This window comes from Perognathus longimembris, chromosome 8 (assembly GCF_023159225.1).
Source record: "Perognathus longimembris pacificus isolate PPM17 chromosome 8, ASM2315922v1, whole genome shotgun sequence".
NCBI classification, from domain to species: Eukaryota; Metazoa; Chordata; class Mammalia; order Rodentia; family Heteromyidae; genus Perognathus; species Perognathus longimembris.
The window spans coordinates 21182603-21254691 of NC_063168.1; positions in this window are offsets into that span (position 1 = coordinate 21182603).

A 72089-nucleotide genomic window follows, 5' to 3' on the forward strand; every position below is an offset into this window, starting at 1 on the left:
AGAGCAGTTTCCTGTTGACAGCTTCATTGGCTGTATTCATTGTCCACTTCAAATGAATTTAAACATTCACTTTTTATTCTCAGCATTAGCAGGACAAATGCATCAGAAACAGAATTTCAGCGCAGAAGAGGGTAGAGAGGAGTCTTTGGGAAGGAAGCATTTAGGCTATTTTTAAAAAAATGTATTCTAAGTTTTGCTCATATTTCCATATTTAAGTTGAGAAAGAGGAAGATATACATTTCTCTGCTACTGGTCCCGACTTTTTACCTGTTTTCACAATAGAGTGGGCAGCCCTGGAAAGTCCATAGTGGACCTGGGGAAGCACCATCAGTTGGTGAAAGACTGTATGGGGCCAGGTCGACTCGGCGGCAAGACCATGGGTCCTCATGCCAGGGAATGAGAGCGTGCTGAGTTTCCTGAGAACAGTGAAATGAGTTTCCTTCTTGCTAAGCCAGGGGCGAAGCTGCTGACCTGGCCCTTGGGAGGATGCATTTCGGGCCTGGAAAGAAGATGGTGCTCCCTTGGTAGAAGACGGCCAGTTTCTTCACTTTCCCAGGACTCAACCAACCCATCCAGGCTAGTCAGGAGGCTACTGCTCTCACAAAAACTCTATTTGTAGCTCCTAGGAAGAACTCAGAATGCTCAAAAGCAGGTTGTAAAAATACTTTTTTTTTGGAAGCACTTTATTAATTTAACAACAAATCCTCATAATGTGAAGTAATGATTTGGCAGTTAGAAGCCCAACTTCAAGTGGAATAGCAGCTCTATTGTTAAATAAGCAGGTTTACTTCTCATTGAGCCACATTGCGTGGTGAATGTTTCCAGCATTTGTTTCCCTGGAGGATCTTTAATAACTGGGAAAATACCAGTTTATCAGTAAAACCTGTGTTTCTAGATGGCTTATGACAAGGGGACCCAGAATACTGAGAGATGGGTTCTGTGTCTATGTCTGGATGTGGGATGTAGGGCTCCCAACCCTGGATGTGGAAGTTAGTGGGACTTAGTCTAACACACTGTGAGTAGTATGCTGGAAGGGTGCTCTGGAGTGGAAGCTAAGTAGATACCATTGCAACTCCTGGTCCCTACAGTGACCTAATGACCTGGGAATCACATGGCTGTGTCATATAACATGCATGCCAGTCTGCTGTGAGGTATCATAACTCATGTACTTGTTTACTCACTCAACTACTCAACAAAAAAGTTAATGATGCTTTACTCTGTGTTCAACCCTTTGTGTTTGGAAACAACAGGTGGGTAAAATATAGCCCCATTTTTGTATTTCTTTATGTCTGTATTTCTTATGACCACTGAAGAAACACCTTTTGTGCACCTGTGCCAAAGTAATGAAGCAGGGCATGATCGAGAAGCACCCTTAGTTTTTCTCATGAATAGGGAGAGTTTCCTATCCTGATGAGGGAGAGGAGAAGGTGTTACATAATTCACATCTTAATGTATATCTAATAGGATGTGGTCCCCTTTTCTTCCTATATCCTTCCCTACCTGGGTCCTGATGTAGGAGGCTCTGGGGATGCAGCTCGAAGCATAATGAGGGGCAGATTCCTGGGCATAAAAATGCACAGGTGGTGTATCTAGAGGTGGTCTGTGGTGGCCAGGTGAAAGGCTTGGTTGGCTTGTAGATGCTGGTCAGAAACATGGTCTGGCTCTCTTCTCTCTTTTCCTACAGGACCTCTGAAAGCAGCACTTCCCACCTCACATTCTGTAGACAGTACCTCCTCCCATTTCAGCCATTCACTTTTATTTATTTGTTCCTATTACCTTTTCCCTCGTACCTCATCCTAGTCATCTAATTACTTCTGTTTCCGGCATAGCTTCTGCGATCCAACGTTCAAAACACTTTCTTGGGAAGATTTGGACTTCCTGATCCCTTGGCTCATCTGGAAAGACCACATTCATGCTTATTGCCATCAAGCTTCTTGATAGCTGCACCCAACAAGAGAACAATACCCAAGTGGGCCTCAGACTTTTAAGGACTCATCTCAAACGAGCACTAACACTGCTCACCAATCTGTTCCACCTTCCTAGAAGCTCATTCTAACTGAGTATTCTATTCATTTAATCAAGACCCATTTGAGTTATGTCTGGCACAGTGACAGGCCCTGGGGATAGAATAGCAAACATATGATATACAAGTAAATATCAGGTAATGCTAAGAGTTACATAGAGGATTTTGAGTGAATTGATAGGGAGTTTGGCTGGCTGTTTTATATGGATCACTTTGGGGAAATGCCACCGAAGAGACATTTTAAAAAGTACTTAAGTACTGAGAAGAAGCCATCAGGTGCAGACCAGAGGAACATTCTAAGTAGCAGTAAACAGCTGGAGTAGTACCAGAGGTGGGCTTGTCCTACTCAGGGATCAGAAAGGCCAGTGTGGTGACCCTTGTGGGCAGCAAAGAGAGTAGGATAGAATTAGAGCCAACACACAAGGGTACAGACTGCAGATGTAGAGTGCTGGAAGTTGTATGCGGTGGCTTTGATTTCCACTCTGAAGGAGAACACCGTTTCGATCTCAGGGATGTGGAAGGTATTGTGTAGGTGATTAGGATTCGTAGAGGACTTTGGTGTGGTCACTGGGGGAATGGGGAGTGAGCTCACTAAGGATGAGGGTATGGATTAGAGGTTGAGATTATGGCCCTTTGAATCTAAGGTTGGAACTTGCAGTGGCTTTAATTTTCTGGACTGTGCTATGCATATGTGCAGGGGAGGTATGTTCCTATATTTACACGAGGGTGGCAATTTTCAGGTTGGACTTGGACAGATAGAATGCAAATGAAATGGACTGCAAGTGGGTCGGTTTGAATAGCAGTTGAAGAGTTTGAAGGGGCCAAAGAGAGGGGGAGCCTGAAATAAACCAGAGAGAGGGGAACCACAAGGCTGAATAGCAGTTACAGAATTAATATTTGAAAAAAAATTAATGTTTTTCTTGACCCAGTAACAGTAACCTAAGATCTAGCTTGGAGCTTGCTCTAATAAATACTTGGCCAGCCAGGAGATACTAAAGCATTCTGTCTGAGTGGAGTTCCTTAGTCTAGCCAAAGATATTTGTTAGGAAGGCCAGAAGTCACTAATCCCACGGAAATTGTAGAGAGGAGCAAGGAAAGGATGGGAGGAAGCAGGGCAGGAGAAAGCAGGTAGGCACAAAAGTCTGTCAGTGATTCTGTTCTCATGATCATTCATGCTAATAAAGAGGCTAGTGACACAGCCTCATCCTCACAGAATGTCACCATTCTGTCAACTGAAGCCACAGCAGGAAATACCAAAGATCATGCTTTATAGGATGGTCACTCATTTGCCATCTTACTCCATTGTCATTGGGGTTCTTGGCTAGCAGCAGTGGTCACTTCATAATATGCAGAAACCTTTGAAAGCTGAATACTTTTCCATTTCATTTATAAAATAAAATATTTCCCCATAATTTGGTCGTGTCTGAGTCTTAGTAGGTATTAGAACATTTAAAAACCAGCTTCATTTGTCCAAAACTAAATTCTCAAGATATTTTCTTGTGTCTTTTATTGAGATCTTCCTTAGATTTTCTTGAAATAAGTCAAAATTTCCATTGCTTTTGTTATTTTCCTATTTTACTTTATTGGACTACAAATGCCATCAGTATTGCACATGTGATGGGGGGTGGGGTCTGGCCTAACAAGTGGAAAACCTTGAATTCAAACCCAGTTCTATCCAATAAATAGATAAGGAAAAAAAAAGGAAGTTTCTGAAAAGCACAGTTCTCTCCCTCCCAGTCTTATAGCTAAATAGGCACTTGAAGAGTAATTATTGACTTATGTAATTGTTAATTTATTTATTTAGTCACTAGGCCTTTACTATTCACTGAGCCAGTGGCCTTTCAGGCTATTAGTAAAGGCAAAAACAAAGTTGAATGTGGTCATGTACACCTGTAATCCTAGCTATGCAGGCAGACATTGAGAGGATCATGTTCCAGGTGAGCCTGGGCAACACATTTAGAGATATCATCTCAACCAATAAGAATCTGTGCACAGTGGTGTGTATCTGTCATTCTAGCTATGCTGGACTCACATACAGGAAGATCACAGGCCAAGTTGGCCTTGGTGTAAACATGACACTCTATTTGGAAATTAATGAAAGCAAAAATATATGGGGGCATAGTTCAAATGATAGAGCACCTGCTTGGCAAGAACAAGGCCCTGAAATTCAAACCCTATTGCTACTAAAAGATCATAAAAATGTAATAACAAAGAAAGGAACATTGGCTTAGTTAAGGCATAATTAAATATTATTTGTTGGTCTAAGCATTTTTTTAAAGAACAACACACACACACACACACAAACCAACGAAAACCAGTGATCACAAAGGTTGGAGACACCAATTAAAACAATATTGTGTAATATTTTTTCTTGGGATGCATTAATGTGATAAGAAATATTGAGAAATTCAGAATTAGGTAAATGATGCAGGATGTCTATATTCTTTTGAACATAAGGTCCTTTTTGGTTGGGGGATGTTTTGGGACTCATATTCCACAGAACACACTTTGGAGCATAGAGCACACATTAGGGTTTATAATAAAAGACAGTAGGGGTAGAACAGGTGTGAAACACATGGTAATAGACTCTACACTGGAAGCCAAAGTGTTGAATTCCCCTTTGACTCTATTGTGATCATTAGTAATTATTTATCCTTTCCCATGCTCCATCCACAAGCTGTCCTTGCTATCAGATTAAGGTTCCTAAATCACAGCTTTTCAGATTGCTCTTCTATTCAAGTGAGTTTGAGTTAGTGAGTTTGAGTTATCTCAGACTGTGTCTTCTATTTCTGGATCACCCACCCATCTACTTTTTCTTCCCCTATGATCAATACTTTTCTAAGTGGGAAGTGTAGTCTCCCTTCAAGATCATGAGGGGTCTTGTAATGGTAGTCACCAAAAGTGTGTGACAAAAGTGATTCATGTGACTTCCAGCATTAGGTCATAAAAGGGATATAGCACTGCCTCCCTGCCTCTGTCTCTATTTGTCTTTTATCCCCTTTGTTTCTGTTCCCATCTCTTTCAGTGATTTTCCTTGAAGCTCAGGCACTCTGGTGTGAGTAATTTGAGCTAGCCTTCTTCCAGGGGCCCTTGTGGGGAGAAACTGAGACACCCCGCCAACAACAAGCATCAGTATTCAGAACATGAATGATGAACACGTCACATCACTCTAGATCTCAGCTTTCAAGTCTTCCAGGTGAACCCCAGACACTGTAGAGCACAGATAAACTGTCCCTGCTGTGCCCTGTCTGAAATTTTACCTACAGAAACCATGAGCATAATCAATGCTGTTTTACAGTAATAAATTTTTTGAGTGATTTCTCACACAGCCATAGTAATGTGAATAAAAGGGTATAGCTCCAGATATGAATCTGACACTCAATAGCCCTCCCTTAAGTCCCAGAATATTTTTCCTTTCTCTTCTTCAGCTATTCATTTATGAATTCATTGCTGAAAATACAGCTTTGTTCAAATATCAGAGTTCTGCACATCTTTGCTTATGAAGTTGTAAATGCTTGGTTATTTTTTTAGGAACTGACATATTGCTTCGAATTTAGAGGTGCCATAAATATTTTAAACATAAATCAATGAATGAAGATATGTTCCTGGATAGGTATACCTTTTCTATACTTTTTCACAGATTCATCAAATTTGAAAAAAAGAAGTTCATGTCACTGTTTACAGAAACATTCTCTATCTCCCCAAAGTAATTGCCCCTGTCCTACCTTGAATGCCAATGTAATATATGTTATATATTATTTCTCCAACCAGTGGCTTTTGTTACATGGTAATGGTATTTGAATTTAGCACCCTACCACTTGAGTTATGTAGCCAATCCTTATTGCTTTAGTTTTCCAGAAAGGATTTGACAATTTTGCCAGGAGTGCTGACCATCATGTGCCTATAACTGCTTCCTTGGTAGCTAGGATTGCAGTGGTATACCACCACCTGGCAGGTTTTTTTTTTTTTTTTTTTTTTTTTTTTTTTTAAGATAGAATCTCACCAACTTTTTGCCTGAGCTAGCTTTGAACTGTGACCTTCTGAGCTATCTTGAGTAGCCAGGGATTATAAGCATTGTGCCACCAACTTTTGTATTTCCTACTAGTTCTTAGGGAAAGTACCATATCATATACTTTCTTTTTCTTTACCTTTCTTCTTATTCTCAAATTCTCCTTTATACCTGTAGACACCCCCCCGCCCCTCGGAGTTCTTTGCAACATTCAGGCTATATTATGAGCATTGTCTATTCATTTGAAGGGCTGGTATATAGTTTGAGGAAAATTGTCTTAAAATAATGTAATTTCAGAGAAGGTTCTCCACAGTGCTGGGGAGAAGCATTGGCCATGGGAAAGGATGGAACCCGGAATTACACCACAGTTCTTCAAGACTAATTCTATTATGCCTACTATATACAATATCATTTGGATAAAGTTCTGTGGGGAAATCAAGAGGCTGAATATGGTGAAGGAAATGAGAAATTCAGGAATCACAAGGGACCTTGAAGATTCTGAGATGCTTAAGAACACCTGAAAAGTCAATAGAGTCATCTTCATTAGACTGGCAGGTGCTTAGAGGAGGTATGTATGCTAAATCATGCCCAGTGATTGACCTAAAGTCATGAGCAGACTGGGTTACTCTCAGAAAGACCTTAGTGGTAGAGACTGCCACCTGTTATTCAGTGGTGTGTTCTGCGGTCTTGGCAGCTGGACTTCTCTTACAAAGGGATAAGCAAATATCACAGAGCTGAATTTAGTGAACTTATTCAAACTTTTGATTTCTAGGCTGTTCTAATCCTTTTTTATTTTCAGGGAAAAGAAAACATTCCAGGCCTTCCTAAGAGAAGGAATGATGTGCAGGGACTTGGTTGTAAACTCCTAAGAAAAGCTGGAAGAGCCAAAGGGCGGTAGAAGCTGATGGAAGGAAAGGAGAGAAGGCAATGCACTTGGATGTGGGAAGCAGCAAGTGTCCTGGGAGGAAGCCTTCAGAACAGCATCTTTTGTTGCTTTGTTGAGACATTTTGCACTCCACTCTGGGTGTGTCAAAGAGGAGTTGCCTGAGCTGGGCCTGTACCTGCCCAGCCCAAGCTTTTGTGGCTCATGATCATCCCAAGCCTGCGGCCATGGCAGTAACCACTGGCAACTGCTAGCGCCAGAAGTGGGATTATTCTCTCTTTCATCCATGCTCTGGCTTCCGGCCAGCACCTCCCGCTGGCAGAACCTGACAGGAAGCAAGGGGAAACCTGGAAAATGTAGTTCTCAGACTCAGGGCTCTGCAGAAGAGAGTGGAGAAGAGGTAGGTGTGTGGCTGAGAGGTAACAGGTCAATACTGACCATCTGGCTAGCAGCATGACTCTGAGACAAGTGTCTGTCTCTCACATAAATAACTATAGTGGCAACATGGTTTCCTTAAATCCCTTTTAGTCTTCCTTCCATCTGTACTCTGTGATACAGCTCAAAGAGCCCTTTTAGAACAAGATCTGGTTGTGTCTACCCGTTGCCCCATTGTCACACTTTTGCATGCATGAGCTAGAAGGCTCTGTGTATCTTGCTCATGTTCACCATGGTGGCTTTCTCGGACACGAGGCTTACAGTTTCTCGGATGTGTGATTGTCTTTTTCTGCAATAGTTCTTTTGTAGGTACTTCTCACTCTGTATCGTGTGTTGTTCCTCCACTGTAATCCACATATTCCTTATTCTGAATTCAGCTCAATCATCTTTCCCTCATAGACGTTTTATTTATATTTTTTGGGGGGGGGAGCTCTCTCAACTTCATTGTTTTGGTATAAATATTTCTATCCATTAAGTAATTTATCCACTCCTCCTCATATCCATTTAGCTCTACCTTTTAATCTCTTGGCCATAAAGAAATACATCTTTGCTTCATCATGTTCACTTAACACCTAGCACGGTGCCTTCTAGGTAAAAGACATCCAATAAATGAATAAAGGTACAAGCACAGAGCTATGTGATTTGATAATTCATTTGTACTGAGTGAACATTGAAAACATCTTGGGAATTAGTGTCAGGTGTCTGCTTTCTATTGTGTTTTTGAAATACCGAACTCACTGCTGGGCTTATCATAGGCATCATTTAAATATTAGACAAATGATCATCGTTTTTCTCTATTCTGTTTGAGAGGTATGTCTACCTCTGCAGGAAAAAAAAAATAACATGCCTTTAAAGCTGCTTTGCCGTTTCCCGAGGTCCCTACAGATCTTCGTATGGACTCAGGTCTTCAGGAATTCTCCCACAGGGAATGCCCTCTCAGAATGCTGCCTTTGTTTGTGGGTGATGCTAAAACCTAGGCTAGTCTGGGAATAAAAACTCAAACTGAAATAGTTTGAGTTTGCCATTGGGAATTGAAACCATTTGACTCTAAGACGATGGTGACAGCAACACAGGGAAAAATAGATGAGCAAAAATTGTGAGAATTCCCCAGGTTTCAGGTTTCACTGGAAAGCTACCTAAGAAAAGAGAGGAGGCAAAAAGAGGCTTCTCCAAAAGGCTGCATTGGGGTTAGACTTGCGTACTGACTCTTTTCTTTCTCAGTCTTTCTACCTTTCCTCCCTCTCTCCTTCCCTTCCCTTCCTCCCTTCTTTCTTTCTTTTTCTCTCTTCTCTCTCTTTCGTGTGTGTGTGTGTGTGTGTGTGTGTGTGTGTGTGTGTGTGTGTGTGTGTGTGTGTTGGCACTGGGGATTGAACTCAGAGCCCCAGTTCTGTCCTTAGTTTTTTTCACTTATAGTGGATACTCTACCACTTGAGCCATTAATCAACTTCTTCCTTTTTTGATCAGTAATGGGAGATAAGATTCTCATGCTCTTCCCTGCCCAAGCTGACTTCGAACCACAATCCTCAGTCCTCAGCCTCCTGAGTAGTTAGGATTGCAGGTGTGAGCCACACCCAGCATATTTATTTCTTTGGCTATAGATTTTTCACCTTTTGGCAACTGTCCCTGAATCTGGCAAAGACTTAGGGCACCATTGGTACCCTAATCAGTTTGAGTGGAGGCTGTGTTTGGTAGTATAAATGCTGCCATCTGGTTCTCAATTTGACTTGCCAGCACTCTCAGAGAGCTGAGGCTTTAGGTTTAGAGAGGACATTGAGACAAGCAATCCAAGAGGAATATGCCATAGGTGGCAAGTGGTTGTTGTTATTTACCCCTCTCCCTTAAATCATGGTGAAATGTCCTCATCAAGGACTTGAGCTGACTGGGGACTCCCAGGCTCCGCCAGATGGAGAAAATAGGAACCCGAAGGGATATATTTTTGCAGTGTTTACACTGCATGAAAGTTTCCTTAAATATATAATCAGAGGTAATTAGACTATGTGGTGTAGGAAGGGGTATAAACACTATTGACATGCTAGTCTCGGAATAGGTACCATCTGAGTTGATTTGCCTTTGACAGTTCCTGATTTTCAATATTTTTGATATTTTGGGAAACAGATGTGATGAGGGTGAAGAAATTTAAGCTGTATAATAACCTCCCTTGGTTCCAAGATAATATTGCTTGTTTGCATTCCTCTTAACCTACAGAGACACACTGGCACATGAGGGGATGTTATCAGTGTAGGTTTAGCACCTTGGGTGATGCAAGATGGTAGGTTCTACTTGCCCCAAGACTAACCAGCTTAAAGTAAAGGTGCTGAGATTCTGCCACAAGTAGTCATAGCTTTCCTCTGGATTTAATTTGTTAGATTTATCCCTTCCAACCAGGCAGATCCACTATCAGAGTATTCTGTTGTATTTGTAGGAAGTCTACTAAGTTATTTATTTTTCATTTCTTTTTGTGCTAGTTCTGGAACTTGAACTCAGGGCCTGAGCACTGTCCCCAAGCTTTCTTTTACTTTTTTTCTTTATGTATTTATTTTTTAAAATTTAATTTCATTGTCAAGATAATAAACCAAGGGGTTCCAGTTACATATCCAAAGTAGAGTATATTTCTTGTCAAACGTGTTACTATCTCCCTTATTTTTCTCCTGCTTTCCTTCCCTCCCCACCTTTTCTTTTATTTTGATCAAAGCTAGTGCTCTATCACTTGAACCACACCTCCACTTCCAGCATTTTGATAGTTTGTTGGAGATAAAAAGTCCTATGGACTTTCCTTTCCTGCCCAGGCTGGCTTTGAGTCATAATCCTCAGATCTCAGCCTCTGGGTGGCTAGAATTACATGTGTGAGCTACCAGAGCCCAGCTACTAAGTCATTTTCTTAGAATTGTGTGAAAATATAAGGCATGATAACCATATAAAACTAGCTTGATGATTGGCAATCTTAAATAGGAATAAATGCTATTTTTTTTTTTTTTTGGCCAGTCCTGGGCCTTGGACTCAGGGCCTGAGCACTGTCCCTGGCTTCTTCCCGCTCAAGGCTAGCACTCTACCACTTGAGCCACAGCGCCGCTTCTGGCCGTTTTCTGTATATGTGGTGCTGGGGAATCGAACCTAGGGCCTCTTGTATCCGAGGCAGGCACTCTTGCCACTAGGCTATATCCCCAGCCCCAATAAATGCTATTTCTATATTCCAGACACATTTTCTGACTTCAAATGTATTTCCTTTTGCTTTTATATGTATGAGTAGTATTCTGGAGCCCTGCTAGCCTGGAGTTAGACTGTGAGGACCATAAACTGTCATAATAGTGATTCCTGAGGATTGGCGCTTTCCTGTATAGAAATTATGGAACTGCTTTTAAACCATGTTGTCTCTGCCACTGCTCAACAAACAAAGAGCACAGTGGCTAAAAAAATCACTGCTTACTTCAGTAAATGAAATTTTGTGAGTTAGGACTTGGAGAATAACTTAGCTGTCTGACTCTGGGTGTCTCGTAAGCTTATAATTAGGATGCAAACTGAGGTGCAGTCATCTGAGAACTGACTAGGGAGGAGGAGGGTTCCCATGGACATTGGCAGGAGGCATCAGTTTCTTCTCATACATAGCTGTCCACAAGGCTGCTTGAGCATCCTCATTAGAGGGCTCTTGTAGTCCCACAGAGTAGCCCGAGGGAGTGCAAGGACGAAGTCTTTACTACTTTTTGTTGTTTAGGCCATTGTATACAGCTTACTCTTGGGAAGGCAGGAATCTGGAGCTACTCTTGGAAGGTAGGATTGTCAATGAGGACATTCTTTAAAAATATTGTACTGTCATTCAACTTTGCAATGCTAGTTCTTGTTTGTTCTGCAAAGCCTTGTTAGTTCTGCCAGACATGATACCTCCAGCCAAGAGCTAAAAAGCTAAGATTATCTGCTTTGCCTGAGCAGAATAATGCTAGGCACATATTACCTGGGAATCTCTTTTTTGAAAAATTATTACTTTAAAGGGTATCTTTAAGTAGTTGTACAAATGGATTTAAATTCAATATGTCAGTTTGTGAGTACAATGCATCTTGATCAATGTCACATTCATCCCCGCAGGAAATCTTCTGTGACTAAAGTTAGATTTGGTTTCTAGTGATGGAGAGTGCCAATCAATGTTGTGGTTAGCCTCCATTTTTTTGTAAAAAGACCTTAGAATAAAATTAGTTACCCCAAAGTGAAATATATCTACTCCCACCCCAGTTCTGGGAGAAGAGAGAACATTTCCTTTATAAAGACATTTCATCTCAAGTGAACTTTGTCAGGGTTACAAGAGCCAATTAAAAATTATGTCCTATGGACGAGGCCATAGATTGTGTGTGTGTGTGTGTGTGTGTGTGTGTGTGTGTCTGTCTGTGTGTGGTGGGCTATATGTTAGTTCTGATATATATTTTCCATACTAGTGCCCCAATTGTTCTTAGCAATATGAACAAAGTCTGTGGCCAAGACTTGAATCAGTTCTGACCTTGATAACCTTGTATGATCAGCCAGATTCATTCCTTCTCAGGACATTTTAACTTGTTTTTCTAAGAATAAGCTGAAATTAATCACATTCACATTGTTATTTGGCTAATTGCATTTTGGCATCTAGCATCTCAGCCCCCAAACCACTCATGTGGTGGGAGGGCAAGGGAACTCCCTAGAGCCTCTCTTACACGGGAGGTACTCCCACTCAGGAAGGTAAAGCCCTCATCATCTAATCACTTCCCAAAGACCTCACCTCTTAAAATAATCACAAAGGCATCAGGGGCCAACTTAGGACTTTTGCCAAGTGGGGTGTGTGTGTGTGTGTGTGTGTGTGTGTGTGTGTGTGTGTGTGTGTGTATTTGCACTGTGTAAACCATTCAGACTATCACCATGTCCCCTTAGTTTCCTCTAATCTGTGACAGCTTCTCAGATTTTTCCTTATTTTTTTTGTAAGCATGACATAATCTCAAAACATTTTGTTAATGCAAGTGTTTATGAATGCAGTTAGGACAGGACACCAAGTTTTGTATGATCTGCTCTAAGGTGTGGTAAGAACTGTTTTCAAGAAGCTGTTGTCAATCTACAGATTCACTCTGGAGGGCATGTCAGGGCCTTTACCTTCTGCCTTTCTCTATGTGGCATGTCTCTATCAGTGATAACGTGAAGACTGTTGTGATTTATGGGGAAGATAGAATGGCATTGAGGATTTTGTGATCAGGGCCTGTGTATCATGGTATTTAAAAGCTTTTTATCAGCTCCCTGTACAGAGAAATGAAATGATCTTTTTTAGAAAACAGGATCCATTTATTTTCCCAATGGCTTTCCTTCTGAAGCCAATCTATAAACCCCCTTAGATGGCAGTCACCTGTAATAATTTTGAATAACACTCCTGAACCTAAGCTTCCCATAAAAGCTCAGCCTGCTGGTTGGTCTTTCTTGAGCTTTCATTGTTGCATGTTATTGCTTTAAGGGTAATATTCTTTCTCGCAAAGCTTTTAAGCATTACTTTGTGAAAGGTGTTGGAAAGGTGAAAACGATAATTAAATCTTATCTCCAGTGTAATTTTATGATTACATAGTACTATTCCCTAGAACTATGCTTTTGAAATTGTTGTGGGCCCACAAATGCCTCTTGTGTATCACTATAGAGAAAGTGCTAAAACCCAGCTTTGTTGTGCAATTATTTTTATATCAGCATCTGAGCAGATTCTCAATCCAGGCGGCTATTCACAGGTGCTCATCCTTCTCACCCATGTTGTTAAATGGAAGGGCAGGCTAGCAGCCACCACGCACTGGGGTGGTTGGGACGCCCAGGCGTCAGAGGATAGGCACCAGAAAGCCAGGCATAAATGCTTCTCCTCCCGATAACTCTAACCTGTGACCCTGGCACAGTTTCCCAGTCTCTAGACACAAGGCAAATTAGCAACCTTTAATTTTGAATACTCCATTTGGTGAGAGGATGTCTTCAGCTCTATTTGTTCACCTTTCCAAGCACTTAGGGAGCCCCGACAAGGTGTCAGACATCTGTCAGTTTCTTAGCTTATCATGATGACTGAGGACTGGTTCCTTCTCATGAGAGAGGGAAGGCCAGTCAGAAAAATGTGCTGCTCCATGTGCTCTGTGCTATGAGAAAAGGAAGTGAATGGGGCCCTGGGAACTCAGGGATATGGACAAGGATGGGGAAATGAGGGTCCTCAGGACAGCTTTGTCCAGAGCTTGAGACTTTCAACATCAATGTTGCTTTAAACAACACTTTGTGGGGAATCTGGTCATAGGCTGAGAGAATTAAGTGGGCTAGAGGAGGCAGCTGAGAGTGGGAAAAGTCAATGAAGACGCACTTACAATAGTCCAGGTAAGTAAGCACACTTCCTCACCCCTTCTCTTGCTCTCTTGATAGATGATACCCCAGTCTATAGGGAAAATAGATGGAAGTGGTCGGTGAAGAGTTTCTAGCCTTGCCACATCCTAGTTGTGATGTATTCAGATAACATGTCCATCATTCCTAGCCTTTGAAATCTACCAAATACCTATAGAAAATGCACACTGGCTCTGTTGACACTGATTTTGCTCACACTTCTGAAATCAGAGGTTTTAAGTTGATAACCTTTGATTATAAGAGTTGCTAGGATTGTCCTCTGAGAAATGTCTTTTTCTTTCTTTCTTTTTTTTTTTTTTTTCTGATGCTGGTCCTAGGACTTGAACTTAGGGTCTGGGGGCTGTTCATGAGCTTTTGTTCACCTCAAGGCTATTTGAGCTTGATTTATTGGCGATAAGAGTCTCATGATTTTTCCTGCCTGGGCTGGCTTTGAGTTGCAATCTTCATATCTCAGCCTCCTGAGTCGCTGGGATTACAGGCATAAGCCACCAGCACCTCCTCCTCCTCCTCCTCCTCCTCTTCCTCCTCCTCCTCCTTCTTTGTTGTCCTCCTCCTCCTTCCTTTCCCTTCTTCTTTTTCTTCCCCCCCCCTTTTTTTTTTGGCCAGTCCTAGGCCGTGAACTCAGGGCCTGAGCACTGTCCCTGGCTTCTTTTTTGCTCAAGGCTAGCACTCTGGAACTCTGCCACTTGAGCCACAGCACCACTTCTGGCCATTTTCTGTATATGTGGTGCTGAGGAATCGAACCCAGGGCCTCATGTATACGAGGCAAGCACTCTTGCCACTAGGCCATATCCCCAGCCCCCTTTCTTCCCCTTCTTTAGAAAATCTTTCTTAGACTTATTTTTGAGGCCAAGTAAAGCAAATTTCATATAAAAATATTTCTCTCACCAGTACTCCAGTAATGATCTCCAAATGGAATGGTTTTGCTTAAAAAAATTCATCAGAACTTCTAATTGTTGAAAAATTGCATTTAATCAAACAACTATTTTCAAAACAACTGAATGGAATCAAAGCATTTTCAATTGGTTGATAAAGGAATAATGGGTGGTTTGCCAAAATAAAGGGTAGTTTGCCTAAATACAGCCTGGATATACATTTTCTACCTCTGAGTTGGTAGGTATGTGCTGAGGAATCTAGAACTCCCCTTTTCAGAAGTATGGCTGTCTGGAGAGTCTCCGGTTTTGTGGTTAGAAAGGGGATGTGTGAAAGCTTGTGAAAAAGCTTTTCCTCTTCCTTCTGCTATCTCAGTATTATTGAAACATTTTGGCTTTCAAGGAGGCTCACTACTTTAGCTTTATTTGACATTTCTGTCCAATTTGTAAGCAACTCCGTGAAAATATAACAACAACAAAAAAGTCCTCTCACCCCGGAGCTGAAGGTGCATTGTTGTCCATTATGAAATGCTTCCTTTGTTGTCAATGACACTCTCCTATCTTGCTGTTTATTTAACATTGCTTTGAATACTATGTAGAGATGATTCTTAAAGAATTTTGGCAGTTAGTTAATCCTATATGACCCAAGAAAATTTTTTTTTTTTGGTATAAAATTCTGTTTAAGAAGACTGCACCTTATATGTAGGGATCAGTGGTTCTGATTTCAACAAACAACAAACAATATGCACAATGCAAGCATGTGTTGCTATTAGAGGCATAACTGCCTTTCCACATGCACTCACTTCTTCTTGCTTAATTTCTTTTTTCGTTTCAAAGTAGTCATAGGTCTCAGACAACATTTTGGACTAATGGCCTGTCAAAAATCATTATAAAATCATGTTGAATTACTCAAGGAATAATGCAAAGCTTGAATGAAATCTATTGCCTATGGTTCCTCCAACTGTTTGAATTTCTACAAGCTTTGTCCATTGTGGACATTTCTGGAATTTGGAGTATTAATGAAAAAGCCTTGAACTTGCCTCCCCTTGCCACAGAGGAGATGTGAACAATTGATTTTGGATTGAATGTTTTCCCATCCCTGAGAAAGGAAAAGCCATAATAATTGGACAGATTCTTTTTCAATAGTGGTAGTTTGGCTGAGGGGACATGTGAGGTGGTAGTTTAAAAAATGTTAATAGTAACATGGGTGCACTAAACTATCATAGCAGAAATATAGCCGGGCACACAATTTAGTTCTTGAGAGAATGTATGTTTTGGCTCTCCTCTCATAGCAGGGAATGACTGCAGCATATCATTCTACAGGTATTGCACATTTAAGAAGAGCAGTACAGTATTCAAATTAAAATGTAAACTTTCTTTAGAGTGAATGTATATGTGTGTGTCTGTGAACCTGTGAGTAATCACAAAATAATGGTAAGAAACATAATCAAAAATTCCTAATCTGATTAGACTCTGGGCATTCAGTCTCTAGCAGTGGATATAATTTATTAAATAAGATTAGGGGATCATTCTGATCCATATTACTGAATTAGAAGAGAATAGCCCACCAATAGTCACCTGGAATTCCCCAGCTCATCTCCGACAATGGTCTGCATGTGGTAAAAGTAAAAAGAACAAAGTCCAGCTTCTGTGTCAACTGCATATAGATGCAGACATTTTCCATTACCAGCCGCTCCCCACGCAGGTCTTTTTAGTGGACAGTACCAGAGTTTCTGCACACAGACTAACCTGCTGGGGAGCGTGAATGATCAATGTCCATGGTGAAACAACTGGACTGGGTATGAGGCACCTATTCTTAGGTAATCTAAGTAAATCTACCTGTCCATATGTCTTGGAGTCTGTGTAATTATTGGAACTATTTCACCATTGGCATCACTATAGGGATACACTAACTTGCAGGAAGGTTGTTTAAGCACATGAGAAATCTGCTGTGGAATCCATGACGAGCCAGCTGGCCTACGGTTGCTCATGGGAGTCCACTGTGAGATTCCCCCCACCTTCCCCCCCCCCCACAGAATAGTTACTAAACAGACAGTATATATATATATATATATACACACACACACACACACACACACACACACACACACATACCTATATATGCAATTACATGATCGAGCAAAGGTAATAAACACTCCAAGTTTGCCCCCTTTCCAGTTAATTCACCATTTTGTCACTGTGATCTGGCTCTTGCAGTTTCATGCAGGAGGTGGAGATGGGTTATTGCGTGTATCCGAGCATCCCACCCCACCTGCCATTTGGTAGCATCCATTGGGAAACGACATCTGGTAAACAGGGAGCCAGGGTGTCTCCATATGTGGGGGCTTTTAATGAACAAAATGATAGGTTATACAATTAAGTATTTATACTGAGCCAATTTACATGTTCAATACCCAGAATAATGCACTATGATTCTGTGATTCACAAGATAATATTAAATTTTAGGACAAAAAAGTGAATTCATTTTACACTTAGGATATGTGTGTTCTTGGATTTTAACAAGAGAAAAAGGCTAAGTTGTTTTCATTCAATAATTTGGGTTTCTGTGTATGATGGTATCATCTTATTGGGAGATAAAAACAAAAGTCTAAAGTTGAGGCTCTTTGTAAAATTAAAGCTCAGGTCAACTCTTACTTTTGGTCAGTGTCATAAGGAGCCTTGTCTCCTAATTTCTGATACTTTGAAAGTATCATAATGATAGCATTATTCATTGCATGAAGTTGCAAAGAGTAACCAGTAAGGTTGCATAGAGTAAGCACAACTGGGCAAGCCACCTCTGTAATTGGTATTTATTGGAAACATCATCATCATCATCATCATCATCATCATCATCATCATCGTGATGGGTTTGATGAGTACTTACTATGTTATTGAGCCCTGCTCTAAGAACTTTACACGTGTTTAAACCTGGAACAACTCCCTAAGGCAAAGCAGATCATTAGCCCCATTTAATGGATGAGGAAATGCAACCATCAGTTCCTTCACTTCCTGATGACATACAGCTGGCATGTGGAAAGCTGGGATTTGAACCCATGTCTGGATCCAGTGTCCATGCTTGTTATCTCAATTCTAGTGACCTATCCCTTCAGTATTCTTTGAAAGACATACAGTAGGTGCTTAATGAAAATAATTGTTTCAGAGAAGTTCAGCCTCATTTCTTAGATCAGGGTCATAGAAAATTCCGTTTCTCTTGTGAGAGGAATTCAGAGTCTAACTCTGTACACAGAATTATTGTTCATACTCAACAGGAGAATATTGAGGAGCCTGGAATACCCTGCAATATACTCACTAAATTAAATGAAGAATGATTGTTATATATAAATAGATGAGTATATATTAGCCATAGAGAGTTAGAGAAGTTTTTTCATGATGTTCTACTGTGTTTTATGAGTTTCTTCCAGTGAAGAATCTATAATCCAACATGTGACCCCCCCGTAGGATTTACCTTTACAAATATCTGAAAATCTTTTCAGGAGAAGATTAAATTGTTTAGCTCAATATTTAATCTGTTACTTCCTTTCTAAAGACACCCTGTGGACTTTGTCATGCATTTGGTGATACAAGGGATATTGATCAGTCATAAACGACAACAACAACAAAAAAGGAGAGAGGGGAAATGGCTAGTACAGCTTCTCTCATCCCCTCCATATAATTAAATTTTGATTCGAACTGCTTTTGATTAATCTTATTTGTGAGTGTGTGAATCCAAGAGCTACTAAGTTTCTAAAGTTGCTAGGCATTGGTCTCTGGTGGATGGCTCAGCTAAAGAACGGTGTGATTGCGTTTTTATGGTTTTCAGATATTTAATAGCTTCTTCCTGTCATTTTCTGAATGACTGAAAACGGTTCAGCCCTCTGGGAGCAGTGTAGCATCCAGAGCTGGGAAGATGACTGAGGTCTGTGTACTTGACTGATTGCCTTAGTCTTAATTGTTCTCTTAATTAGCTGCAGTAGCAACTGCATCTGGGGAGTGATCTCAGTATTGGTAAACAGCTCCACCTTGGAGCTCAGGGTAATGCCTTCTGGAATCCTGACAGCCAGCAGCTTCATGTGCCTGTGTCTCTTCAGAGACAGGGATCTGCCAAAATTGGAAGGCCCCAAGGCCCGCGATCTGTCACTCTGGCCTCTGAAGAAGCAGACTTCCAACTGTTTGTCCTTAAACAAATTAAGTTTTAGTATGCAAAGGGATGGCTTTATGGGGGATGGATGGTCAAAAAAAGAAAAAAAAGAAAAAAAAAGAAAAGGATACAGAAAGAAGGGGCCAAGATACTCCGAGCCAGGTGCTCAGCTAGGAAGGCAGGCTTGGGTGGAGAAAACCCAGGAACAGGGCTGCAGCTCTCTGCATGTTTTCTAGGAAGAAGAGCCCGAGGTGCTCAGCTTAGCTGGTCTCTGAAGTTTACCCATGAACGCCGAAATTTGGCTTGCCTATTCTCATTACTCACATGGGCTTCCTCCTTCTCCTTTGTAGTTCTTACTGAGGTGTTACACAAAGACATGCCTCTCCCACAGTCCAGTGTGCTCCCCGCCCCCCCCTCCCCTAGGTCCCCTCCTACCAAGGGAGGAAGTGTTCTATCCAGTCTGAGGGGTTTGCAGCCAGAAGAGTGAAAAATGCAACTTGTTTCTTTTTGTCAGTGACAACACATTGTTGTCATGGGGACCCAGCTGAGGTAGTTTAGAGCCGGTGGAACCAGCGCCGACTCATATTCATGTACAGAATGGAAAGGAAAACAGGTGCTTAGGTGGAAAATTACAAGGTCAGCACTTAATAAATATTTCAAAGGGCTACATAAAGCAGTAAAAAATTGGTATGGAAATGAGATGTGATTTTGAAAATGAGATGAATCAATTTTCTGTATTTGCAAGAAAATAATAGAGAATCCCTGGGCGCGAGGCTCAACAAGGATGCTGTGAGATCTCAGAAAAAGCATTCAGCTTCTCTGTGTAGGATGCCTTTCAAATATAAACAAATAGATCCTTCCCACTCCACATACTTGCCATGCAAATCAATAAGATGATACCAATGAGCTTGCTTGGGAAGTAAAATATATCATTCAAAAGAAGATTTATGTAATTGTGATTACCTGCGGTTTACAGTCTAATTATAGACAATTTGTGTGGCCACAGCTATATTTTCATTGTCTTGCAAATAATAGTGCAGGGTGGGCATGGAGACACATGTGCAGAATACCAGTTCTCTCATGTCTATTATCCCTCTATCTGAGAAGGTAGAGGCAGGAGGATTGAGAGTTCCAGGCCAGCCTGGGAAAAGTTAGCAAAACCTTATCTCATATAAACAAAAGGGCTAGGAGCATGGAACAAATGGTAGAGACTTGCCTAGTATGCTTGAGGGTCTGGCATGTCATGTACACACATGGCTATACAGTGGGTCATCTCTTCCTTCCATGACAGTTCTTCATATAAGGCTTTTAAGTCTTTTCCCCACCAAAAGAACTTTCCCACTCTTTTGAAGCTTGCCTCTGAGCCTGAACTAATGGGAAGGCAAACTAACAGGAAAGCAATGCCTGGAAATGAAAATGAGATAAGATATGGGATCCTGGCTTGCAGGCATGTGGCATATCATGCTCTGGACAAGGCTCGCCACCAAAGTGGGAGCCACCGGGGCTATAATATGGCAGGAGTGATGATTTTGTTGAATGTGTCATCAGTATCTTAACTCCAATATCATACCAGTGTTGGGAAAACTGTGTTTTAGGTACCAAAGTTATCCTCTTCCCAGAGTCTTACCAATCTAATAGAATGTTTTATATGCAACCTTTATATGATTAGCTTTTCTTTAGGTCAGCTGAATGGTACCTATGCTAGCTATCTTTATGTAGTCACAAATGGTCACATCCCTTTGTTATACTTCCTTGGGTGAAGAAAAAGGCACAACTTTTGGTAGTAGGAAGATAGATTAGTAAATTTCAGATCATTAAGGATCTGGGTAAAACACCAAATGTACTAGAATGCATTAGAAGCACCAACACAATTGTTGTCAAGGTTTCCCCAACAAGGGCAACTTACAATATTTTCTCACCAGGGACAGCTATTGTAGCTCTAGATTTAGTATGTGTTTGAGCAAGCACAGTGCCCTGTCTATAATGTGCTGCAGAAAGGGATGATTTGGCTGTCATGTCTGCCATTCCTAGCATCCTATCCCCTTGTTCTTCTCTACTCAAAGCTTATAAAAACAAAGTCCCCCCCCCCCATCTTTTCTTTCAGCAAGAGTGGCCATATATGTGGTCCTACTCGATGGGAGTCTTCTTTGTTCTCATAACTCAAGATTGCTCTCAGGCTTGGCCCACTGACTACCCTTCCTTGGGAGACCTTCCTGAAATTTTCCAGCCCCTTCTCCAGCCCAGAATCTTAAATGAAATGTGAAAGCCCTCTTCCCCACCCCCACCTCTCAGATGTGGAGCACCTGAGCCTCTCCATTTCAGGCCATTCCCAAGACCTCTCAAGACATATTCAGAAACCCCTTGCAACTCTCCAGATACCTTCAACCCTGTGCCCACCCAGGACCCTCCTTGAGCCCCTCCACCCCATCCATTATGCCTCCTGTCTCTTGACTCTCCTCAGATAACTACAGTGTCCCACTTAAATGTTCCATTAAAATTGATCTGGTCTGTTGAGTTCATTTTCTGTTCTTCCTTTATTCTCATACCCCCATGACTCAGTTTCCTAGCAGGACTAGTGCTAGAACTTAGGGCTTTAGCTTTTTCTGCTCAAGGCTAGCACTCTACTTGAGCCAAACTCTACTTCTGGCTTGTTGATGGTTAACTGGATATAAGAATCTCATGGACCATGGACTTTCCTTCTCTGTCTGGCTTCAAATCATGATCTTTAGATCTCAGCCTCCTGACTAGCTAGGATTACAGGCATGGGCCATTGGCACTCCTCTAGGCATAAATCTTTTATCAATTTGGTTTAGAGGTGTTCCTAGGAATGTTTTGCTTCTCTGACAAAAAGGACAAAAACTGTCTTGACACTAACCTTTCACTCTTTTTCTGTTCTTTGTCTCAGATTCAAATGTCATGCCTGATGAAGCATCATCAGCTATATGGCAGATACAGGATGACAAGGTACCAGTTTGAGAAAGGTGTAGGAAAGAGCTTGGCCCAAGAAAGTAACAGGGCAATGCCAACAAAGTAGTAGCAGCAGCAATCCCCTAACTGCATTCCTTGTTATATAACAAAAACAAAAACATCAAAATGCTGTTGCCTGAGTCAGCTGAGTTGGGTTTTTGTTGCCTACAACACAGGCATTTCTCACTGATTAAAGGGCCTCTGTGAATGTGAAGAATGTGTGAAGCACCCAATAGGTGGCCGCCATAGCAACCCCGCCCCACCCACCTCCCCTGGAAACTCTTTTCTCCTCTAGAGGCTTGTGTTTGATAATGCTGGGCTTGGAAATGGATGCCAATGCTGGCATTCTGCCTGTTTTTTATAAATAAAGTTTTATTGGAACACAGTCACTTTCATTTGTTTGCATGTTATATAGAGCTGTTTTGCCTTGCAGTAACAGAGTTGAGTAATTGTACCACTTTAAGAGAGCCTGTATGTACGGATCTGTTTAAATCAATGTCAATGTCATTTCAAGTCTGATGGTAAATCAAACTATTCTCCTTGGCTTTTTCTTAATAGCAAAGCTGAGGTGTTGGACACAATTTGTTTTAAAGCACTGGGATTTGAACTCAGGGCCTTATGCTTGCTAGGTAAGCTTTCTACCATTGGATTCATGGCCCTAGCATGCTTTGTTACAATGAGGAAGGTCTGCAGGATGAGCATAAACAAGGAGTAAAAGAGTTCAGTCTCACAGAACATCTGTGAAATGCAACCTTGGCCTATAACAACAGCAGTAGCTGGAGTGGTAACCCCCCGCCCCCCACCCAACAGGCCTGATCTGGAATGGTCTTGGTCAATCTTGGCCTTGGAAAAGAAAAGGGATAAGATAATGCGAATTGAGACAAAGGATAAAAAGACAAACTATTCCCAATTTGGTGTAAACAAACTGTACAACTCATGGGGTGGGGGGAGAGGGAAAAGAGGAGTGGGGAGACGGGGCGGGGGGGGGGGCGGGGATGAGGGAGGTGATAACAAGTTGAACAAGAAATGTACTCACTGCCTTATGTATGAAACTGTAACCCCTCTGTACATCAGTTTGGTAATAAATAAGTAATTGTTTTAAAAAAAGATAATACAAATTGTCTGATAATTCATCATGGAGGTGGGGAACGATAAATCAGTCTTCTACATTCAAGATGTGGGCTCAGGTTCTGTGCACTAGTTTGACATCCACCGACATGTTAACACAGTGGCTCTGATAAGCAGCACCCCAGGAGATGGACTAGATGTTAAACTTGCAATGTGTTCCCCATAGTAGAAGACAGAATTCTCATGATGTGTCTAGTAACTCAGGTCAAGAAGGGAGGCAGTGAGATTGGAGAACACTGTTAAAGGATACAAGGTACTTTAGAGTCCCCCTGAAAGGAGTGGGGAGTGAAAATGAGGTGAAAGAGAGTGTTTTTCAAGTCACAAGTTGAGAATTTACTTCCTTTTTTTTTTCAAAAAATTTTTTTTTTATCAAACTGATGTACAGAGAGGTTACAGTTTCATACGTTAGGCATTGGATACATTACTTGTACTGTTTCTTTTTTTTTGGCCAGTCCTGGGGCTTGGACTCAGGGCCTGAGCACTGTCCCTGGCTTCTTCTTGCTCAAGGCTAGCACTCTGCCACTTGAGCCACAGCGCCACTTCTGGCCATTTTCTGAATATGTGGTGCTGGGGAATCGAACCCAGGGCCTCATGTATACGAGGCAAGCACTCTTGCCACTAGGCCATATCCCCAGCCCCTGTACTGTTTCTTGATACAACATTTTCTATTGTATATCCTCCTTGCCCCTATCCCCCCCATGCTTCCCTTTCCACAGGCTGAACCTGGTAAGGAGACCACCCATCATTTACACTCGAGAAGAGAGAAAACTAGGAGGTTCAGGGGAACAGCTAGGGAGAGCAAAGCTGGGGCATGAGCCTTAGTTTTTTGAGGCCAATCTTCCCTCTTGCTGCTCCATAAACTGCCTTGGTGGAGAGGGCAACGAAAGATTGGTATTGATTCTGAGAGCTTAGCCTGCAAAGCAAAAAAAGACAGGTGCACACTTGAATACCTGTGAAATTCACAAACAAATTCGTTAGGCTTACATTTACCATTCAGTTTGCAAGTTTGTGAGGCTTTGAATGGGAAGCATAGGTGGGAGCTCAGGGTGGGTCAAACCGTTGCAATTCCTGGCTTGGCCACACAATGTCGCCTTCATATCACATACCTCTCCACCAAACAGCACTTCCTAGGGGTAGAAAAAGGGGAGTTTTCTTAAAGGTGGTGCTCTGAAAGCACAGAAACATATCCACTGGTGCTTTAGAAATCCCCCAGTCTGCTCTTTTGCCACTTTCTTCCAGGTATTATTTGAAGTGTTTCAAGGAACCATGTACCAACTTTTAAATTTCTTCTTTAGTACTAGGTTTTATAAATTACACATTTCTCATTCTGAAAACATCAGAACTTTGGTATTTGAGTTCTATTTAATGTACAGGCTAAATAATTGAAGTTTAAAAACTTTAAAGTACTTAGTACTAAGGATCCTATTTCATTGAAGATTCTTCCAGAAAAGAAAGTGCACACATAGAAGATGAGCACAATAGCTCAATAGCTATGTACATATGAACACATAAGATGGTGCTTAGCAAAATGAACTCCAAGATATGGAAACAAGTAGTTTTTCATTGTTGTTGCTATTTCCAATGAACCATATGAAATTATGCCTTTTTTCTTTTGTCTTTCTTCCCCGTAGTTTTACCTCTGATGTCGCTGTAATTGATTTTGGTACCCTGGGTATTATATGTATGTTTATCGGAACTAGGGAAAGGGAACACCAAAATGGAGCGACAAAGGCTAAGAGGCAAACCAATGCTACAGTAATACTTTCAAGACAATATGCTATAGACCACCTGCACAACTTGGGGAGGGGGGAGGGAAATGGGGAGGGGAAGATGGGAGAAAAATGAGGGAGGAGGTAAGAAATTTGATAAGAAATGTACTCGCTGCCATGTGTACGAAACTGTAACCCCTCTGTACTTACATTGTCAATAAATAAATAATTAAAAAAGGAAAATAACAGCTTAAAAAACAGAAAGTGCACATATCAGCTATATTGATGGTTTGAATGCAATGAATTCCCAAAGGCTGAAAATGGAAGGACTGAACTGTGGCCTTTCTTGTCCTGAAGAGTAAGTGTGCAAGCCATTATAGCCCATGTGTGTTCCTGATGAGGTAATGGGAGCAGGTATATAGGCTAGCGCCGCTATCCATGGACCCTTTAGTCACCTAGCCATTCAAACAAGTGCTTTTGGAACAGACTCCTGAAGTTATCTTTCCTTTTTAATTAAAAAAAAATTAACCTCAAGTAGTCATACAAAGGGATTTCAATTCAACATGTCAGTTTATGAGTCCAGTGCATTTTAGTCAATAAATATCACTTCCTTCATTCTTCCCCAACATACCCAACCCCACTCATCCTCTCAAGTTACTCGGTTCCATTTTCACGTATGTATGTCAAATATAATAACTGAATTCTGCTCACTTTTCCTCTCTCCATTCATCTCCCCCCTCCTCTTGACTTCTTCTGTCTGACAAAACATGTTTCAATTCCCTGGTATTCATTTTGTTAAACTGTTAGTTCAAAGCAGTGATGCCTTTGGAACCCTCTCGTGTGTGTACCATACTTTAGTCCATTTGATTGTGTCTATGTGCATATGATCCTGTATATGTTTTCATATATGCCTGTAATTTAGATCTAACTTCTACATATGAGAGAAAACATGTGTCCTTTGTCTCTCTGAGCCTGTCCTGTAGTCATCTTTCTGAAAATGTGTTTTGCTGTCTTTTTAAAGAAGATTCAAAAAGCCATCAAGTCATGGGGATGTGTTCATCTTGGAAGCACTTGGAGGTCTTTGGAATGTACCCTGGGCATGTGGTACCCTGAACAGGTGGCTCTTGTCTTTGCTTCCTTCTACTTTTTTTATACACTGTGTTATCAGTCTGGGGACAATGTTTGCCTTTCCAGGAAGTGCAGATTATAGTGAAGGACTCATTTTCTAATAAATACTTGTTTATCATTTGTCCATCTTCTTATTTTGATCATGCGTCCCCCAAGAGCTGCTCAGGTTAAAAAGAACCCCCCCCCCCATCCCTTGCACAGTACCTGGTACCTATAGCCTTTCCTTTTTGGATATGCTTTGTTCGTTCCATAATTGGATTTCTAATTCAGCAATAGCCCTGGCCAATAGCCATTAATTATCACTTTGCTCTTTTTTTCCCCTTAGCAATTATTAATTAAACTGCCCATAGAGTCATAATGAGAAATTAAAGTCTGTGATAATATTTTAGGAAGCAGTGGTCTTGCAGGTCTGCATTCCATTCCACAGGTGAAGCAAGGTTCATTTGTTTAATTCATAACTACTGATTGAGCCCCCTCTTGGTAGAGACTCACGTCAACTTCTGGGCAGACAGAGCCTACAGGACATGCAACATAATAGTTCATGGAGTGAACTGTTTCTTGATCTAGCACTTAATTCCTTTTGAGTTTCCTTCCTCAACCCGTCCCATCCTATAGAGAACCAGGGCCAACTTTCCCCTCAGCCTTCCTTACCCACTGCTCCCGCCCCCAACCTAAGGGGCACAAAGGTTGATCACTCCTTTTCTGTGTAATTATAGCAACGTTGTGTAACTCTTTATTATATAACTTATATCTTATCACAGTCATCATTTTATCACAGTCATCATTTTAGAAACTCAGCTTTATCTTCTACACTCAGAAAGATCTGCCAAGATGAAAATGAAGTCCTCTTCATTTGTGTAGCACCCAGCACCTTGTGCAGGGCTTAGTCATTTCTTAGTGTTTGGAAACTTCTGACAATTTGCAATTTCAAATAAAGATCAGTCCATGTGAATAGGCTTGGCTCTAGGGAACACCTTAGAGCAAGGAGTGCAGGGCTCTTGGCTGGAGACCTTTGCAAGAAGACCATGGATGAGTTTCATTCCTACTGCCCATGACCTGGCCTGAAATGTATGATCTACTAAGTAACTGTTGAAGAAGTGTAGATGGTACTGGCGTACAGGAGGTGGACTGAAGCCCTCGCTTCATCTCGAAGGCTGTTTTCCAGTCTTCTGTAAATTGGTTCTTATGCCATGGTTAACTATCTGGTGAAATATCCCACTCATAGCCACCAGATCCATGTAAAGAATCACAGTGATGGTTTACTTACTCTCAGGGAAGGCGCAAAAGAATGGAATACCTCTCTACAAAGTGCACCTGAAGACAGGCCTTCCAGCAATAGTAGGAAGACCTATGGTGTGCTGGACAAACATTACAGAAATGCAACTGCACTTTTCAGGAAACCAGTCTGATAATCTCATAAAACTGTTTCTCAGGTGCTCTGAAATTAGTCTTTAGCAAAGATTGTATCCTTGGGAAGCATTAAGTAAGAGAAGGAAAAATTCTTGTGTGTCAGAATATGTGTTACATTCCACAGAACTCTCTTGGAGAAAGGATTTGCTAGCACATCTTTTCTTTTTAAAATTGTTATTGTAATGGTGATGTTCAGAGGGGTTATAGTTACATATTTCAGGTAATGAGTACATTTCTTTTGAAAAGTGTCACCTCTTCCCTCATTTTCTCCCAGGTTCTTTCCCTTCTGGCCCCCTCCCTGACAAGTTATATAGTTCATTTTTAATATAGTGTCTAGTGAGTATCACCATTGCATTTCTTTATGGTAATTCAAACCAGACAGTGTAGTGTTCTTTTACTTCTTGACATATCCAATCTCTCTCTCTCTCTCTCTCTCTCTCTCTCTCTCTCTCTCTCTCTCTCTCTCTCTGTATGCATTTGTATGTGTTTTACTGAGGATTCAACTCAAGGATTTACAATTGCTAGGATAGTGTTTTACACTTGAGTCATGCCCTGTGTCCTTTTGCTTTTAGCTGTTTTTTTGGCGGCGGGGGGCGGGGGTGTCTCATGTTTTTTGCCTAAGCTGATCTTCTACCTCTACTTCTCAGTCATACAATCCATGATGGGGATTATAGTCACATACCACCATGCCCAACTTGTTTTTGATAGGGTCTCACTAACTTTGGCCTCGGTTGGCTTCCTATCATAATCCTCCTATATCTACCTGTTAGTAGCTGGGATTATAGGTGTGGACTATTGCTCCTAGGCTCCATATCCAATATCTTTCAGGGTAGTCTATTACGGAAGTTCTAGTATTTAATTATTTCCACAGGTTGGTAATTTGTGTGTGCACAAGCATGTGTGCATGTGCATCTGTCTGTGCGTGCACACATTCATGTGTAGACGTGTGGAAACAGCTAATGAAAGAACAGCGGTGTTGCATAATTTAGGTCTTCCTTTCTTAGCCACCAGTGACTTTGTTCAATTTTCTTTGCCTGTCTCAATAATTGGCATTAATCTATTACAAAGGCCTTTAATTGTCAAAGAACTCTAGGTATTTTTAGTCCATGAGTTCTGAGAGCCTGGAGGTGGCATAGCCAGGCAGATGGGTTGAGAGGAGATAGAACTTTTCACAGTCTGTTTCCCCTCTGCAGTATCTGGCTTGCCTTTGGATGATTCCATTTAGAATCTCTTTTGAGAGCTGTCCATTCATTAAAGGAACTAATGCAGTTTCCTCTATCATGACTTTGGGGAGGAATTAATTCTCCCTTAGTGCCTATATCAGTGCCTCAGGCTTAGAAGACGCTCGATAACACAGTGCTCCTCGTGACTGCTCATCTGCCCCATGCACGAGCCTTGTAACTTGGCCTTCTGCTAGGCAAATTTTCCATGTGGAGTGTTTTCTCCCAAATGTACTCAATTGTTCCATAGTCCTACAAAGGTCATATAGTCTGTGCACCAGGCATGTAATTTGCTGATCTCATGATTAGACATGCACACAGACCTCAGTGCTATTAAAATGAACTCTGCAGTTGGCCTTTGGATTGCTTCTCCCTAAACAAATCTCCTAGGCACATGTGAATGGAATTAGTGCTCAGATCACGCTGGCCTGAAGCGCGCTGTTGTTGAATGCTTTTGCTCTGTAGTACTTCCATGGGTGTGGACAGTCTGGGTTTCTGTGGTCAGAGACATATGTCTGGGTTTCTTGGCTTGTCTATCCCCAGGTGAGAAAGGGCCTTAGTCTTAGTGTCAATGACCTTCAGGTATAGAATTTTTGAGAGGATTTCTTGGTTATTTCTTTCTTTGATTCTGTTCTTTTGTTGTCTTGGCAACTAGAATAATAGTCTTAAATGTCTGTGTTTGTATATTCTTTGGAGACTATTTTATCACAAATCTTTCCCAAGAATGCCTGTCTCATGATGTGTTGATTACTCCTCAGTGTCTTTGTGTCTGTGTGCTTGCTTTCCATAGTGGGAGAGAGCCATGTTATCATGAGGTAACCCACCTCCAGGTTGAGGACCACAAGCCCTCAGCCCAGGGCACTCTACCCACCTAGCCTTCAGTTTTGCAGATGGTTATTTCTGTCAAGTCCAAACTGGCACAACCCTAAGATTGAATTGGATAAGAATGTGCCATATTTGCTGTGATTCTTGCAAGAACCTTCTCCATTATGTGTGGGTATTGTCTGATTCTTTACTCTTTTGTTGACTGGAATATTCTTCACTTGCTGGAATGGGTGATTGCGTTTACCTCCATCCTCTGTATTTGTGGAGGAGGACGAATGGTGTCAAACAGGTACATGGTACAGGCTGAAGGCTGGTGCTGGCTCACATCGTTACCTTACTGTGATTGAAATAGACACCACAGAGGTTCTTAACACTCTTCTTCAATAAATCTCTTGTGTTTGTCCCTTCCCTTTGTGGTCTGGCTGCCCTTACCCTCTCTGTGCCAACTAGAGGACCTCAGGAAAATGTCAATTATCTCCAAGATGTGAGTCCTCATGGAGGCCCCCAGGAGGCACCAGGGATGGTGAAGCATCCAAGCTGTGTAGCCTGAAATCCCTCTCTTCAGGCATAGCAAAGCTTCCTTTACCGTTAACTCCAGAGCTACTTAATTCTGCTCATGGGGTGGTCAGGGAAGGGTCCTTGAGGTGTGGCAGGATAGCTTCTCCTTAGCCACGAACAGGAATATCAGCCTCATTCAGGATTGTTTGCCATGGAATTATTGGCCAATGGAAAGAACCTATGTTACGCATTGAAGCATTTAGGTAGAAAAGAGAAATACCACATGATCAGTCAGTCTGATATGATTTTAAGTGATAAACATTTGTTGATCATTGAAAGTGTGGTAATATCACTGGGAATGCCATACCCATTGTTAAAAGATCAAAGTGTGGCAATGCTTAGCGAAACCTCCATGATCCTAGGATGTTCCCGGGATTCCAGCATAGTAAGGATTCTCAGGCATATTGCTGTAGCACTAAGGGCTGTTTGCTCCTGCAGAGGCATTCTTGGGCTGTGTTCCTTGCTAAAGATCACACAATCAGCAGCAAATACATGAAAACAATTATTTGCTGAGCTCCCACCTGGTACCTGGGACGATCCTGAAACCTCTGTAGAGAAGTGGCCTTGTCTTCCATCCTGAAGGCCTCACATCCACCAGCTCTCAATTGATACTTCCTCTGTAGTAAATGAGCTCATCTATCCTATCAGCAATTTTTCAAAGCAGATATTTTCTAAAATCCCATTTATGATGGCTGAAAGGAGACCCAAAGAGTTAAAGTAATACACTTTGGGCCTACCTAAGAGACGAAAGGAGTGTATGTTTCAATCTACATATGTCATTCCAGGTCCAAAGGATTTGGCTCATTTAGAGTGCTTGGGATGTTCTGAAACCTCTCAGTTCTCTTGTTATCTTGACTGCTATGTAGTGTTGTGCATTTTTGGTTCCCCATGAAGGTTGGATGAGGGAGGTAGGAGAGCATGAATATGAAGTAGATCAGGAGGGAGAAGTTTGAATACAGAAGAAAAGTTTCTAAGATCATCATGAGTAATTAAAACACATCTCATAAACACACATGCACACATGCACACACACATACTCTGAAAGGTATATAAAGAGATTAGTATGAGAATACCTAGGCAGCAGCCACTGTACCACACCACATATTCTTTACTAGCCCTATGTAGGTATAGAGAGAAAAAGGCATCAATTTTCTGGAGGTACCAGTACCAGTGGTTTCTAATTAAGGCAAAGACATAGACCTGTTTGGAGACCTTTGCTGTGTTGTAAAAGACCAGAGCCAGTAAAGAAGCTGCTCAGAACAGGGAGCCTAGGATTCAAGGACAAACCTCTTCAGCTTCTGTGTTTGTGTAGAGTCTTTTGGTGGCTTTCTTTGACTTTCATCATCAGAGCTGAACAGAGATAAGAAACACAGGCCTGGGGCTATGTTTTAGTAATTACAAGTTAATACAATTCATTAAGAAGTAATAAAGCAATATCTAAACGTCTCATTTAAAAACTTTTTATGTAGATAGACATAGATACCAGGAAAACTGTTAACCCATAATAATAATTTTTGTTTTCTTAGTGCCTACTCTGTCCTAGGCTTTATCAACCTGTATTCTGGATTTCTTCAGTTGTTATTGCATAGTTATTTTGCTCATGGTAGATGTATCTTTGTTCATCTCTTGCTCTTTGGCTTACAAGAATTTCTTGTATACTTTCCTCCCACTTGACTCTAGTATTGATTATTTGACTGCTTGGCCAATGGGACCTTAGCAGATACAACTTGACCAAGGCCTTTGATAGGTAGCAGAGTTTGGTTTGCGCCTTTGACTCCGGAGTGTTGCCATAGGACGAACATTCTCTGGGTTTCCCCTGTTGTTCCAGGAGAGTAAAGACACAGATGAGCCTACTCCACAGCTGGAACCCATTCCTGGTTTCAGCTAATCCCAAGGAGACCTACGACTACTGGCTGACCTGTGAGTAGGAAAATACATTTTTTTTAAGACTTTGATATTTTGAGATTATTTGTTGTACAGAAAATCTAACACACAATCCTAAGCATGCAAGATGAGGTTCAGAGAAAGTAGGCAGCTTTTAAAGGATCACCAAAATAACATAGTAGAGACCAGGTCCAAACCCTGGCCTACCTTATGGCAAATTTATATTCTTGTTTGGAGAAAATGCTTTGTATTGAAGCAGTTTAAGGGAAAGTAAAATAGAGACAACAATATAAGTATGTTCTTAAACCTTGCATGTCATGAAAGGGAAAGATAGGGCATTAGAAAATGGTGATCACAGTTTCACCTTTTATCAGAGAACATGGCTTTTCAACCAAGAGTGAGAAAACTTACTGGTGATATTTCAAATTATTGTGGCCATTGCCAACCCTGGACATTACCCAGTGTCATCTGCTTTCCTGTCCCATGAACAATGGTTCTTCTCCTGTGTTGTAAGGGACTGAGTGTTCTGTCCCTTCCTGAATGTTTAATATGCTGGAGATTTATTTAGATTCCACATAGGGAGTCTCATTTTTCTTTTATTAATTGTAATGAGAGTTATTTTTGTTGTCTTAAATATAAAACTTCTCTCTTGGGAGCTATGGGCCCATTACAGACATGAAAAACCCTCAGCAGTCTTATAACAAGCCGAAGAGGGAGAAAAGCAGAAGCCACTTCATCAGAATTGTGATGTGAGATGATAGACCTGAAAGCTCTAAAAAGAAAAACCCCGAATAAAACAAATTAAGAAGCTAAAGCTTAGTGGCTGGTGTCAACTCATCCTCCCAAGGAAAGGCCAGGGCAGATAAAGGAGAAGAGAAGAAGAGGAAAGGGACTAAGATGAGATAGTGGTAGTCAAGAGGAGGTCTATATCATAGGGCAGGTTCTGAAATCTTGACACAAGCTCTGCTGTGCTGGCAGTTCCCTTCACAGCTTGCCAGCGAGCTGCCCTGTTCAACTGAAACCACAGATGTACATCTGTAAGCAGTGGACACATCCCCAGGACTGAACCAATTTGAAGGGACAATGATGAAGGCTGAAGTTATTTCCCCATTGAGCACCGGCCAGCCCTGCCTTTGTGTCCTCTAACCAAGGGCAAATTTACTTTGGAAACTTCTTCCTGGATGCCTTTACTAAACTCTCTTACCTAAAGTCTTTTGAAATGAACACTTTTCAGCTTGAATTCAGCAATTCTGTAGTTCCGGATTTCATCTTGGCTCACCTTTCTTCTATGACTACCTTTGCCATAGGATGTAGCAGGAAGATTCACTTGCTCAATTAAGCTAGTGGAAGGCAAAGATTTTCAGCAATCAAAATGGGATGGGGTGTTTGATATATATTATATGTATTCTAGAGGGTTTTGTTTTTCTAAGCCCTTCTTCATGTTCCTACCAATTACTCTGGCACCACTTCCTGGCTCCCTTTACTTCAACAGCAAGAATGTACAAATCTTAAATCAGTCCAACCAGAGACTTGTTCACAACTTAGGGGCCAAACAAGAGTATCTGGGATATATTTTTGGTAGATGAGAATGCTGAGCTTGATATACATGGTCTTTTTTTGTTCTGGTATGATAATGTAGACAATGTTGAACAAACGCAGATGGCCCTCCACCATTAGGCAACACAGTGTATGGAACTGGTGTCCATGGGATTGTACTATTAATTTCAAATACTGCCTCTGATTTTTTCAGAAGCTATGAATTTGTTCACAGTACCTTTTTCTGTTTTCAGTCTGAAGCTTTGGTCATAAACCCACAATTGTTGTCTTCTGAGTTAATTCCTTCTTTGGTGAACTGATTTGTATAGCTTGAAGTGAAGTTACACTACACCATAAGTTAACTTAGTCCCTATCCTTATAAACTTTGATGGTTCTAAATTATTAGAACCAATGGAAACAAACATGATAGTTCCTAAAAACTGAAAATAGAACTGTCATATCTCACTATATCACTTATGGGCATATACATGAAGGGATGTCCACACGTGGAGATAATTACACAACTGTGTTTAGAACATTGCTGTTCACAATGACTAAGATAGTCTTGGTGCCCGTCAATAGATAAATTGATAAAAGTGGTATTTACTATAGAATGTTATCAACCTGCAAACAGAATGAAATTATGTCATTTTCAGGGAAATAGATGGAACTGGAGGTCATCATGTTAAGCAAAATAAGCCAGACACAGCCAAATACCACATTTTCTCCTCATATGTGGAAGCTAGATCTAAAGGAAAAAAATGGCCATGATTAAATGAGATACCATTTGTAAGAAGAAACCAGCCAAAGTGGGGTGAATATGATCAAAATACATTGTATGCATGCATGAAAAGGTCATAATAAAAGCTATTTTAAAATTTTTAAAAAGAAAAATGAGATAAGAGAGAAGAAAGGGAAACATTAAATGTATATGATCAAAGTATATTATATGCATGTATGGAAATATCACATTGAAATCTCCCACATTATATAATTACTATGCACTAAAAATGAAGAACAAACAAATAACTAAAATAAATTAACCTGAAGTACGGCTTACACAGTGTTTGGTTTAAAGTCTTTAGGTGTGGGCAGGCCTCTCTGTAAGACAGCTGGTTGGATGAAGGGTTCATCCTAAGAGATCAGGATTGTCAATTTTGAGGACAGAGTCATGGGCATGAAAAGGCTCTCAGATATCAAGCTGGTCTACACAAAAATTTGAAAATGAGTCCTAGCTTCTTGGCTCAGTCATTTTTTTTTTTTTTTTTTGTATCCTGGTTGCGTTCAGTCTCCATTTGGTCTAGTTGCCCTTAAGATTCATAAAACTTTTGACTTCTCATTGCTCCGTACTTTTTTTTTTTTTTTTTGCCAGTCCTGGGCCTTGGACTCAGGGCCTGAGCACTGTCCCTGGCTTCTTCCCGCTCAAGGCTAGCACTCTGCCACTTGAGCCACAGCGCCGCTTCTGGCCGTTTTCTGCATATGTGGTGCTGGGGAATCAAACCTAGGGCCTCGTGTATCCGAGGCAGGCACTCTTGCCACTAGGCTATATCCCCAGCCCTGCTCCGTACTTTTTAATGAAGCCCCTGTTAAACATCTGTTTCAGTTGATTGTGTGCTCACAATGCCCCAAACCCATTTTGATCCCATCTTGGAGGAGGAGGAGGAGTTTTGCTGTGCATGGATTGGTCATTAAGTCTCATTTTCTAAGACAGTTTTATGTAGAATTCATCCCATAGCAACCAATCTCATCGTCTTTTTGGAGAGCTCCTTTCAGGGGCTGAGAAAGATAAGGCAGAGTGTGTGTGTGGAGACTTGGCTGTGCTTTGCTTTGTACATGCTATGAAGAAGGCTTGCAAGAATCTGTCTACTTTTCCTCTGTATTGACTATTCTTTCTTTAGATGGCATAATCTTTAGGAAGCCAGAGTTAAGAGGTGCTTTTTTTTTTTTTTTTTTTTTACTGTGAAAAAGGTATCTTCTTCCTAGTCTTTTTAGAAAGCTAAGTGAAATCTATGGGAGGAAGAAAAGCCATCAATCTCTTTAGCTATCCAAAAGGATTCAGGTAGGTAGAATTCATGGTGACTAGAGATCCACCTTGGGATTCGGGGCAAGGCTTCCCTTTCTAGTGGAATGTTCTCACCATTACTCTGTGTGTGTGTGTGTGTGTGTGTGTGTGTGTGTGTGTGTGTGTGTGTGTGTGCTCTAGGTAACTCCTAGGGTGATACAGCTATGTGATAGATGAATGAAACTTGCAAACATTTTTTTGGTGGAACTGGTATTTGAACTCAGGACTTTGTGCTTAGGTGCCCTACCTCCTGAGGCACCTCTGCCCTTTTTACACTGGTTATTTCTGAGATATTCTCACTTTTTGTCCAGGATGGTCTGAATGATTACCCTTCCATTTACACTTTTTGCCTTAGCTAGGATGACAGGTGTGCACCACCACACTCAGCCTTTCGCCCAGGCAGGCCTGGAACTAAGATTCTTTCAACCTTAGCTTCTAGCATAGTTAGTATTAGGAGGCATGAGTCACAAACTTTCACAACTCCTTTATGCTAAGATTGGAAAAATAGAAGTCTACTCTTCCAAGTAATAATTATATTTTAAATTATCAAAAATTAAATTAAAAATTTAAAACATTTCCTTGAGTCTGAGTCAATAAACAAGGAAACATTGGGGGGAAGATTCAGAATTTAGCCTATAATAATTGATTTTAATATGCTTTAAGTCATACATTCATGTGCAACATAGGGTTAGCTCTTTGGGAAGGGATATGTTTTCTTAACTTTGAGTAATGACTACTTTTAGATAAACTTGTGCTTATTGACTCTCTCATATCTAGCATATTTCCATGAGGTATGTGTGGAATGTTTAGTCAACATTCATCATCCTATCTTTCATAAACAAAAGAGTCTTGGGTATAAGAAAAAAATTAGAATGTTCGTTTGAACCATAAATATTAATTTCAAGGAGATTTCAACTAGCATGACTAAAAGGTTGAACTTTGAAAAGGCAAGGTAAGACTTTTAGTTGTCAGGATGCATCAGCAAATGAAGCTTACTTTGGAAGTTTTGTAGATCTTGTGGAATGGAGAACCTGTTTGATCTTGAGTGTGTTGAGTAAAATCCTTTGCATTTCATGGAATGCTTATTTTTTTTTTTTTTTTTCTCTGCTTATCTTTTTTTTTTTTTTTTTTTTAAATTTTTTTTTTTCTCAAATTTTTATTGTCAAACTGATGTACAGAGGGATTACAGTATCATACGTTGGGCATTGGATACATTTCTTGTACTGTTTGTTACCTTGTCCCTCATGCCCCCCTCCCTCCCCCCTTTCCCTCCCCCCCCAGTGTTCAGTTCACTTACACCAGACAGTTTTGCAAGTATTGCTTTTGTCGTTATTTCTCTTTTTTTACCCTGTGTCTCTCAAATTTGGTATTCCCTTTCAATTTCCTAGTTCCAATACCAGTAAACACGGTTTCCAATATACTCAGATAAGATTACAGAGATAGTGTAGGTACAACCATAGGAAGGTGATACAAGAGCATCATCAATAATAGAAACTACACCTACACCTAGGACGTTGAAAGTAGTTACAACTGTGATATATCAATTGTTTCCATAACATGGAGTTCATTTCACTTAGCATCATCTTATGTGTTCCTAAGGGTATAGCTATTGGGCCTTGTGAACCTCTGCTATGGCTTGCCTAAACCTGTACTAATTATTCCCAATAAGGGAGGCCATAGAGTCCATGTTTCTTTGGGTCTGGCTCACTTCACTTAGTATAACTTTTTCCAAGTCCTTCCATTTCCTTACAAATGGAACAATGTCATTCTTTCTGATAGAGGCATAAAATTCCATTGTGTATATGTACCACATTTTCCTGATCCATTCATCTATGGAGGGGCATCTGGGTTGGTTCCAGATTCTCGCTATGACAAATTGTGCTGCGATGAACATTGTTGTGCTGGTGGCATTACTGTGATTTTGTTTGTGGGCTTTTGGATAGATACCCAACAGTGGGGCTGCTGGGTCATAGGGGAGTTCTATATTGAGCCTTCTGAGGAATCTCCATACTGCTTGCCAGAGTGGCTGAACCAGTTTACATTCCCACCAACAATGAAGTAGGGTTCCCTTTTGGCCACATCCCCTCCAACAATTGTTATTATTAGTTTTCTTGATATATGACATTCTTGCTGGGGTGAGATGGAATCTCAATGTTGTTTTGATTTGCATTTCCTTTATGGCCAGTGATGTAGAGCATTTTTTCATATGTCTATTGGCCATTCTCATTTCCTCATCAGAGAAGTTTCTTTGTAAGTCTTTAGCCCACTTGTTGAGGGGGCTATTGGTTCTTTGCGGTTTTGTTTTGGAAGAAGGTAATTTTTTTAGTTCTGCATATATTTTAGAGATGAGGCCTTTGTCTGTTGAATGTCCGGTAAAGATTTTCTCCCAGTCTGTGGGCTTTCTGTTTATCTTGAGAGCTATGTCCTTTGCCATGCAGAAGCTCTGCAGTTTAATGCAGTCCCATTTGTCCAACTTTTCTTTGATTTGTAGCCTTTCAGGGTCTTTGTTAAGGAAGTTCTGTCCTGTGCCAAGGAGCCCGAGTGTTTCTCCTACTCCTTCCTTTAGTGTTTTCAGGGTGCCTGTTTTGATTTCAAGGTCTTTAATCCATTTGGAATTGATTTTGGTGCAGGGTGATATATAAGGATCTAGTTTTAGTTTGTTGCATGTGTTGAGCCAGTTTTGCCAGCACCACTTGTTAAAGAGGCTATCTTTCTTCCATACTATTGTTTTAGCTCCTTTATCAAAGATTAAGTAGGCGTAGTTCTGTGGGTTTAATTCTGGGTATTCAATTCTGTTCCATTGGTCTTCAGGCCTGTTCCGGTGCCAATACCAAGCTGTTTTTATTACTATAGCTTTATAATACAGCTTGAAGTTGGGTATTGTAATTCCTCCAGCACTGTTCTTTCTGCTTAGGAGTGTTTTTGCTATTCTAGGTCTTTTATTGTTCCATATGAATTTCTGGATTGCTTCCTCTATTTCATTAAAGAATGGTGTTGGGATATTAATGGGTATTGCATTGAATTTGTAGATAGCCTTTGGCAATATTGCCATTTTGATTATATTAATCCTCCCAATCCAGGAGCATGGGAGGTTTTTCCATTTCCTTAGTTCTGACTTAATTTCGTTTTTCAAGGTTTTAAAGTTCTCCTCAAAGAGGTCTTTCACTTCTTTGGTTAAGTTTATTCCTAGGTATTTTATGTTTTTGGGGGCTATTGCAAAAGGAGTTGCTTTCCTGATTTCAGCCTCGGTCTTCGGGTTGTTAGCATAGAGAAAGGCTGTTGATTTTTGAAGGTTTATTTTATAACCTGCAACTTTGCCAAAGTTTTGGATCAGCTCTAGTAGCTTGGGGGTAGAGTCTATGGGATTCTTTAGGTATAGGATCATGTCATCTGCGAAGAGAGAAAGTTTAACTTCATCTTTTCCTATTTGGATCCCCTTTATATTCTCTTCTTGCCTAATTGCTCTGGCTAGGAATTCTAGTACTATGTTGAAGAGCAGGGGAGAGAGTGGACATCCCTGCCTTGTTCCTGATTTTAAAGGGAATGGCTTTAGTTTTTCACCATTTAGAGTTATGCTTGCTGTTGGTTTGTCATAAACTGCCTTGATTATATTCAGGAATGTTCCCTGGAATCCCAGTTTTTCCAGGGCTTTTAGCATAAATGGGTGCTGGATTTTATCGAACGCTTTTTCCGCATCCAGCGATAAAACCATGTGGTTCTTTACCTTGCTCCGGTTGATGTGGTGGATTATATTAATTGACTTGCGTATATTAAACCAGCTTTGCATCCCTGGGATGAATCCAGTTTGATCGTGGTGTATGATTTTTTTGATGACCTGTTGAAGTCGATTGGCCAGAATTTTGTTGAGAATTTTTGCATCTATGTTCATTAGGGAGATTGGTCTGTAGTCCTCTTTCCGTGATGAGTCTCTGCCTGGTTTTGGGATGAGGGTTATACTGGCTTCATAAAATGAGTCTGGTAGTGAACGTTCTCTTTCAATTTCATTGAAGAGTTTGAGAAATAGTGGAGTGAGTTCTGTTTTGAAGGCCTTGTAGAATTCTGCGGTGAATCCGTCTGGACCTGGGCTTTTCTTGGATGGGAGATCATTTATTGCTGTTTCTATTTCAATACTGGATATGGGTCTGTTTAGAAGGTTTAAGTCTTCATAGTTGAGTTTGGGGGTATCAATTTTTTCTAGGAAATCATCCATTTCTTCCAAGTTCTCGAATTTGTTGGCATAAAGGTTTGCAAAATAGTCCCTTATTATTTTCTGAATTTCGGTTATTTCTGTGGTGATGCTACCTGTTCCATCTCTTATCTTGTTTATTTGAGTGTGCTGCCTTCGTTCTTTGGTCAGGTTTGCCAGGGGTCTGTCTATCTTGTTGATTTTTTCAAAGAACCAACTCTTTGTTTTGTTGATTCTTTCGATGGTTTTTTTAGTCTCTAATTGATTTAATTCTGATTTGATTCTAATTATTTGCTTCCGTCTATTGACTTGGGGTTTGGCTTGCTGTTCTCTCTCCAGAAAATTAAGGTGCTTTCTTAAATTACTGAGTTGCTGTTTCTCCAGTTTGTTGATGTATGTACTCAGAGATATAAATTTTCCTCTGAGTACTGCCTTTGCTGTGTCCCAAAGGAGCTGGTACTTTGTGTCCTCAACTTGGTTGAAGTCCATAAACATTTGAATTTCTGTTTTAATTTCTTCAATGATCCACTGATGGTTCAGCAGTGTGTTCTTTAGTCTCCATGAATTGTGGGATTTTCTGTGGTGGCTGAGTGAGTTGAGCTCTAATTTTATTCCATTGTGGTCTGAAAGAATGCAGGGAATGATTTTGATACTTCTGAGTTTGTACAGATTTTCTTTGTGCCCTAAGATGTGATCTATTTTGGAGAATGTTCCGTGTGCTGCCGAAAAGAATGTGTATTCTGTCCTTGCTGGGTGGAATATTCTGTAGATGTCGATTAAGTCTAGTTGGTCTATGCAATTGTTTAGTTCTGTGGTTTCTTTGTTCAGTTTTTGGCGTGTTGATCTGTCCAGTGGTGATAGTGGAGTGTTAAAGTCCCCCACTATCATTGTGTTTGGGTCTATGAATGTTTTTAGAGCCAATAGTGTTTGTTTGATGAAGTTGGGTGCTCCTGCATTTGGTGTGTAGATATTTATGATGGTTATTTCTTCCTGTTGGAGAGATCCTTTTACTAGTATGTAGTAACCTTCTTTGTCTCTTCTTACCTTTTTTAATTTGAAGTCAATTTTGTCTGATACTAGGATTGCAACTCCAGCCTGCTTATGGGGGCCATTTGCTTGATAGATTTGTTTCCAGCCTTTCACTTTTAGAAGATGTTTACTTTTGCTGGATAGATGTGTCTCTTGGAGGCAGCAGAAAGATGGATCTTGATTTTTGATCCAAGTTATGAGCCTATGTCGTTTGATTGGAGAATTAAGTCCATTAATGTTGACAGTTAGGATTGAGAGGTGATCGTTTGTTCTTTTCATTATCACTATCTTGTTTAAAGGTGTGTCTTCCCATTTCTTGATCTAGTGTTTACTAATTAGGGTTCATTTCTCTGTCTGTGTTGGGATCTTGATTATTTTCCCTGTAGAGTACATCTTTAAGGATTTTGTGTAAAGCTGGTTTGGTGGAGATATATTGTTTCAGTTTTTCCTTATTGTGGAAGATTTTTATTTGACCTTCGGCTATGAAGGAGAGTTTGGCGGGGTACAGAATTCTTGGTTGGTAGTTATTTTTATTTAGAGTTTGGTATACTTCATTCCAGGCTCTCCTTGCTTTCATGGTCTCTGCTGAGAAGTCTGGGGTAATTCTGATTGCTTTTCCTTTATATGTGATTGTTTTCTTTGCCCTAACAGCTTTGAGTATTTTTTCCTTGCACTCTGCTGAAGCTGTTTTGATCACAATGTGTCGGTGGGAAGTCCTATTCTGGTCAGGTCGATTTGGGGTTCTAAATGCTTCTTGTACCTGTATAGGCCTTTCCTTCTGGATGTTTGGGAAGTTCTCAGCTAGTATTCTGTTAAATAGGTTGCCTATCCCATTAACCTCTTTCTCCAAGTTTTCCTCAATACCTATTATCCTTAAATTGGGCTTCCTGATTGTGTCTTGAATCTCCTGTAGCGATCTGTTTTGTTGCTTGGACTGGATTTGTATTGATTTTTGATCTTTCTCCATAGAGTCTAAGGAATCTTCAGCTCCTGAGATTCGATCCTCTGCTTCAGTTAGTCGGGACTGTAGGCTAGCAACTTGATTTCGAATCTCTTTTCCTTCTGACTGGTCTTTCCTGATGATTTCCATGTCATTTCTTAGGTCCTGTATGGACTTCTTTACTTCATTAACTTCATTACTTTGGTTTTGAGTGTTGTCTCTCAAATCTTTAAGTTGGGTAGCTATCTTTTCATTTGACTCTTGAAGCTCACTTATCTTTCTATTTGTGGATGCCATGAAATTCTCCATTAATTTTTGCTTTGCCTCCTCACGCTCTAACATAATTGACTGAAGAGATTCAAACTTTTCATTTATCATGTTTATCAGTAAACTTTGTAGAGCATTTTGGGGGTTTTCTTCTATGTTTTTGATTGACTGCTCTGCTTCCTGCTTGTTTTGAGTGGGGGATAAGACTTCATTATTTGCCATCTTTCTTGTGTTTCTTCTGCCCATTTGAATTGGGAATGCCAGTCTACCAGCACCTGTGAGCACTGTTTAAGACCCAAAGCAGCCCTTACCAAGCACTGTTGTGTAAATCTTACAATTTCACAATTATATACAGATACCTTGTATACCTGTCTATAAAGTTAGATTTGGTGTTCCTAAAGAATACAATTTCAATATAACATCCGATCCTGGGCCCTGTATTCAGTAGTTACTTATTTACTGTTACAACCCTATATGCAATTCTTGTTTTTATATTAAGTTCTTTTAGGACTGGTTTTCTCTATGAACCCCTTTGATTCACTCGTATTAAGCTGGGATACCCTCTATCCAATAACCAGGAGTCAATGGAACCTGGAGGTCCAGGCAGTAAGTCAGGCGGGTAAGTTGGAGGTAGTAAAGAGAATAGAGTAAAGTGTATTGGGGGGGGGTGATTTTGGTTTAGTTTCAGTGACGTGGAAATGTGGAGAAGAGTAGAATCAGTAGAAAGAACATTGATAAAATGACAGACACTGGAGAGTTAGCAGAAAAGGGTGTAGGTGTTATTTATAGGAAAGTAATTTTTAAAGGAAGAGGACGCATCGAGAGAAATGAAGTAAAAATACTGGAAGACAGAAACACAAAACAGAGAAAAATTATTTAAAAAGGAAGCATAAGTAGATAAAAAGGAAAATAACAGAAAAAGAACAACCCAAACAAATAAACAAACACAAAAAAACTTGATAAAACAAACCAATAAAAATGGAAAACAAACAAAAAACAAACAAACCAAAAAAAAAAAAATAACCAGCCAATGATGTTTCAGGTGTGAAAAAATTAAAAAGAAAATTTAAAAGAAAAGTTTATAAAAAAAAATGTTTGAAAAGAAAAAGAAACCAGTCTCTGATTTCCCTGCAATGGACTGCAGTCTATTTTCCTGATTGGCTGGTTTGACTTGATTTCAGTTGGCAAGGGGTGGTTCTGTTCTGACCTTCTCCCCTGTTGGTGCAATCGTGGGTCTCTGAGATTCCCACAGCTTGCAGGCAGGCCTTGGGCGTCCTCTGTCGATGGGGACGTGAGCAGTCTCAGGAACTGTGCCTCCTCTGTCTGCTGTGGGGCCGCTGCCTTTGATGCCTGGTCTTGACTACGCTGTGACCACAGCAGGGTGGGGCGCCTCTGGGCTGTTTTGCTCCGCTGAGCGTTGCTTGCCTGAGGGAGGCGGCCTCTGTGGCATAGGTAGCTATGGAATACAGCTCCGTTTTGGGCTGGGAATTAGCTTCCTCTGTGATGGGACCGTTTAGCTGTCCCTGGAACTGTTTGTTCCTCCGTCTGTTGTTTCCGTGCCCCTGGTAGCTGCTCGCAGCTTTTGCTTTAAGTTTAGAAGTTCCGGCGGGCAGGGCGGGGCATCTCTGGCTAAGCCCCGGACTCGCCTCCCGCCAGGGCAGGGGGGCAGGGGGCGTTCTTCTGGGCTGGGCTGGTTCTCACTGATTCCGCCCCTCCTGCCCTTTTCAAAGATGGCTTTTTTGACCTCACTTTCCCCAGGCCCGCTTCAGTTCCAGTCTGGTCTGACCCTATGCCAGTGTCAAAGATGGCGCTTTGCTCTGGCGGTGGGGACAGGGATGCCTTCCAGAAGCTGGACTGTGGGCACAAGTGATGATAAATTTTGGGGGTACTCACGCTGTCTCTGCGATGTGAGGTCCTCCGTGCTCAGCTGCCGTCTGGAGTGTTTAACACTTTAGCTGTGCGGAGTGCGGGGGGGGGGGGGGGGGGGGGGCTGTGCCCGGCACTGTGCCGGAGCCGGCGCTGGCGCGGCGCGGCGGCGGGACGCCGCTCGGAGCTGAATTATGTGTTTTCAGACCAGCAAAGTCGATTTTTTCTTCCTGTTCAGAATCCCTGTACTGTTAGAAATTACTTTGGCTGTCTTTCTCGGAGAAAGAGTTTCTATGAGGTGAGAAAGCTATGATATCGGAGGGAGAGCTGCAAGGGCTCAGCCACTCCTCCGCCGTCTTCGCTCTTCCTCTCATGGAATGCTTATTAACTCTTATTTTTCAGTCAAGCACAAGCTTCCAACCTTCCCACTAATAACATGTAAAGTTAAATAATTCTTCATTAGAGGGGGGCTATCCTGTGTATTCTATAATATTTGACAGGATCATTAATCTTTACCCATTATATTAGTTTCCTTACCCCTGAACTGAGGCAACTAAAAACTGGTGAGCATAGTTTTCATTCTGTTCCTTTTTTGTTTTGTTGGTCGTGGGGCTTAAAGTCTGGGCCTGGGCACTGTCCCTGAGCCCTTCAGCTCAAGGCTAATGTTCCACCACTTTGAGCCTCAGCTTCACTTCCACTTTTCTGGTGGTTAATTAGAGATAAGAGTGTCACAGACTTTCCTGCCCCTGCTGGCTTTGAACTGCCTTCAGATCCCAGCCTCCAGAGTAGCTAGGATTACAGGCATGAGCCACCAGCACCTGGCTTCTGCTATGTTTTGACGATGCTCAAAGACCTCTTGGAGGTTCAGACCACTTGTTTACCACTGCACTATGACACTGAAGCACGTTCTAAGTGGTCTGTCTCACAAAGATATTTTGAACTTTGTTGATACAGTCCTGATCAACTGAGTGATGAGCTCCCTGTTCTCCTGAATACATTTTTAGAGCAAGTGCCAAAGCAAACACAACCAGCATACCCACATAGCAAAGTATTTGTAAGTTTATTTCTTGAGGATTATTCACACCTGGCATAATATCATGGGAAAAATGATTTAAGCATCTCAAGGAATAAAGCATTAGCTATTCCTCAACAGCAATGAACACATGTCATATAATCAGATTTTTGAAACTCTAACTCATCAATTGATGATGATAATATACTTGGGCATTGCCCATGTTGTTAACCTCAGCAATCAAAATAAAGTAATTATACTAATTACAAGCCTCTCAAAACTCAGCTCAGTGTCCTTGTGCATGAGAAGCAAGCTGTGAGTTGCTTCATAGGGCTCTGATACACCATAAAGGCTTTAGAAGTTCCTCCTTGGGCCAGCAGCCACTCTGTAAGGGAAAGGAGAGTTAGAGGTGAGCTCATGGGGAAAGTGATGGCCCTTTCACCCAGGAATGGCCTTATATACTAAAAAGAGTTGCAAATAGCTGGCCATATCTGATGGTCTGGAACAAGAAATTTAAGGAGCACCCAAGCCCAGTGAACTGTGACTATCCAGTGTTCTGGTTGACAGAGTCAGTCATCCAATGATGCTGGTTTGCTGAGAAGGCATGAAAGGAAGACTCTGTCAATGCACCACCATTTGGAGATCTCTATTGGGAAATGAGGTGACAATTTGCAGACCTGCAAGGTAGCCACATTTTATTGCCAAATATCTTAGACTGACAGCCATGCTAAGTGAGTAAAATGTGGTGACTGTTGTTAGCCATGGCAAAGAAAAGCTGATTTCTTGAATCAGAAAAGGATATGCTATCAGTGGTGATTGCTCAGGTCTGGGAGCAGTCAATGGAAACACAGAGATCTGTAGAACACATTGCATTTCTTGAAAGAAAGAGGAAAGATAAGTCTGTCTGGTTTTAAAAAATCATGGCACCTAACAATTATGTGTAAGAATTATACATTTTGGGGCCTTGAAAGTTTTTTATTCTCTGACCTCATGTTTTCCAAGTTTCCTACTCTATAATAATTAGGCTATTTAAATAATATGTATTACCTCAGTAAACAAATGACACTTCAAGTATAAAATATTATGGATGAAACATTTATTATTGGATTGTCACAGCAATAGGAAAAAATGACTTAACTCAGATTATAACAGTAAATGGGTGAATAGGGTGAAATATAGTAAAACAAAGGGACAGAAAATTGGCAACGCCACTGAAAAGCTGTGAAGGCTTGTGTGGTATAAAAATAACCACAAATCTTATAGACTAAACAATAAAATTGCTCAGTTAATTAGTATTTTACATCAAGTTACTTATGTGAAGATGAGTTGATGGGAATAATTGACAAATGCACACAAAAATTAAGGCAGTACTCAAAACATTACATAAATAGAACAAGATTTTGGATTTGACCAATTAAGCAATTCCAGGAAAACTAAATAAAACGTTGTTGAATTTGTCAGTAGCACTAATAAGCTCTCACTGTGGGTATTCCTCGAGTATGGTGTGTGATTGAATTCTTGGCAAATGTTTGCAGAATTTCTGGGACCAAATCACTGCAAAACTGTGGTAACCGGAGAACCAGATGAGTGAACTGTCATATCGGAAGAGGGGGCTATTGAAGCAATCCAGAAACAAGGAGAAAACTTCAAATTTGGACTCACAAGTAACCTAGTCCTAGAAGCTCCCAATAACACATGGAAGAAATGCAAGATGTTTCCTGCATATTCCACATCAGTCAGACATAAAGGCTGATTTGTGACATCTGGAAACATCTGCCTTTTCCTGAAAGACAATGCAATTTCAAATTGTGTTAAATATAACCTGCTAATAGGATTAGCTGCCATCTACAAATTATTGCAGATATTTATGGATGAGATTTCCTCACATTGTCAGAAAGATCAGGTCATGAGTAATAAACAGAAAAGATGTTAGAATTTGGACAAAGTGGTAATATCCAGTTTCTCAAATGGGTCAATGACAACAAAGCCAAGAGAAACCATTTGTGAACACAATCACATGTTTTCCCCCAGTTCAAAGAACATAAACTCATAAAAGACTATCACTTTGAGCTCATTCATCACCCCTTGAATTTCAAGTGGGACATAGTCTTCTCTTCCCATTTTTTTCTATTCTCTTACTATCTCATTATTATAATATTAAATTTTTGCTAAAAGTCCTCACACAGGCAAGATACCATTTGTGATGGTGGCAGTGAAAATTCAAAAATGCTTGAGTCTGAGCATCCATTTGTTGTACTAACTTATAATATGAACCTTGGATGGTTACCTCTTTTGAAAAAACCCAAATGTACAGCCTAGAACCAGAACAGCATACATAGATCTTCCCCAGAAACTTGAGATAAATCTAATGCACACCTGGCTTTTTTGGGGGGGGGGGGCGTAAACATATTTTATTTTTTAAAATTTAATTTGTCTTCCAATATTGAATTAAAAAATTAATTTTATTGTCAAGGTGATATACAGTGGGCTTACAGTTATATATAAATATGTAAGCTAGTGAGTACATTTCTTTTTTTTTTTTTTTTTTTTTTTTGGCCAGTCCTGGGCCTTGGACTCAGGGCCTGAGCACTGCCCCTGGCTTCTTCCCGCTCAAAGCTAGCACTCCGCCACCTGAGCCACAGCGCCCCTTCTGGCCGTTTTCCATATATGTGGTGCTGGGGAATTGAACCGAGAGCTTCATGTGTAGGAGGCAAGTGCTCTTGCCAGTGAGTACATTTCTTGTCAAACATTGTTACCCTCTCCTTTGTTTTTCTCCCATTTTCCCTCCCCCCTAAGTTGTAAAGTTCATTTCCAACCTATTGTCTCATGAATATCACTGTGACATTGGTTCACCCTTTTCCTTTATCTCACCATTTTTTGTTACTGAAACTTTACTCACTCCTGATTATACATGGTGCTTTTTCTGGATCTTAAACTTTGGAGTCAGTGGTAACTTAGCTCAGCTATAGGCTCTTCAATGTGATATTTGTGGGATATTATGCTTCATGAAGTCTCCTTTTTCTCTTGTTTAAAGTAAGAGTGACAATGGTTCAACATCTCAGGTTTTTAAAATAAGGTTTGAGGGCTGGGAATATGGCCTGGTGGCAAGAGTGCTTGACTAGTATACATGAAGCCCTGGGTTCAATTCCCCAGCACCATATGTATAGAAAATGGCCAGAAGTGGCGCTGTGGCTCAAGTGGCAGAGTGCTAGCCTTGAGCAAAAAGAAGCCAGGGACAGTGCTCAGGCCCTGAGTGCAAGCCCCAGGACTGGCGAAAAAAAAAAAAAAAAGGTTTCAAGTGTATTGAAATCAGGAAATCAGTTTATTCTTACTGAATGTATAGGTACAATACATTTTCCAGAGTTTATTTGGTGGTCATCCAACTATATAAGAGGTGGAGGAATTAGAAGGAAAGTAGTATATACATTACTACCAGCCATGACCCATAAAATCTCCCTTTCTTACTTCCATCTGCCTTTGTCTTTTGGATTACTGGAATAGTATTTACTTCCATGATGGCCTTGGAATCTACATGTTGAAAATAATAGAACCTGAACAGGGAAGGAATCTGGACCTTTGATTCATTCCTTGGATGGATTCCATCCAACTAGAAATGCTAACTGCTATATGAGTTTATTATTCCAAGCCAAAGCAAATTTGGAGTTTGTTTATCACACCAGCTACTCTTACCTTAGGTCACATGGCTCCCTAAGATGTTGGGATTTGAAAAAGTTTAATAACATTCCCTTCTTCCTTGCCTGAATTCAGATCTACTAAAGGCTCATCGTTGAAGTCAGTTAGATGGAAATCTAGTGATTACCTTCAAGCATTAGATGTGTAACCATATGGGCTAACTAGTATGCTCTTCTCTACCCCTACAATCTTTTTTGTTTGTTTTTATTTATTTATTTATTTAAATTTTATTGTAAAGGTGGTGTACAAAGGGGTTACAGTTGCATAAATCAAGTAATGAGTGAACAGTGCCACTCTCTCTTTCATTTTCTCCCATTTTTCCCCCTCCTGACCTCTCTCTCTCTCAAGTTGTATAGTTCATTTCCAACATAGTGTCAACTGAGAATCACTGCTGAATTGCTTTACTTTTTTAATTAAAAATTTTTTAAATTTAATTTTATTGTCAAAGTGATGTACAGAGGGGTTACAGTTACATATGTAAGGTAGTGAGTGCATTTCTTATCAAACTTGTTATCTCCTCCCTCATTTTTCTCCCACATTCACTTCTTCCCAATTCCCCCCACCCCGAGTTGTATAGTTAGTTTACAACATATTGCCTTTAAGTATTGCTGTTGCATTGGTTCACACTTTGTCCTTTGTCTCACCATTTTGATGTTCCCCTTCCCTTACCTAATTCAGATAAACGTATATAAAGTACCCAGGGTACCAAAGTCAAATACAGTGACAACAGGGGCTAAACCATAGGGAAGAAAAATGCAAGAAAAAAAGAAATGATTTCACATAGTACATTAAAAATAACAAAAACAAAAAAACTACTTGTTTCCGTATTGTGGAATTTGTTTTGCTTAGCCTCATCTTACATTATCACAAGTACATAGTTATTGAGCTGTTGTGATCATTTGCTAGGACTATCCTAGATATATGCTAATTATTACCAATGAGGGAAAACATAAAGTCTATATTTCTTTGAGTCTGGCTCACTTCACTTAGTATGATTTTTTTCCCCAAGTCTTTCCATTTCCTTATGAATGGAGCAATGCCATTTTTTTTTTCTGATAGAAGCATAGAATTCCATTGTGTATATATACCACATTTTCTTGATCCATTCATCTGCTGAGGGGCTTCTGGGTGGGTTGGTTCCATATTGTAGCTATAGTAAATAATGCTGCAGTGAACATAGTTGTGCTGGTAGCTTTAGTAGGCTTGGGTAAAATGCTCAAAAGTGGGGTTCCTGGGCCATAGGGAGCTCTATGTTTAGTCTTTTGAGGAACCTCCTTGCTGCTTTCCAGAGTGGTTGAACAAGTTTTTACTCCTACCAGCAGTGTAATAATGTTCCCTTTTGGCCACATCCCCACCAGCATCTGTTGTTAATAGTTTTCTTGATATTGGCCATTCTTACTGAAGTAAGGTGGAAACTCAATGCTATTTTGATTTGCATTTCTTGTATGGTCAGGGATGTTGAGCACTTCTTCATGTGTCTATTGGCCATTCTCATTTCATCTTCAGTAAAGTCTCTCATTAAGTCTTTAGACCATCTATTCATGGGAAAGTTGTTTCTCTGAGGACTTCTTTTGGGGGAACTTAATTTTTTGACTTGTAAGTACATTTTAGATATGAGGCCTTTGTCTGTTGTATGGCTAGTGAAAAAGATCTTCTCCCAATCTGGGGGCTTTCTTCTTGCAAGCTATGTCCTTTGCCATGCACAAGCTCTGCAGTTTTATGCAATCCCATTTGTCCAACCTTTCTTTGACTTGTTGTGTTTCTGGGTCTTTATTAAGAAAGTTTCAACCTGTACCAAGGAGCCCTTGTATTTTTCCTATTCATTCCTATAATGTTTTCAGGCTATCTGCTTTTACCTTAAGGTCTTTGACCCATTTGGAATTGATTCTGGTGCAGGGTTATGCATAGGGATCTAACTTTAGTTTTTTACAGGTCTGTAACCAATTTTGCCAGCAGCATTTGCTGAAGAAGCTGTCTTTCTCACATTCTATTTTTTTGGCTTCCTTATCAAAGATTAGAAAGCCATAGGTCTGTGGGTTATTGGTTCAGTCTTTGGCCCATCATTTCTATGCTTCTCCTTCCTTTCCTCATATCATTTAAAATTATATACAAAATCAGGGGTACAGAAATCAAAATACTCCTACAATCCTGACCCTGAGATTCACATATAGGCTTGTAGCATTACAAGCTTGGAACAAGAAAGAGGAGAGAAATTAAGATAAAATTCTGCATTCATAAATCATTCATAACTTGGAAGTGTGAATGATAGTTTTATCCTTCCATCTGTGGACTGTGAGTAAAAGGTGGCCCATCAAATCAGGCATTTTTACTCTAGTGGATATCTCTCTTCATATTGGTATGAAGATTGAAGTCCATGTCTACAAAGCACACTACCCAGTGGGCACAGTACACTTTTTTTTCCTGGAGCTCTTGTCACAAGCATGGTCTTTCTCTGAATATTTTGAAGCTGTTCAAATCACCTCTGTTCTAAAATTCTTTTTCTGTTGTTATTTTAAAGGGGATATAAGAAGGGTTACATTTACATACATCAGATAATAAGTGCATTTCCTTTCACACAGTGTTCCCTCCCTCTGTTCCCTCATTCTCTTCCATTCCCTCCTTCCCATTTCCACCATGAGTTGCATAGGTGACTTTCATCAATGTCCTGTGTGCTCTGTGCTCCACTGCTGTTCACCCTTTTTCCTTGGATGCTGTGCCCTCCCCCGGATATGCATGTGAATATACCATATATAAGGCAAAGAATACAGTCATTAGAAAAAGAAAAAAAATTAAGGAAAAATTCCTTTGTTTCCATACCTTTGGAGTTCATTTCAGTATGTGCATTATTTTATATACATATGAAAAGGCACTTGGGTATTGTACCTTTGTAATTCTGTCCTGAGACTGTCCTCTTTTCTCACTGTATGTAATATCCCAGTGCACTGTAGATTTAACTTCTGCATATCAGAGAACACATGTTATTTGTCTCTCTGATCTTGGCTTACCTCACTTAACATGATTTGTTCTAGTTTCAACCATTTCCCTGCAAATGACATTAGTCTTTCTAATGGCTGTGTAAAATTCCATTGTATGTAGGTACCACATTGTTTGGATCTACACATCTCTTGTGGGATGTCTGGGTTGTGTTCATATCTTGGCTATTGTGAATAGTATGGCAATGAGCATGGATGTGCAGGTGTCCTTATCATATCCTGGTTCATGATGCTTAGGGTAGATGCTAAGGAGTGGTGTGACTGGGTTGTAGGGAAGGTTTTGAGGAACCTCCAGACAACTTTTCAGAGTGGTTGTACTAGTGTTACCTTCACCCAGCACTGCAGTAGGGTTCTTTTCCCCCCACAAGCCTGCCAGCATTTGTTGTTGTTTGATTTCAAAATGTTGGCCAACCTAGCTGGTCACCCCTGTTTTTTAACTTTTAATCTAAGTTCTGCCATTTGGGATAGTCATTCCGTTCACTGCCATGGGAAGGATGTATGAAGTACTGCAGAAAGGGCACATACCCTCATTTGATCAAACCAGCCAGATCAAAGATCAGAAATTGGGAGGTGGAATTTCCAGGTCAGGTTACTTTCACACTTGACCATATCTGGACAACCTGGGTGCCGATACATTGGGCCATTTGGCATTTTTTTTTGTAGTTGTGAGTGATTTGATCATTATGCCAATTGTCTGTGTGCAAATTGGCTGCTAATAAGGTCCCAGAGTCAGAACAGGTGATGGGATATGTTACGTACTTATAAAAAAGGACGCAAATTTGATCTCTTACACTTATTAGAAGATCTGTCAGTTTGTAAATCCTTCAGTTCTTTGTTTTGTTGCCAAATGGAACAAACCATGATTATAGCTTTCATCTAGGCAAAGTACCTTCAAATTAAAGGCTATATTCCTAAAGAAATGACTATTCAGGCCCAGCTTCAGTGCTACTTTCTTTGGTTATTATAATTCTGACTGTGGATTGAATCCATAAAGAGGAAAACTAAATTGCACTGACTTTGGGTATAAGATCAGACATTAGGACCAATGTTACTTCATAAGCCATTTGTTTTGCATGAGTAACTCTGAGCTTTCTGCCAACTCAAAAGCATAATGCTGTAGCCATTAAGTGAAATAGGAACTTAGAGATAATCTATAATTGGTATGGGTTATTACCAATGGCATATACCAGTTAAATACAAGTCAACTGAAATGATAAAATGATATTCCATTCTGGTGGTTAAGTCATGGTCAGGAAATTGAAATGTTTTGAGTTTGGAGGACAAATGGAACTCAACATCTGGGATACAAGTATTTCAGAAGAATCGGCCACCCAGAAAGTAACTAAATAAAATATTCATTTATTGTTATTAACAGCAGACTTAAAAGTTCAAAGTTCTTTATATGACAGGCATATTAAATTCTATAAAAGTCTATATGCTTATTATTATTCTATTACTTCATTTGAGTTTCACAAATACAAATGTAAAAAAAGGGGAGAGGATATTTTCACCATAGGCAAATAATAACATGTGGACCATTTCCGTATGCTGATATGCATTGGGGAGTACTGAAGAGGTCAAATGGCCCAACACAATTTTCCCTAGGCCATTCAGGGAGGTCTGGGAAAACCATCTGAGTTGGTTTGGTGAGTAGCAATGGCAAGCATCCTTTGTTTCTTTAGGCAGAGAAGTCAGTGGAAGTCTGCAGTTTGTTTTCTTCCAAGACTGCAAAACCAAATGCTGATTAAATTCAAACAATTAGGAAATGACCTCTGCACATGACTCAAGACAATGGTCTGGGCCTGGAAATTAAAAAAAAAAAAGACTAACCATTTTGCCTTAATGTTATAACTAAATTAGGCTTAAGGTGCTTTAATGTTTTCAATTAGTTAAGTACTGGTTAAGATAAGTCAGAATAGGATGGGATGGAAAATGGTGAGTTGACTGCAGGAGTGTAGCAGCTAGTAATGATTATGCTTCCAATTGAGGGTTGTATCCGTTTTTCTGATTGTCTAGAGCTAAAGCTGTATGAGACAGGTTTTATATGAGTCTCAAAGTGGGTAGCACAGCACTAGATTGTAAAACATTTAAAATAGCAGTAGGCATTGGGGACCTGAATAGACCAACACACATAAAGTCTCTTGTTTATTTCACTAATGAATAAAACAGTGGTTATTTCTGAGATTTAATAAGCAGAGCTGTTTTAAGAACATGCACAAGAAGATAAGAGAGCTAGATCAAAGGATGACAGATTTAAAGTCTGGAGTTCAGAGAAGTTAGGCAACTCATCAATCTGGGTACCAAGCTCATACCATGGGTATCTGTGTCCTGGACACTGATTAGAAAACGATGTGATATTGTCTATTAACCACAAGCAAGCGTCAGTTTCTATACCTTAAACTATGCCTCACACATTATTTCCAAGGGCTATAATTCTAGACATCTGACACAATTGGGAGATTGGGAAGCTCAAAAAATAGTTCAATGTAGCTCGTGTTCACTTTGTTACAAAGTGATTCATGAGACCAGATCAATCTGAGGTATAGAAATATGAAATAATGATAGAATCTAGAATTTATAGGACACCTTCACTCCCATGAGTATGAAATGTTTTCATGTACCCTATTTGATTTAGGATAGTATGTTCTCTATTAGCAAATGCAAGAAAGCAGAATAATTCCTATTTAAGAGAGAGAGGAACCAAAGCATGATGGGGGGAGGGGGGAGATTCACACTTCCCCTGATTAGAAGAAGAATGGAGTTTTCAATTCATTCATCATTCTCCTATAAATGCTGATGGTCCAGATTCTAGTGAATTACCTCTGGGGCCATCCAAAGTATTGTAGATGGCCCAGTTCTTGTCTGCTTTTTCATGCTATCATAATCTCTCTGCCCATTGTGTGTCTTCTCATGTGACAATATCTCAGTGAAAGAAATAGGACATATGAGAGTTTCTTTGGAAGTCAAGGAAATCATTACTGTTTTGTGGACGAGAGGAGAATTTGGCTAATTGCCTCTTGGCCACTTTGGAAATGTTGAAAAATCAGTAGCAAAGGCTTAGTTAAAGCTTAAAAGAAATAAAAGCAGAGTGATCAGGCAGCTGCCATGGCTGGGAATGCAAAGGCAGTAAATCCAGGAGGTGGTTTTCATGTACAGTGTATAATTTGGGCCCTGACAGAGCTCAGATGAGGAATAGGCCTATATAACTATTGATCCACAGAGCTATCAGGGACATCATTTAACTTGATGGCTTGTGTTGGTCCCTTAGGATGTGGAGTCAGCTTTAACCTGCAAGGAAAAAAAATTAAAGGTAAATGAAAAGAAAGAAAGGAAAAAAAAAAAACCAGTGAGGGGCTTCCATACCTTCCTTTTTAATAAGAAACAATTCCAAATGTCCTAGATTGACAGGATATATGCTGGGTAATTCATTCGTTTACCTGTCTAATTATCTTGAGAAAGGCCCATCACTTAACACATCATTAGACATTAGCAAATATATTACCAACACCTAATCTTTGAAAGTGATTGTAGCCTAGGAGACAAAGGGGAAGAGGCTACCCTGGCCACATCAGTAGCAATCACAGGCCACTATGAGACTCTGAAGGGGGAAATGGGATAGATGCTGCTTTTCTGTGGGAGGAGTTTGCTGTCCATCTTTCATGTGACTTTGTTATACCTGAAACTGCTGACATTGTGTGTTGCAGGCCTTTCTTTGGTCTGAGCCTGCAGATTGTGTTGACCACTGAGCCTCTTGCTGAGCTGTGGATCGGCCTCCTTATTCAGCCCATCAATTCCCCTTCTGCTTTCTTTCTGAACCTTTGTTTTGGCCCACTTGTATATTCCATTTCCTGACCCATCTACCTTATTCCTGTACCCAAGATGGGGTTTTCTTTTGATGGTCTTGTTTCATTCTTCCAGCCTAATTGGATGCTGAGGCGCTAGCTGTGACCCTTTGCACTGCCTTTAGCCCCTTTAAAAAAAAAAATAAAACCAGCTATCTTGTTCTCAGCTGCTTTTGGTAAGTATGCCTCTCTGACTTCACATCCTGCTATGGGAAGTGGAGCTCTGGCTCAAGTGGTAGAGTGTCACCAAGCAAGAGCATTGGGCTTTGAATTTAAGACCTAGTACTGGCACAATACTCTCTCTCTCTCTCTCTCTCTCTCTCTCTCTCTCTCTCTCTCTCTCACACACACACACACATTTAAAGGCCAAAAGGATAAAATATCCATGCAAATTTATTGCAAGCATTAGTTCTGTTTTGCCAATAATTCTAATAATTTGTTTGTAATCAATGCATGCTCAATACTTAGTGTTGATAGGAAATGAGATATTTACATATTGTATCTATGAACAGGAATACATCTACATGGCTTATGGCACTTGAAGGTCAGGAAAGTCTTATAGAATTTGTTATTAGGTGCCAGCTGGAGTGACACATACCTATAATCCCAGCTATAGGAGAGGCATAGGTAGATGCCTGGGCAGAAAAACCAAAAAGACTGTCACAAAAATAACTAAAGCAAAAAGAGTTTGGGACATACCTCAAGGGGTAAAGCACCAGTTTAGCAAGAGCAAAGCTCTGGGTTCAAATCCTAGTGCCTGACCCCCCTCCCCCCAACACTCTACTCCTTCCCCCTGCAATGAAAAAGAGTTGTTATTCATTCAAGGTAAATCTGAAATGAATAGTGCCATGGTTTACTTTTCTTTTTATCCAAAAGCCTCATGTATATCTCTATTTGATTATCATCATATTTTTTCCATCAAAAATACCTACCTCTGTACTCCTCTGTGTCTCTTCCAAACTTGACTATCCCTCTGTATCGTCACTCTCAGTCATACCCATCTCTCCTATCCACCTGAATATGGCTGCCTACTTTGGCTCTTGGAGTTCACTTTTGTGAACTACTAATAGAGATGGTTCACTCTGTGAGACAATGATCATCCCCAAACATGCAATAGATTAATTCCTTTGTTCTCCTGCAGTGTGCAAATCACCCACTATGCAGTGGTGTATAAAAGACTTTATCCCTATCTGCTCTTAAGGATCTCATGCTATCTTCTTCATTGAATTCTCTAATGGCCCTCACAACATTGAAGACAGTCCAACTCATTAGCCAGCCACACAAAACTTTTAGAAAACTGAATTTCCTCCATTCATCTGTAGCTATGACCCCATCACATTCTGACATCCCATTATATGAAATGGTTTATATGAAAAATTTCACACATGCTGTGGTAGTCCTTCCTCTATTGATCTGTTAACTCCTCATGATCCCATTCAGTTATCTTCTAGGTGGAGTTGATCTCTCTTTTTGTATCATCACAAGATAAAGATTTGTTTGCATTTCTACTTTTCCAATAAAATTATGACCTATGTTACCTCTTTAATTTATAGCATAGTCAGCATTTAGCATAATGTCTGGGAACACAGTAAGTACATTTTAGACCAAAAATATAACATAGGCTAGCTCATGATTCTCTTTTAGAGAATTACAAAATGCATCCTAATGGATGAAGTAATATTCTAATTTTGTCACATCACATAATGATGTATACTGTCCTGTATTGGATTTTTGAACTGGATAATATTTATCAAGAGTCAGTAAACTGATTAATATTATAGAACCTGGCTTAGAGAGAAGTAATGGCTGCCTTTCCTAAAACTGTTTCTTTGTTTGGTGATTCGTTTTGACACGATGATTTTGAAATGCTCAAGATAATGAATGAGGATAACTAAAATAAATTGTTGATTTGAATTAAAGTGTCAGGAATTTCCTTACTTGTTGATAGATGATGATTTCATATCACTTATCAAAGATTTGTTCCTCTTCTGTATGTATTATTATCTAAGAAAATAAGAAAGTGCTGGTAGCTCAAACCTACAATCCTTACTACTGAGAGGCTGAGATCTGAGAATTGCTTTTTGAATGCAACCCAGGCAGGAAAATCTGTAAGACAATTATCTACTATTAAATAGCTCAAATTTGGAAGTGGAGCTGTATGCAGCTCAAGTAGAGCCTTGAGTGAAAAAGCTGAGGGACAGTATCCAGACCTTGAGTTCAAGACTTCATATTGGCACAAAAAACTCAGGTGAAGGAAAATGAAGGCAGAAAGTGTGGTTGACATCTTGTCATGTAGTTGGAGAAACAAGAGAAACAGAGTATGAGTAGATGGCAAGATAGTTGAAATGAGAAATCACATACGACAAGTTCTAATAGGTAACACTTCAGTAGCAGTCCAAGAGAAATGGGGCCAGGCTATTTAAATATCTATACCTGGCTATTGTCCATGAAGCCAATCCTGAGAGAATCATCTCTCTATTCCAAGTACCAAGCACAGTGCTTGTACGTAATAAGGGCTCTACAAATGTTCAATAAGTAAACAAATTAATTACTGGTAAATAATGGAAAAGAAAGACTTAGGCTTGAATGTAAGCTAAAATTTACCATTTGAATTGAGCTAGAAATAGCAAACTCATATTTACTCTCTTGTCACCTAATATCTACCAGCATTGATTGTCTGGAATCCTTTTCGTGTGTGCATACATGCGTGCTTGTGTGTGCTGGTCCTGGAGCTTGATCTCAGGGTCTGGGAGCTTCTTTTGCTCAAGGCTAGTGCTCCACTACTTGAGCTGCAGAGTCACTTCTGGCTTTTTCTGAGTAGTTTATTGGAGATACTAGTCTCATGGCAGCTGGACACTGGTGGCTCACACTTGTAATCCTACCTATTCCGGATCTGAGATCTGAGGATCGTGGTTCGAAGCCAGCCTGGACAGGAAAGTCCACGAGACTCATTTCCAATTAACCACTAGAAAGTCAGAAGTGGATCTGTGGCTTGAAGTAGAGTGCTAGCCTTGAGTGAAAAAGTTCAGGGACAGCACCCAGGCTGTTCTTAAACTGTGATCCTCAAATCTCAGCCTCCCAAGTAGCTAGGATTGCAGGCAGTAATGTATTTTTCAGAGGGTTGGAATAAGATTGGCATCACAATTAAGAGTAAAATGGCCAAACGAGAGGACTTCATTGTAGTCCCCTTGTCAGGAGTTTGTCACTTCTGCCATAAGATTTCCTCTAGTTACAACATGAATTGGGAAGTATTGCAGAACTATAGTCATGTATAGAATGGATTGTGCTGGAGAAAGATTGGAGTCCAGTGTGAGTGCATATATATATGCATGCTTAAGAGTGTAACCAGAGAAAACTATTTTCTTCTTGATTCTTCCACCATACCATTTTCACTTGTTCTATTCTAATTTGCTCTGTTGTTCACAGGGTTCTGGAGGTTGGGTTCCTTATTTCTAAACATTTTGAATAAAAGCTTCCTTATATTACTCCTTCTTTATGTGACCTTAGTAAATGATCTCTAGGACATATGGTTCAAGTGGATTGTCTAGAATGGCTTTTTGCAAGAAGTTTTCAAATCTTGGAAGCCCCTTGATGCTTGAGTCCCTCAGAAGGATCAGTAGAAAGTGAATGTTTGTCAGAAGGTATAAGCAAGAATCGCCAGTGTTATTAGGAAGTTACTCATGAATCCTTGAGGCTAGAAGTAGTGCTATACAGAATTCATCCCAGGGGCCTCATACACTAGGAAACATTCACTTCAGAGATCCTTCCTGTAATGTAGAAGAACATTTCACTTTCATTTTCTGGGTAGGCCTGTAAAAACTTTTGGGCTCTGTGTGGGCATTCTGAAATGAAAGAGAACTCAATGTAAATGTTTTTTTTCTTCTCCTCCTCCAGGCTTTAGAAACACCTAAGCCCCTTTCTGAATAGGATTGCTGCTGATTACAAATTACCATGGAACTCATGTAGTTTATATTGGAAGGAATAAGGAACCCACATAGACCAACATAGGGACTATAGAATGGCTGCTGTTGCTGCAAGTTCGTCATTATTGCTTATTTGTAAGATAATAGAACTCTGCGTGTTAAATATTTAGACAAGAAAATGTCTTGAGCAGGAAAGCAGCTCCAGCTTATAGGATGAGGGCAAATTGCTGGTTACAGGTAAAGCAGTGTAGAATTTAAGGTAGTACCCTGAAGGATAAGAGGTGTGAAGTGGCTTGAACTCATATGACTATGCCTTGAGAGGATGATGAGTTTATGCTTGGACCATCATCTCTCTATGTACTGGTTTCCATCCAAATCTGTCCATTGGGGATGAATAACATCCCACACACTTCTACAGAATCCTAAGGTAATTATAGTTGAAACAGAAGTTAGTGGCTCTAGATTCTAGCTCAGAGACTACCCTGCCATTGATTTGTTTAGTGCATACCACTTAGTTTCCCATTGCATGTTTCTTATTTGTAAGATAGGGGTCTTATCTATTCTACCTAACATACCTCATTCTTTCTTTAAAAATAATTATTTATCGTCAAAGTGATGCACAGAGGGGTTACAGTTTCATATGTAAGACAGTGGGTACATTTCTTGTACAATTTTTCACCTCCTCCCTCAATTCCCCCCTCCCCCTCCCCCCTCCCCCTTCCCTTCTCGCCCCATGAGGTGTTCAGTTGGTTTACGCCAAATGGTTTTGTAAATATTGCTTTTGGAGTCATTTGTCTTTTTATCCTTTATCTCTCCATTTTGATATTCTTTTTCCCTTCCCTAGTTCTAATACCAGTATATACAATATCCAGGGCACTAAAGGAGATACAGTGATAGCGCTGGGACAACCACAGGAAGGGGATACAAGAGAATCATCAGCAACAACAACAACAAAAAAGCTACCATTTCACATGGCATGTTGAAAGTGATTACAACAGTGATATAACACTCATTTCCATAAGGTGGAGTTCATTTCACTTAGCATCATCTTATGTATTCATAAGGGCATAGCTATTGGGCTCTTGTGATCCTCTGCTGTGACTAGCCTAAACCTGTGCTAATGTTCCCTATGAGGGAAACCATAGAATCCATACTTCTTTGGGTCTGGCTCACTTCACTTAATGTAATTTTTTCCAAGTCCTTCCATTTCCTTATGAATGGGGCAATGTCATTCTTTCTGATAGAGGCATAAAATTCCATTGTGTATATGTACCACATTTTCCTGATCCATTCGCCTACTGAGGGGCATCTGGGTTGGTTCCAGATTCTAGCTATGACAAATTGTGCTGCGATGAACATTGTTGTGCTGGTGGCTTTACTGTGATTTAGTTTGTGGTCTTGTGGATAGATACCCAAAAGTGGGGCTGCTGGGTCATAGGGGAGCTCTGTATTTAGCCTTCTGAGGAATCTCCATACTGCTTGCCAGAGTGGCTGAACCAGTTTACATTCCCACCAACAATGAAATAGGGTTCCCTTTTGGCCACATACCCTCCAACAATTGTTATTGTTAATTTTCTTGATATCTGACATTCTTACTGGGTGGGGTGAGATGGAATCTCAATGTTGTTTTGATTTGCATTTCTTTTATAGCTAGTGATGTAGAGCACTTTTTCATATGTCTCTTGGCCATTCTCATTTCCTCATCAGAGAAGTCTCTTTGTAAGTCTTTAGCCCACTTGATGAGGGGGCTATTGGTTCTTTGTGGTTTTGTTTTGGAGGAAGGTAATTTTTTTAGTTCTGCATATATTTTAGATATGAGGCCTTTGTCCGTTGAATGGCCAGTAAAGATCTTCTCCCAATCTGTGGGCTTTCTGTTTATCTTGCGAGCTATGTCCTTTGCTGTGCAGAAGCTCTGCAGTTTGATGCAGTCCCATTTGTCCAACCTTTCTTTGATTTGTAGCCTTTCTGGGTCTTCGTTAAGGAAGTTCCGTCCTGCGCCAAGGAGCCCAAGTGTTTCTCCTACTCCTTCCTTTAGTGTTTTCATGGTGTCTGTTTTGATTTCGAGGTCTTTAATCCATTTGGAATTGATTTTGGTGCAGGGTGATATATAAGGATCTAGTTTTAGTTTGTTGCATGTGTTGAGCCAGTTTTGCCAGCACCATTTGTTAAAGAGGCTATCTTTCTTCCAAACTATTGTTTTAGCTCCTTTATCAAAGATTAAGTAGACGTAGTTTGTGGGTTCATTTCTGGGTCTTCAATTCTGTTCCATTGGTCTTCAGGCCTGTTCCGGTGCCAATACCAAGCTATTTTTATTACTATAGCTTTATAATACAGCTTGAAGTTGGGTATTGTAATTCCTCCAGTACTGTTCTTTTTGCTTAGGATTGTTTTTGCTATTCTAGGTCTTTTATTGTTCCATATGAATTTCTGGATTGCTTCCTCTATTTCATTAAAAAATGGTGTTGGGATATTAATGGGTATTGCATTGAATTTGTAGATAGCCTTTGGCAATATTGCCATTTTGATTATATTAATCCTCCCAATCCAGGAGCATGGGAGGTTTTTCCATTTCCTTAATTCTGACTTAATTTCATTTTTCAAGCTTTTAAAGTTCTCATCAAAGAGGTCTTTCACTTCTTTGGTTAAGGTTATTCCTAGGTATTTTATGTTTTTTTGGCTATTGCAAAAGGAGTTGCTTTCCTGATTTCAGCCTCGGTCTTTGGGTCGTTAGCATAGAGAAAGGCCGTTGAATTTTGAAGGTTTATTTTATATCCTGCAACTTTGCCAAAGTTTTGGATCAGCTCTAGTAGCCTGGGGGTAGAGTCTATGGGGTTCTTTAGGTATAGGAGCATGTCATCTGCGAAGAGAGAAAGTTTAACTTCATCTTTTCCTATTTGCATCCCCTTTATATTTTCTTCTTGCCTAATTGCTCTGGCTAGGAATTCTAGTACTATGTTGAAGAGCAGGGGAGAGAGTGGACATCCCTGCCTTGTTCCTGATTTTAAAGGGAATGGCTTTAGTTTTTCCCCATTTAGAGTTATGCTTGCTGTTGGTTTGTCATAAACTGCCTTGATTATATTCAGGAATGTTCCCTGGAATCCCAGTTTTTCCAGGGCTTTTAGCATAAATGGGTGCTGGATTTTATTGAACGCTTTTTCCGCATCCAGAGATAAAACCATGTGGTTCTTTACCTTGCTCCGGTTGATGTGGTGGATTACATTAACTGACTTGTGTATATTAAACCAACTTTGCATCCCTGGGATGAATCCAGTTTGATCGTGGTGTATGATTTTTTTGATGACCTGTTGAAGTCGATTGGCCAGAATTTTGTTGAGAATTTTTATGTCTATGTTCATCAGGGAAATCGGTCTATAGTCCTCTTTCCATGATGAGTCCCTGCCTGGTTTTGGTCACCTCATTCTTATAAGGACAAAATGAGTGTTACTTATGAAGCAGTAGTACATGCAGAAGCTAGCTGATAAAACTTCCAGGTACGTGAATAGAAAAAGACTAGATCTTCAGTGGTAAATGCTTAACACCACTGGAAATGGAGGTGGCTAGGGAAATCAGTGTGTGGGTGTAACTTACACAAACCGAAAATGTACAAGTAGGACAATGTAAATCTTTGTATCAACAATATTTGAATCGACTCACCATCTAGATACAGTACAGTGTACTTTTATCATCAAAAAGAAACAGAGGAACTCAATTTAATTTTTAACTAATCTTACTTGTTCCTATTCCAGTGTAATTCATGTGGCTATTGGCTCTGCTTCTGTGCTCTGGCCTGTACATTTTCATGTGTCTCTCAGACTGGATTTGAAGGCTCCTTCCAGGAATCTTGTTTAGAGTCACTGTGATGGACTTTCTTGTAAATTCCTGCCTGCTGCCTGCTGTATGGGGTCTGGATTGTATTCAACTTGTTCTCCTAATAGGGGAATTCAAAACTGCAAGTCTAGGAATTCCTACACTTTCTAAATCTTAAGGATTTTCTCATATGTCTTTTGTTTTGTCCATAGAGTGCTGGTAGTTGTTCCTGCTGTGTTCTTGAAAATAAAATGTCCTCAAATTGTGTCAAGGTACAAAATACGAAGGACATAAAAAGTGTGAATGGAAGACAGAAAAAGCAAAATATAGAGGCAATGCCTGTTATTTTGAGTTTCAGGGAAAGAAGAGGAAATGGAAGTCTCCAGGGAAGGGAAGAAGCATCAAGAATAAACCTTTGGTTATATAGTGGACCTGAGTTAGAGGTGTCCCTCTTGAGGTAAGAAGCAGCTATTCAGTGAAAGATGAGGCAGTGTGGGAACCTTGATTATGACTTCAGTGAAAGGGTACTATTTATAGTCGCTCCCATTTCTGTAGCCATGGAGTTGTACATGTAGTGTTGAGCATGGAGGTTGTATCAGGAGGGAAGGAGGGCTAGAAGAACATGGGAGGCTTTAATGGGGCAGCTCAGGGTCAAGGGCTCTGTTCATTCTATTCATGAATGAAAGGGCAAGTATAGGAAACACTGTGGCTCTGTTGAGGAGGGATTTGCTCGTGGTCACAGTTCCAGTAACGCAGCGGGTGGTTTGAGGTTTGAATTTGGCAATGGGAATGGGAATTTGGCCTGTAGCAGTTTGGAGGATGGTTTGTACTACCTTCTAGTAACTAGTTTTTGTCCTTTTGTTGTTGTTGTTAATTTCTTAATTTAGAGAGAGAAGGGACCTTGGATGAAGATCCAAACTCTATCTAAGACCCATCCAAATATCATTTGTGTTTAGTGATGTGTCATTAATTCAAATGTTTTGGTTGTGGAAAGCAAGACTATCAGAGTACTGAATCCAAATGAATATTTGGAAAAAGAGAACTGTAAAAAACCTGAACACATTAAAATTTTGTTAAAGAGAAATTTTTAAGTAAATAATGAAATTAAGCAGTCTTAAATCTTAGTTTAAATGAAAATAAAATAAAATAAAATGAAAATCTGGGCCATGCAAACATATGTAGAACAATATCACAAAGATTGGTGAGATGTGGCTAAAGCTAAAATAAAACAAAATTTTATAATCGTGATTTTTTAATTAATACAAAAGGCTAAAAGAAACAAGCTAGCCCTTCAGTTTAAGAAACAAAAATAAAGACTAAGTTTAACAAGCATAAGATATTAAATAATAAAAATATTTTAATGAAAGGACAGCAAATCGAATGAAATATGTATGCCTACACCATCATATTGTAGTAGGTTATGCAGTAGGCCTGAGATATGGGATGATGTGAACCCACTGTTGCACTTGTTTTTGCTATATAGGTATGTTGGTCCAAAATCCCATTTGTGGAATCCAAGTCAGCAGATCAAACCTACCTGGAGACACTGGTGCTGGCTGAGGCCTGCCAGTAGGAAAGGCACGCCCATGGTCAGAGTATGTTCCAGTCCCTATAAAGAATTACCATCTCTTTCAGGATGGAAGAGATGCAATGTAATCATCAGTTGTCTCCTGGCGGGACAGTGCCATTGCAGAAGCAGCCTTGGTCATTACCAACAGGGTTGACTTTTGGTGGCAGTCAGTCCTGATGACTAGGGACCCATGCTGTTGGATCCATGTTTTATGTTTCCCTCTGTATTCATGATTGGTCTTTTTCTACACACACTGGCCTGGCTCTAGGGTGGCGGAAGGTGGCCGAGACCAATTGGGTAAGACATCTGGTTGGTTCGGTTGTCTTTTGTTAATGGTAGACCTTGTTGGTTTAGTTAACACAACAGGTAAAACTATCAACATACCATGCTATCCTTTCCAGTTTCATCTTTGTGCTTCTTCTGCAACTTTCCTTGTCCAGTCTCCTCTCTTCCAGCATTCTAAAAAACCAGACAAACCAGTCAGCACTGACTTTAATTCTATTTCTTCTTACCTTGGTCCATTTTTCATTCCACACTAGGTATATTACCAAATGTTTCTTCTGAGTGCTTTCCTCTGGGATTTTCCAAGATGTTGCCTTTCTAGGCTACCTGTAGTAGGGCTTTTGTGTAGTAGTTGTCTGTTTTCATGCTTTATCCATTTATTAAACAGATACATGTGTATCTCAAGCTCTGTCTTTTGGTTCTACTGTCACCTAGTCTCATGGAGAGTCAAAAAGACATGCACTTTCTTGGTTACAGGAATGAGGTAAGGATGGAGCACTGACCTACAGTGGAAAGTGGAATGGAGTCTGTACTCCCTTGCTGTGTTGCCTATTAATACTCTTAACCCTGCTTGTTGTATAATATTTATCTTTTGGTGAATTGATACTGGTCTTGCTTCATCTCATACTTTATAAATTTGAAAAAATTCTAGTTCATGATAAACAAGATCACATGCCCATTCAATGTACATAGGCAGGTACTGCATCTGTACTCACATATAGGAGTGTGTGTGTGTGTGTGTGTGTGTGTGTGTGTGTGTGTGTATGTGTATGCAAGAGTGCATGCTAGTACCAGGGCCTGAACTCAGGGCTTGGTCATTGTCCCAAAGCATTTTATCTTAAGGCTAGTACCTTACCACTTGACACCTCCATCTCCAACTTTTTGCCTGTTAATTGGAGATGAATCTAATGGACTTTACTGTCTGGGCTATCTTTGAACCATTATCCTCAGATTTTATGCACCTGAGTAGCTAGGATTATAGGCATGAGCCACTAGCACCTGGCCACGAGCTTGCTATTATTATTATTATTATTATATCTGTTCTCCCTAACATGACCTCTGGAATAGAAACCTCTTTGTACAACTACTTAATACAAATAAATTAAAAATAAATTAAAAAGATGTCTGTTCTCCACTATAGGTGGGATGGCTCTAAAACCCCTTAGGTATGCACTGTCATCCTTCTGAAGTTTACAGGAACTTTTTTTCCCACAGAAAGATTTTCACTATCATAGGGGTCTTCCAAATAATATAGACTAAGTGGCATCCAAGTTTACTTTTATCATCTTTTGGTCTTGCTTGCTGAGTCCTTTTCTGCTCTAGGCCTACCTAAAGGCTGGTAGCCAATTTTGTCAGCCAGTGAGAAGTTAGTGCAGTGTTTCTGGATGTTCAGTATGTTGCCTTCCGGACTTGGACTAGCTGCATTGTGTTCTCTTCTTGTTGCTTAGAGGTTGAGATGCAGTAATGACGCATCCTTTACTTTAGAATGGATATCCTAGCATTCTCGGACCTCTGAGAACTTCACTGACGTTGCTGGCCCCTGAATCTTTACAGGGTTTATTTCCTAACTTTATAGATATGTAGTGCCAAAGCTTTTACAAGTTTGCTATGTCTTCATATTTTCTACCAGCCAATTTAATAAACCCAATGACACTAATATAGTTGAAATTTAACAAAATGTCCAATAGACTCCAATTTCTTAAAGTTATAGTATGACAAAGGTCAAGAAAGTTAACGTAGCCATCAGAAAAGACAGTGAAGCTATGCTATTGCCAGTTCTAAAGTAAAAAAGAATGGTTAGATATTTTTTCCCAATATAAATGGAAATATGTATATAGAGATATGTAGTACTAATATAGATAAGGTACCACATCTGATAGAGATGCTACACTTAGAGCTGAGCTTGATACTATCTACTTTCTTCTTTCAAGATCTGTCTAGTTTCTGTCAGGGCAAGACTGTGAATTAAAGGGGACTAAAATGGGCATGTAATCATTCCTGCATTTTCTTTCATGATGTTCTCTTTAGAAGTACATGAATGTTTACTGTTTTCCCTGGCATATCACAGGATATCATACCTATAATTTTTGGATGGGAAAGCATCATTTCAGGGGCTCCCTTGAGCTTCCCAGTTATAATATTTTATACAGACTCTAAGGAATACATGTAGGGATTTTGTCATTTACCAAGCATGCCAATTAAAATTGTTCTTTGGTGTTCCATGGAAATTTTCACTGGGTATACATGTAGATCCTCCACCGATCTATACATGTTTAGAGCAAAATTGGATCTAAGAAAACATTGATTAGTACATCCCTATAAATTCTACTCTAGCCTATTACCATGAGGATACTTTTGTGCTTGTATTATATTTCGCTCCTAGGAATCCAGGCTGAATTATTTAAATTTTTTCTTATTTATTGTCAAAGTGATATACAGAGAGGTTACAGTTTCATATGTTAGGCTTTGGGTACATTTCTTGTACTATTTGTTACCTCCTTCCTTATCCCCACTCTCCCTTCCTCCTTTCCCTCTCTCCTCATGAGTTGTTCAGTTGGTTTACACCAAATGGTTTTGCAAGTATTGCTTTTGGAGTAGTTTGTCTTTTTATCCTCTGTCTCTCGATTTTGATATTCCCTTTCACTTCCCTAGTTCTGATACCAGTATATACAGTTTCCAATGTACTCAGATAAGATACAGTGATAGTGTGGGGACAACCACAGGAAGGGGATACAAGAGGATCATCAACAATAGAAGCTACGATTTCACATGGCAGGTTGAAAGTAATTACAACAGTGATATAACAGTTGTTTCCATAACATGGAGTTCATTTCACTTAGCATCATCTTATACATTCATAAGGGGATAGCTATTAGGCTCTTGTGATCCTCTGCTGTGACTAGCCTAAACCTGTGCTAATTATTCCCTATGAGGGAGGCCATAGAGTCCATGTTTCTTTGGGTCTGGCTCACTTCACTTAGTATCATTTTTTCCAAGTCCTTCCATTTCCTTATGAATGGGGCAATGCCATTCTTTCTGATAGAGGCATAAAATTCCATTGTGTATATGTACCACATTTTCCTGATCCATTCGTTTACTGAGGGGCATCTGGGTTGGTTCCATATTTTAGCTATGACAAATTGTGCTGCGATGAACATTGTTGTGCTGGTGGCTTTAGTGTGTTCTTGTTTGTGGTCTTTTGGGTAGATGCCCAAAAGTGGGGCTGCTAGGTGGTAGAGGAGCTCTATGTTTAGCCTTCTGAGGAATCTCCATACCGTTTTCCTAAAGTATTATCCTTAAGTAGCATCCTTAAGTATTCTTAAGTTAAGTATTATCCTTAAGTAGTTGTACAAAGGAGTTGCCATTCAACAAAGCAGTTTATGAATACAGTGCATCTTGATCAATGTCACCCCTTTCAATATTCTCAGCAAACCTTCCCAATCCACACCTTTCCTCACTTTTCTTAATTTTGTAGGACATGTATATTGATTTTGTTTGCCATTTAACAAAGCAGTTCATATACATAATACATCTTGATCTCTGTGTCATCTCTTCAACATTTGCACCCCACTTTGCCCCAACTCTTCCCTTATTTTCCTTAATTTTGTGATATATACAATGGATTATTGACTGCATTCTCCCCCTAACCTCTTCATCTGTCTACCCCCCCCCCCCTTGGCCTTAATGCCTGTCTTGCAAGTACCCATTTCCTGGTACTTATTTTGTTGGGCTTCATAGGATAGTTTATACTACTTTCTCCATATGTAATTACCAGAGTAAATAGCCAAAGGTCTTCTGGAGATGGAATGGCAAAAGGACCAAGTCTTTTATTGGGGTATCTGCTCTCAGCTCCTAGTTATCCAACTATGATTTCCTTGATTGTTTAGGTTGAAAAATATTCTTACTGTCTATCAGTTTTGCTTCTAGCTTGCTAAAATCTGTTAACCATCTGTGTAGCTCACTGTGCCTATAATTGATTACTTGTGTCTCCTTAAAGTTTATATATTGAATTCCTTACCCCTAATGTGATGGCATTAGCAGGTTGGGTCTTTAGAAGGTGAGTAGGTGGTAAGAGTGGCTCCCTCATGACTGGGATACCAATGCTATTATAAAAGGAACCCCAGGAAGCTCCCTTACCTCTTTCCTCTGTCTGTAGTTACAAAGGGAAAACAGCTGCTTGTGCAGTAGGAAATAGGACCTTACTAGACATGGAACCTGGTGGTGTCTTGAACCTGGACGTCACAGCTTCCATAATGGTGTGGAAAAAAGGTATTTGCTGTTTTACATCACCTGGTCTATCATACTTGTACTAACAGACCGAATAGATCAAGCAAATGCCCTCTTTGTCTCTGACAATTTAGCATCACAATTTAAACCACCAGACTGGACATTGACTCCAGTTTGACCAGTGAGCCTAGTTATGCTAAATCATTTCCTTTCTTTAGCCCTGGCTTAGAGAGGACAGTCCCTATCATTAGTCCCTTGAACTTTGCTTTATTACTTTGTAAATAGTATGTCCCCTGGGCCCTACTTCAGGACATTGTCCTGCATATCCACTCTAGAGTGCTAACTTCCCTGAGCTCTGAAACTCCTTATCTTGCCATCTGTTATGGCAGAATTGTATTGCTGCTTAACAAGTGTGCAATCTTTCTTTGATCTTCCAAGAGCAATCCTAACCACATGTTAGCACCATTTCCTGGACCAGGATGTAAAATCCTATGTTATAGGATAGTGTTCCAATATTTATGTATTCTCCCTTGCCCAACTTCATGTTCTGGACTCATGCTTTCGATCTAGCCACATAATACTCTCTCAGCTGTCATCAGTATAAATTAGCCAGGCGTTAATTTCTCTCCTTTGCTGGCCTAGGATATTTTTAGCCATATTAAGTTGTGACTTGATTGTAGGTATTGTTCTTTCTTGAACAGAAGGGGTGGGTTGGGGATAAAACTTAAGAGAGGCTGTGAATTCCTCTCAGGGAGGGCATAGTTTTTAAGCAAGAGAGTACTCTGGATTAATAGGGAGCAGGGGGCCAGTTGTAAAGACTAAAAGAGATCAGGAAGATAAGGAGTGGAAAGATTCTTAAGTAAATTTATTCAAAAGACCTCTTCTTAAGTCTCAGGCCACTCCTCCCCAATCATCGACCTGACCCTGGCAGAGCAGATTTATCAAGGCTAAGAATTCAACTTTCTCTAGAGCTTCAAAACTCTTATAATTAAGTCTGGAGCTTGATCCTTAGCCCCCTTCTTCCCCAGGAGATCAGAGCCTCTTTATATGCTGCCAAGGAGGTCCTCTGATTTCACACTTAGCCTTCAATTAGTGATTAATTATGCTTAGCCTTTTCTTGTCTTTCCTTCCCTCCTCCTATCAGTGCCACTCAAGCCAGCCACTGAATTCCATTGTTCTTGTAATTAGTACTTTCTCAGAATCTTTCTTAACATTTAAGCTACTGCACCTGCCACAGCGTTTTCTTCCAAGGATGTCCCATCCCAGGATGTTGCTAATAAAATATTTTAACAATTGCACTTGATGGGATGCCTAAGGTTTTCAGTGAGCCACCCACCACCAGGGATGGGGGTCTTCACTGCTAGCTGATGAGCAGGCAATCCTGTTTTTAAGCTATTCAGTCTTCCTCCATCATTCCTGGCAATAACTGTCTTAGGACTAGTTGCCAGGAAAATAATAGATTCTGAGATGGAGACTTCCATGAGTGACATCCAGTATCCTCACAATCAGTACCTTTAAGGAAGCTTGAACTGTGATCTAATTGCTATGGAACCTCATGCACTTCCTTTGGGGAGTCCTAGAGTTGGGATGGTTCCTTAGCATTTCCATGCACCAAAGCAAAAGGTTTATATCTCCATACTCCTGACCTACCAGTTACTGGGTATGGGGGTTGGTGGTGTCTGAGGGAGAAGTGAACCATTGGGCAGCACATCTCTCCTCCGCCAAGAGTAGATCCTGAGGGAGATTCAATGGGGCTGACTGTCATCTGTTAATACACAGAAGTTGAGGAAATGTCTGTCTAGGCCTTCAAGGGGAATCTGAGATGCTCTTCCCAATGTCTACCACAGTTCCTGCACATTAGCACTTACTTGGTTAAAATATGATAAGCAAGATCATCCTATTCATAATGCTGACTGAAAATATGTGTGCTTGAGAAATTGAAAGGTTCTTTGGAAAACAGCAGATCTTTATTGAGAAGTATTGATATCTTAATGAAAGAAGCATTAATATATAAATGAAGTACTTGCCTCATTTCTGAATAAGATACTTAATAGCAAAAATGCCAATTTTTCTAGATTAACAAGATTAAATATTCCAAGATAGATTCAGATATTGTCAAGATCTTGTAAAATACAAAGTATGGTACTTAAAATCACTAGATAAAGAAGGGATTGCTTAATAAATAGCTTTGAAATAAATGGCTAGCCATTTGGAACAAAAATTAGATGATTTCTGCCTCAACATTTACCAAATTGAGCTCCATATTAATTGTGTGTTTAAACAGAAAAAAAGAATCAATAAAAATACTAGAAGAAAATATTGGTACTTTTTAAAAATCATCTTTTGTGGGAAAAGATGTTTAAGAAATAGCAAAAAGGCAGAATACAAAGAAGGAAAAGATAATAAAATAAATCTACCGAGTAAAGATTGTTCCTTCATGAAACAGTGAAGATTTAAAAGAACTAGGAACTTCTTTAACTGTAACTCCTCTGTACATCACCTTTGCAATAAAAAAAATCATTTACAAAGATTTCTCTACTACTATCTTTAAGGGGTAAAAACCTATGATTTAAGAAAAAGAGATGCTCTTTAATAAGAAAATACATAAAACACACAAAAGTATAACTTAGAAAAGCAGAGTAACAAAGACAATAAATATGTGAAAAATTATTACCTTCTAAAATTAATTACCTGTGGTTAATAACAACAAATGATGTCCCTTATTGCCTATCAAATTGGGTAAAGTTTAAAGAAGTATAATACATACAATAAAATGGGATGAACATATTATCTCACTTAATTTTTAGCTAGCACATAAAAGGAAAAAAAAACCCTTGTATTTCTTTCCAAATATTGGTAGTGATTATTCCTAGTTAGCCAAATTTTAGATAAATTCAATCTTTGCCCTTTTGAAATTCTACATTCTCTCCAATGCTCTATGAATCAAACCTCAATGAGTGCACTAAAGAGTCAAAGTGAAGGAGGAACAAAGAGTTTGACAAGAAGTGTACTCACTACCAGTAACCCCTCTGTACATTACCTCAAGAGTAAAATTTTTTTTTTAAAAAAGAGTCAATTGAAAAGTTGAATTCATGTCTGTAATCTTAGATAGTCAGGAGAATGAGATCTCAGGATCATGCTTCAAAGCCAGCCTGGGCAGGAAAGTCAGTAAGATTCTGATATCTAATTTGCACTAAAGCAAGAAATGGAGCTGGAGCTCAAGTGTTGAGTTCTAGCCTTGAACATAAATGCTCAGAGACAGTACCCAGGCCCTGAGTTCAATCCCTAGGACCAGTAACTCTCTC